Below are 70811 nucleotides of genomic sequence, written 5' to 3'. Positions count from 1 at the left end.
AACTTACGAAATGAGAGACTACCCCACAACACGCTCCACTGACAATGATTTGCAGTCTGGCGACACATAAAAGCACTTACCTGTGTTTCTGAACTCAAGTGAGATTTTTTTCGCCTTCTTCAACATACATCCAAATCTCCTTACTACCCCACTGTTCACTATGAGTCACTGTCAATGGAGCCGCTCCAGAAACTGTACCTTAATGGTGGAGCGTTGGCTCTCCTCCACACAGGTCCTGGCTCGCATTCACAAACCTGACTCGAACTGTCCAAGACGTAGAAATAAAATATGCGAGTTGTGTTTTAAGGTGGATTTTCACTTTATGCAGAGGTATTAGACTAAAATAAACTTAATACTTCATTTAGGAATACCTGTTTATTACAAGTTATACAGTTACACCCATATATCTGTCGTGAACACATTCCTGATTGCACTAAGGGAAAGTTCAGGAGGATTCATGTAACAAATGCAACCAGTGTTGGAGCTTAAGTGTAAAAGTGATGTGTTATTATTATCTTGTTTTGTTTTTTTGTTCTTTCTTCAGTGTGGTGGCTGTGAGTGTGTGAGGCACAGAACAATAAATCACAGTATCACTCAACTGGCTTGTGCAATTATCAGCACTTCACTGGTGCAAACCAAAGCCAAATGACAATTTATTTACACTATAAATCTGAAAAATTGGGTTTGTCTGTCCTTTATTGTCAAGAAAGCCCAAGTTAAAACAAGTGTCTTCAGTTTCAAAGTCAACATTCAGAGAGGCGTAGTATGGTTCAGTGATCTGTGATTACATAGCTTGGCTCTGGCCCACTTTCTATAACATGTATACTCTGCAATCAGGACAAGCGAGCCTTTGGTCTCAGCAAAGCTTTTGGGGAGAAAGAGCAGATTACATGGCAGCTGCTGTGCTTTTCCAATTACAATTATTGATAACCTGTCAGTGAACATAATAAAGAGCAGCTGATGTTTCACCTGGCTTTTTCCAAGAAAATTAGAGACAAAATTTGCACGTACGACCAGATTCAGGCTATTCAGGCTGATTGTTACGTTAGCCCGGTATCATGACATGATGTTTGGATAGCGCACTGATTTCCGTAAGTCATCTTGTTCATTCAAATGCATGCTTTTAGGACACCTATTTTTTATGAATACATATAATGCTGTGTTTAAATCAAATTAAATGAATTTTGCATTCAAATTTGTTCATATTTGATCTCTGACAAATGTTTCAGGCGTATAACTCTCTCCTAAAAGTTTCACAGGTTATCTGCTTTTGAAGAGAAAAAATCAAAGAGGAAGTTTCTTCAGCTCACAATAACAGTCATTCTGTCTTTTATCTGACGATAAAATTATTTTATTTTTTAAAGCCCTTTTGCTAAAGCATATAGAGCAGGGGAAATAATTATTTGATCCCTTACTAAATGTGTAAGTTTACTTACCTACAAACAAATGGACAGTCTTTAATTTTCATGACTGTCATTTTAATCGAGACAGGATATCAACCAAAAATCCAGAAACAACACAATGCATAAAAATAGCAAATTACTGAGTGAAATAAGTATTTGATCCCCTACGATCCAGACAGAATTCTGGTTCCCACAGATTGTAATCAGTCTGATCTCAGTGCATTACGTGTATAAATTACACTTGTCACAGAATCAATTTCTTCCATTCTAACCTCTCCACCACCATGGTCAAAACCAAAGAGCTGTCATGTGTCCCTGGACAGGGTCCCTGGACAGGGACACATGGGTGGAATGGGCTACAAGATCATCACCAAGAAGCTTGGTGAGATGGTGGCAACTGTTGGTAGAAATATAAAAACATCATCAGTCACCCTCAGTCTGAAGCTCCATGCAGGATCTTGCACAGGAGAAGCTTGTTAATAATATGAAGACGGTTGGACCACAGTCACCAAAAAAATACTATTAGTAACACACTACACCTTAATGGGCTGAAATCTTGCAGCATCTGCAAGGTGCCCCTGCTAAAGAACATGCATGCACAGGCCTGTGAACGCCTAAATGATTCAAAGAAGGCCTAGGAGACAGCGCTGTGGTCAGATGAAACTACAGTCAAGCTCTTTTTTGGCATCAACTGTACCTGCTGTGTTTGGAGGATGAGAGGATAACAGAAAGAACATCATCCCCACAGTCAAGCATGGAGGTGGAAGCATTATGTTCTGGGGCTCTTGTTCTGCTAAGGGTGCAGGACAACTTCAACACATTGAAGGGCCAACCGATGGCCGTGTATCACAAAATCTTAGACAAGAACGTCCTTCCCTCAGCCATAACTCTGATAATGTTCGTGGAGTCTCCAAACCTCAATCCTACCGAAATTCTGTAGATGGAGCTGAAGCTTTGAGCTGCCATGCAGCAGCCAAGAAAAAAAAGAGTTTCTATAAAAAGGAGTGGGCCAAAATCCCTCCTCAGCCATGTTTTCCTTGGGGAACAAATACTTTTTTGACTCAAAATACAACGTACATTTGTAACTTTTATGTCACGTGTTTTTGGTAAATGCTGGCAATGCTATCGGCTACTTTCGTAGGCTACATTTAACTACATAGATTCATAGCATAAGTATAAATGAATGCTTTAAGTTACTGTTACATTACTGGCATACTGGCAGTGCTAAATTTTAAAACGAAAATGTTGCTCTTACAAGGACTTAGCTACCCTCAGTACTGTTCAACTTAAACTGTTATTTTTAGATTCAAATGAGTGCAAGCTTGTTGAATAAAAATCATTTGGCTATAGTTACATTCCATCTGTCACCTGGTCTTAAAAAAGAAGAGACAACATTTGCATGCAGGAAAGTGCTCATTTTTCCTTGTCAGAAATTGTATCGGTTACATGTTTTGGTAAGCTTCCAATCGGCAACTAATGCCTTCATTTGCTCTTTGGGATGTCGCGACCGGCAGGTCACGACCCCCTCGCTGTAAACTAAAGCAGATGTCAGATGAAGGGAAGGGCCTGGTATTACATAATGGAGGTGCTCTCCCATGAGAGACCTGTGATGTGGCGCCTGAGCTCGCTGACACACAGTCAAACTGTTAAGAAAGTTGTTACATGACATCAAAGCTGGAAGGCTGGAAGAAATTCATAAAACGTGTGATTGCAGCCAGAGCTGCGTGAATATAAACCACCTGAGTGAGATAATTAACAATAGGGGAGACAGAAAGTGATTAGGACCGTGCAGGAAAAAGGGAACATTTCATACTTATGTGTCGGATCCAGGATCTGACCGGGAGACCTTCAGATAATACTGGGGAGGGAAAACACACACAGACAAAGGAAGAAAGAGAAAGCAACAAAATCACAGACGCAGTCGACCAACAGACATTGAGGAGTTTCTATGTTTATGACCTTAAACTCCCACCTAGACACCCCCCCCCCCCCCCAACCCACATCCACCCCCCACACACACACATGCAGGGCACAGTGAAACGTGTGCGCATGCTGTGGACCACACACTGCAGAGCAGATCTGTTTAAAAGCCAGGAGCTGTGTTTATCATTCCCTACATCCTGCTCACAGAAATATTTGTGAGCAAGCTGCGCTGTTTTGTGTGTGTTTTCTGTATGCATATGTGCACATACGTATGTGTCCATGTGCATCTGTTCAATGACTACAAATTGACGCTGGAAGCTTTTCATTCCAGCCCACAGACAAAGTAAAACTATGCTAATTCAGACTTTAAGTTAGCATTCTGAAATACCGATTTAAGTGGCTTGTATTCTCAGCCTCTTCCTGCTTTTTCTCTGTCCCTCTCCTGTCTCTCCATACCTCTTTCTCACCTTCGCTCTTTATCTGTCCTCCTCTTCCTCCTCCTACCCCCAACTTTAGTCCTACAGTTAAGACTTCAGCAGAGGAGGACACGAGAGCAGCTGGCAGACCAAGGCATCATGCCTCGTGAGTAACACCTTCCAACATGGAGCTGTTGCACATCCAAACACACACACACACTTGTACTTACATGCTTTCAGACTTAAGTGTGAGTCAGACAGTCAGAGGCAAAAAGTGTGAGAAACTCAAGCATGTCAACTTATCACACTTGTCCCAATTAGCAATTAGATACAGAGGTGAAAGGTCAGTTCCCCCGACTGTCTAGCTGTTAAAATAATGTAGGTTTTATCTGTCCAAAAGATAAATGAGTGTTCTGCTTCCATGCAAATACGAGGTTGATAGGTAACTAAATTTTTTAGATTCATTTATGTAAGGCACTCCTTTAACATTAGACTTGTTCCATTAATAACAAAAATATTAGTGAGCTTTAAAACTGTTTTTAATTAATTTTGGGGTTTTTTTTCAATAATTTAGAGCAGTGAAAAAACAAATATTGCGTGCTTTGTCCTCGGGTGTGTGGTGGATGGCGCAGTTCACTGTGGGAAATATGAGCAGTTACTGCATTTTTCAAATTTGCCCTAGGTCCCCTTGGCTCAATCAGTATTATTTTGAAAATCCAGGAATGAGGTTGTGAGAAGCACCAACTGCCCGAGTTTCACATGCATCGGATCCTTGAGTCTGACATACTACTTGACATTTAAAGAGAAAAGGGGAAAAAAATAGTTAGATGTAGGCCTGAAATGAAAACTATAACAACAGATACCAGCTGTTAGTCAAAAGAGAGACAAAAAGAAAGTGATCCACAGCCTCTCATGGACAATTTTTCACAGTACATATATGTTACTGATGGACATGTAACATGAATCCAGCTGTATTAAAGAGAGAAAGCAAAATGAAACAGGTAGCAAAAACACAACAAAGCACATATCTAGATAGTGGAGATGAATAAATCCAGAACCAAGGAAAGCAGGTGGCTATATGCTACAGAGCAGAGGAGAAAGAGATGGCCAGATAGTGGCTGCAGCCCGAGAACAGGCAGACAAGATTGTAAGTGACCGCCGAGGAATGCTCTTGTGCTGGAAGAGGACATTCGGCCTCAGAAGAAACAGCTTAGGAGGCCAGATTCACAAGAGGTGGCACCTGTTTACAGCACAGCGCTGAGAGGCATGCCCAAACACAACAACCAAGCGCGCAGGCCGCATTTACAATAAAGAGCTTTGTGCTTTTAAGAGCACGTAAGTCATAGTGATGAGAACACGTAGACCTGACTGTACTGAGCAACCTCTTAAATCTTCACCGTTGCTGCAATTGATGTTCCCTCCTTTTCTTCAGGTCAGCTTAGTGGATGTTTGTAGCTTTTCAGGTTAGCTGTGACTGCCAACACACGCCACGCGAGAGATAAATTTCAAATATTCATGAGAAAGTAGTTTGTTTAGTGTGCGACATTACAACACAGCAGACAGCTACTCATAAAATCGAGATTTTTATCTATTCCTGTTACTTTAAAGCATCTCGTAAGTCATCTCGGGAAACATGGAATTAGTGAGCCATGCAAGCAAGCTGGTTTTGTTCCCCCCCCTCGATTCCTTGCCTGTAGAAACAACAAGGGGACCGGGTGACCTGGACTACAGGCTGGGGATTTGTTGAATGATATCTCTGGCACCGTTCGCCATTTCACAGAGGCTCCAGCCTCAAGATAAACCTCTGGTAAGTGTGCGGGGGAACGGAATCCAGAGGCCCGGCGAGCCCCTATCAGTTTCTAGGAGTCTGTCACAGATAAGGCAGCAACGAGAAACGCAATTGGCCAGCAGGGCTCCAAGCACTCTTTTAAAAAAGAAATTTCAATTGGCTGTTTATCTCTTGATTGCAGGCGGTGGTGCAGATCTGAGAGACGTTGCAAGGACTCGTATTTGCGCTGTTTGTCATACACCCACACACTAGATGTCTTATCGTTCTTCAAAACATCATCCGTCCGCCCCCCAAAAAATCCGGCATTTCTGAGGAGGGCACAACATCCTCCTCCTCCTCCTGCGGCTGCCGCTTCTGCTGCTGTCGATGTGATCCCTCAGATGCTGGTTGACTCTGCCTGGCTGTGTTATTCCTGCTCGGGGGAGATGGACACGGCACAGGGTCTGTGTATATATTACCCAGGGAACATCTGGTGTTTATTAGACTATTCAAGAATCCGCCACGGCCTCTCGGGCCCGACTGGCGTGTGGCCTGCATGGGAGCACACACTGTCTGCCTGCTGGCCACAGGTCTGACTTGACACACACATACAATCTAATATTTCCCCATAAAGATAACAGGTCTGTAGCTGCAGGTTTACTGTGCTCTCTGTTGCTTTAAAATGTTCATTTCCACAGCAGCAGGACTTTAATCCTCAGTAGATGGAACCACAAAAGGAATCATTCCAGCTAATGCACCAAACCTCTCTGTGTAGTGTTTACGCATGACAGTCAGCAGTTAAATGTACTGCAGTAGGTTTAAAGAGCACTGTATGTTTAAAAGTGAGCTTCAGACTCACCCGATCATGTTACATTAGACCAGCGCAGTCGCATCGGGCCAAGTTCTAAACAGACGATAACGCCGACGTGACCATGACAGCAGCTGATGCTTCTCCACTCTCCCTCAGAGGAATGGGGCGTGCTGCCACAGCGGATCATCTGTATTACCCACCTCAATGTTTTTCCTTCTACTCAAATTGAATCTCTTTTTTTTCTTTTCTGCTCCTTTTCTTCTTTTCTGCTCCTTTTCTTGCTCCCAACATTGTTTTTTTTTTTTTTTAATTTTTTATTTTAACATCCCCTCACCCCCAACCGGTCACCGCAGATGAGTCTGGATCTGCCAGAGCTTTCTTCCTGTTAAAAGGGAGTTTTTCCTTCCCACTGTCGCCAAGTGCTTACTCATAAGGGGTCATCTGATTGTTGGAGTTTTCTTTGTATTATTGTAGGGTCTTTGCCTTACAATACTACAGAACTGTGGTTGTGATTCGGTCCTATACAAATAGAATTAAATATAATTAAATTTAACTTTTTTCCTGTCCTTCCCCTTATTGAGTTCAGAATTTGTCTGTGTTGAATATTTTTCTTTTTTTTATATATTTTTCTCATTTTCTTTTAGCCCTGCTTGTCTGCCTGCTCTTTATGTTGTTCATTCTCTGGCAGTATCAAAACTTCTAACATACAATGATGATTATTCTTAATCTACTTCATTGTCCTCTCTTTTAACATATTTCTTTCTTCCTCTTCTCTTCTGGTTTATCTTTCTTATTTTCAAGTCAATTCAATTTTATTTATATTGATATAGCGCCAAATCACAACAACAGTCACCTCAAGACACTTTATATTGTACGGTAGACCCTACAATAATACATACAGAGAAAAACCCAACAATCATATGACCCTCTATGAGCAAGCACTTTGGTGACAGCGGGAAGGAAAAACTCCCTTTTAACAGGAAGAAACCTCCAGCAGAACCAGGCTTAGGGAGGGGCGGGGCCATCTGCCATGACCGGTTGGGGTGAGAGAAGGAAGACGGGATAAAGACATGCTGTGGAAGTGAGCCAGAGATTTTATTCTCTACCTCCTGATACTGCTCCTTCCTTCTTTCTGTGTTTTCCTTCCTCATTCATCCTGCTTTAGTAACGTCTGCCTCTTTCTTTTTTCGTCTTCTTTTGTCAGAGATTGATAGATGTCTATTTTGACTGAGACCTTTAGCATAATATTTGCTTTATCTAAAGTTTAAAAATGCCTAATATTTGAACATTAATCTTGATTTTGATGAAACCCATTTTTCCTCTGAAGCATTACATTTCAGATCCGTTTTTCATCAGACACTAATACTCTCTCTAACTTGTCCAGCACAAAGCTCAGTATCATTCATTTCTTTGTTGGCGCTGGATCCTATGTCATCCCTCTGAAATATCCCACTAAAATTATATTTGACCAAATAAGTGCTGTTGCTCTTTCTTGGGCTCAGATAATCAAACTGATCTGGTGCGCTCTCCGCACTGCTTGGTAATCAGTCCTGCAAGTGCTGCGGACAGATTGTAGGCCAAGCCAGGTTAGCTCTGGCCCTGATTATTTATCCAGGATTTAACAGAGATAGATTGTAGAAAGTTGAAAATCTTACCCACTGCAACCCTTTAATTAGAGCCTCTCCATTTATTTTTCTAGTATTCAGACTGTACTAGGAGTAAAAGCAGCTGGACTGATATTACAGCTGATCCAAAATGTAAATATTGATTATTGAAGGATAAAAGAAGTGTGGAGATAGCAGCTGAATGCAGAAGTGTGTAGATTAATAATGATATGATAAAAAGGGAACAGAGGTTTAAATGGAAGACCATTTTACTCTGGAATTTAATAAACAGATGAGGAAAAACCCCTGATATCACTTCAAAATGATTGTGGTTTGTTACTTCTAAACATCATCTATAACTTTGGTTACTGTGGGTGTTGTAAAGACAACATTCACAATAAGATGAAAAACTAAAGTCTGTATTAAAAAAGCATACACAAAGAGTTATTTGCCATATTCTCATAATTACTGACATTATTGATATAATATTTTTAAATATCACAGTTGTCATCCATACATGGTTATAAAGATACCCCAATCAAGTTACAGGTAAATGTTCTGTAAGGAAAGAAAGAAAAAAAGGAGGAATAAAGTGTAGAAATATTATGAGCAGAATCTCTCTGCGTACAGGAAAAACAGATCTGCTGTTATGAGTTCATGGTGTGCTGCAGGCGCATTCCTAAAATGCAACGTTCATCTTTTTGCTACTGAAAAACTGCCTTGTGACCTTAACTTGTCTTTCAAGTAAGGCAGTGGAAGCGTGCCAGCTTAACCGCCGAGTTGTGCTTTCTCACAGCTTGCTCTTGAGACACGAAGAAATCATCTGTGTTTATAGTCGTAGAACAGACACACCGAACGGTGGAGAGGAGGAGAAGGATTGCATAAAAATGCAGACACAGAGCCCACGCTCATTAATTGCAGGACATTATCCCACTTATAGATGACCAGTGGCACTGTCAGTTACTGAACAGCAGCAAAAATAGGTTACCTGAATCCTCTAAGAAATGACCACAGTAACGGTGTATTGAAGGATCAGGTTATATGGTTTGTTTTTAAATGAATTTCAACATTAGTTCAGAATTGTTTGAAAGTTATATCTGGAAGATGCTCAAGATCGTTACTGCATACTTATCAGAGATCTTTTTATGTTAGCATTTAGTATCAGGGTAAAGTGGAGCCATTATTAACTAGCTTATGGACTCATTATACACTGATCAGGCATACCATAATTCGCACTGACAGGTGAAGTAAATAACATTTTGATGATCTCTTTCATGTGTGTTTTTGTCTTTTACCCTTAAACAGTAACTGGGATACTTTTGAGAAGCAACCCTTTCTTATAGAAACAGTGTATAGAAAGGCACAGTAGTGTCTCTGCGATTCCAAGGAGGAAAAAAAGCAAACACATCATTGTAGAAAACGCTCATAAGTTGAAGATTCGTGTACTACTCTGGACTCTGCAGACACGCGGAAACCGTGACAGAGCTCATCAGCTGAGACATTTATACATCAGAGCTTCTCGATGGCTGCGCTGACATTAACGTACCCTAATCTAATCTAAGAATACCATGATGACCATGTCGTGAGTAACAAATGCTGCACTGTCCAACCCGAGAAGAAACAATAGACGTTCGTCTTTCTCTTATCATGGCACCTGTTACTGGGGTGGATATATTAGGGAGCGAGTGAACATTTTCTCCTCAAAGTTGATTGGTTAGAAGCAGGAAAAATGTACAAGTGTATGGATTTGAGTGTGTCTGACAAAGAACGAATTGTGACGGCTAGACGACTGGGTCAGAGCATCTCCTGTGGGAGGTTCCCAGTCTGGAGTGTGCATTGATTAGCTGAACACCAGGATGCACTATGGGAAGAAGGGAAGCCAGCGGACGCAGTGTGATGCTTTGGGAAATGTTCTGCTGGGAAAACTTTGGTAATTCGCCCTGCCACAAAGCAAAATGGTTTGAGGAGCACGAGTTTGAGGAGTTGACTTGACCTCCAAATTCTGTTGCTAACAGCTTGGTACCAGATACCACAGCACACCTTCAGGGGTCTAGTGGAGTCCATGCCTCAATAGGTCAGGGCTGTTTTAACAGACTAAGGCAGACTGGGCAATATTACGCAGGTGGTCATAATGTTATGCATGATCGGTGTAAGTTATTCTGGACAACATAGACCATTTTAAATCTTTAAAAGTAATAACAGTCACTGTCAAACAAATGGAATAAGGATCTTTGTGATCACGGCTAAAGTGCATTATATCAAAGTATACTTTCAACTGCAAACATAAAAATATACTTTTAAGCATGTACTTCATTACTCTCCACTCCTTTAGTGTAGTGTTTCCCTGGTGTGTCCCATGTCGTTCATGTTGTGGTCCTGCTCTGTGTTATCCAGACCCGGCCTCAGGCGGCCCCAATCTGGAAGCCCAGCTGAGGCTAAAGCGAGCCCAGCTCGCCGAGGACTTGAATAAGAAGTTGGCTCTCAGGCCAGGGCCCATGGAGCTGGTGCAAAAGAATATCATTCCCCTAGACTCTGCCATCACGATGACAGGTATCAGTGGAGAGACGCCGCCACGTGGTGTAACCCGACTTTAACACCCGCTGCGCCTTAGCCTGTGCGTTTATATGCTTGTGTGTTTGGAACTAAACTTTAGGTGTAGAGTTTGTTTTGTGTAAAAGGGCCCTTCTAACTGACTGACTGTGTGTATACTCATTAATTAGGCAGACTGTAAGCTACTCAAACAAGCATTGTACTTGAGTGGACTGCACTGCTACGTCGGTCACATCGTTTAGTCTTCTAAGAGGAGAAATGGATTATTCCAAATGATAAGACCTTCAAAGGGTCTGCACAGATCAGAGTCTTCAATGCATCACAACCCCTTTTGTTTTTCTCTCTGCTGGAGAGTCATGTGCTAAAGTCAAGTTTATAGGTATGAGCAATGATATTTCTCTTTATTTTAACCTGGTCTATTTTTGCATATGTGAACCATGCTAATGTTGCACCCTCCAGCAAAGTCTATTTTGGGAAAATATTACAGTGTTTCAGGAAACGGAATTTTAGAGGAATTGTTTTAAACACTAAAATTACTAAAACTATTAATTACTATTACTATTCCTTATTTCTATTAATAAAACACTGGTATTACCACAAAATATGAGGGATATAAACCATCTGAACAAGCATTTTTCACAACCTGGCAATGTGTTCTTGTTTATCTTTCTGATCAGTCAAGCTTTGTAAGGCATATCAAAATGCATTATTCAAGTCAAAATTAGAATTCTGGTCTTGATTAGTGGACCACCTATGCATCAAAGTATTCTTCTTTGTACGTTAAATTTGAATGCCTTAACAGCGACGAGGGCTGTTAAAATGAACATTTGTGTTTGTAGCCAGAAAGAAAGAAAGAAAGAAAGAAAATCCATGTTAAAAAAAAAAAGGTGCTTAGCAATCAGCATTTACAAATGTCTACTATGGACTCAAGTGTTTGAGGAGTGCTCTTTGGTGCATCGTGTATGCTTAAACAAAGATTTAGCACTGTGTGAAGCGCAGGGCTGGGGCTGTCCCACCGCGCCGCTCACATCTCACACTGTTTGGGCCCAACATGTTACTCACTCTCTCTGTTCTTAGCAGTGCAGCGAGTGTTCTTTAGACTCTGCTGTTTTAGCGGTTTTATGTTTGCCTCCTTAAGCTTCCAGTAAACATGTTGCACAAAGGAGCCGGCAGGCTGCGGTCAGCTGGTTTATAATACCTCTGCCGGAGAAGGGGATCTCCGTTTATCGAGATGAACAGCAGCTGTATTTGGGTCCACCCTTTTTCTTTAGAAGTCTGCGATGTGTGTGCGTGTAGAGTGCATCCTTTGCCGCATGTGTGGGCGTACCTGCCTGTATGTTTGGACCTATCTGCTCATCCTCCCCCCCTCTTTTGTCTGTGCTCTGACTGGCTCCAATCAGCCACCTACAAAACTACGTGACAGGACCAGGCTGTTGTGATCCCCACCCTGCCCCCCTCGCCTGCAGCATTAACCCCTCACCTTAAAGCTCTATATCTCCCTACATAACACTCTCAGTGATTGTTTCAACCTCTGTCCGGTAATTTTGGAAACTGCCTGACCCGCCATAGCTTGTAAACCAGCCACTTGAAAAGAGGAAGCGTACGTGGCGTGCAGATTTCCTGTAATTCTGCCAACTCAATCTCCCGGTGACAACAAATTATCTTAAAGAGTCCTGGACTGTGTGCAGCAGAGCAAAAATGCACCGAGTAAATTCACACACAGACCGTGTTGGTGTTTTTCCCTACAGAGTTAAATGTGAACAGGTGGGAGGAAATGGCATTTAAGACAATGCTATTTACTAAGCTGTGCGGTAAGCTCGCCGAGTGTGTGTTTGTGTGTACTGCAAGGTCATAGAGTTGCACAGAATGGACCTGGTACTGTGATGGAAACCAGAATCTGTTCCTGGTTGTCACATGTTTGGATACAAAAAGAGAATCTTATACCTCTCAGCGCGCGCACACACACACACATGCACACACACACACACACACCCCTGGCTCTGTCCCTTCAGCTCCATTAGATAGTTGCTCTTAACTACCCCAATCAAAGCTGTGTTCCCTATCGGGCCAGCCAATCAGGAGCGTTCTAGAGGTAAAGTGGTTGTGTGAGTGTCTTACCCACACAGCGTAACACCTCTGAGCTGAGTGCTGTACTAGGTGTGAGTGACAGGCAGTGTATGAATACCTCTGCTCACATACATTGTGTGCAGCATGCAGTATGCATCCAACCTGCCAAGGAACAAGTAAAAAAAAAACGCATAACACTTTAATGTAGCTTGGTTCTTCAGCCTTGACGGGACAGAATTAACCCACTATGACAATCCAGGGTTGTGCTGTTCTTAAAATGCACCAAGAAAATTGGTATAAAATAAAATAAATTTGAAAACTTAAAACTCAAAACATGGTTCTCAGCGCTGCCTAAAAACTGTTCTAAAGGACGGTCAGTTCTGCCTTCTCACTTTCATACGTGGTCATTCTAAACTGGCCCTAAATACGATTGTGACTATGAATGCTTATTTGTTTCCGTGTGCCAAAAGTTCCATAACTTTGGTGCTAATCCAAGAAATACCAAACTGCATTAGAAAAAAAATACTTGGACTGATCAGTATTTCTAAAATAACGCTACACATCCTCAAGATTAGGTTGTCACCTTTAACAAACTGACAATTCTTTATATAAGAAATGTAACATTTTCATTTAATTAAACTACTGTATTGTAAACTTATTACATCAGGAGACTTATCCCTTCCTGGTCCTCGGCGTCTGGGTACATGCTGACCTGGAGCATGTACAGATGTGAAAATGGTCCAGTGGTTTGTGGGTTGAATGAAATGTTTTCTTGAAATGGTGTTCAAGGCGCTTTGGAAAAAGTCTGCTGTCATTTGGTTTGTGGGACAAAGGTCTTACCTTATCACATGTAACTAAAGCCTGGTGTATTTAAAAATACAGAGCACAGAATGATTGAACTTCCATAGATACAGTGCTGAGGTAACATAACAGCGTGTTAAACTGAGAACCGTTTCCACTAAAAAAACAGGTTGAGGTTGAACACAATTGTCTTGTGACTGGTCATTTGCTGACAGTCAGCCGGCTGGAGGCAGCAGTACTGATTAGCTGTTTCAATAATTGTAATATCCAGGCTATAAACAACTGGAAGGAACATATTAAAGCATGTTATTAAAATGTGCTCTTATACAATTATCTTATGATAATTGCATATCGATGATGACTGTGACAGCTTTATACTTGCTTTGGTTTTAGTTCTGGTTAGATTTTGCACTTTAGTCTAATTCACCTATCTATGTTTTTCCAAATTTTCTTCACAGATTGTACTAATGTTATCTGGAATTTTTTTGAGCATAGTAATATTGTAACAGCCCTGATTTGTGTCTCAGTATGCAAATGAGTTAGATGGTACATCCCATGTCAATCGTATCAATGCTGCTAGACACCGTTAGGTTAGGTGATCTTTAAAGTTTCTGTGTGGATCATTTCCTTTAGGCTGTGGTCACACTGTGCAGATTTCTGTTATGTCTGATAACAACGCACGCCTGGCAGATTAAAGACGATCTGAATGCATTCTGTGTGCACTTACAGTTTTTGTTTTGTTTTGTTTCTAGGTGTAAAAGGGGTCTAGGCTGATAGATATTACATCGCTGACACCCCCACGTATCTCTGTTTTTGTTCTTCTTGCAGTAAACCATGGTAAGCTCCCTAAGCAAGAGGACTCCTATGCATTTGAGGAGGACAGCAGCAGTGAGAGTCTGTCTCCAGAGCAGCACCACAGTGATGAGTCGCAGGGTTCGGCCTGCCCTTCATCTGAGGCTGTCGGCAGTACGGCCTCCTCCTCGTCCTCACCTGCCCTCACCAGCCCACGACAGGTCAAAAAAAAACACACAAACACGCCTCCTCTCCTTTGTTCTATCCATTTCTTTCACTCAAGCTCCCACACTGAGCAGCTATCATTACCACCAGTTTATTTCTGCTGCCCTCCTGCGGTAGCAGAGTGAGCTGCACATCCTCTGTTTTCCACTGTTGGACTGAGTTGGCCTAGGCAGGTGTCACATTCCTGCATGCTGAGCCATGCTGGCGGCACAGCTGCCTTTATATGCTTGCTGCTTACCTTTCACTCACAGTGACCTCATTCCAACGGTCACCAACAGAAACGGTCCCTTGACTGAAATCCGTGCCAGAGCACAATTGTTTATATCTCTTAGACCTGTGCCTCTTAAATGTTCCAACTGAATCATCATCCCTCTGTGCGTCATGTCAGTCCCAAAGGTTTGTTTAAAGCTTTTTGGAATACTTTTGCGGAGGAAACATCAATACATGAGCATTTTTAGGGATAATTATTCTATTTGGATTATAAACTGTCAAGCAGTCTCCCTGTCTGTTCAATTTACCTTTATAATCATGAAGAAGAAATGAGAAGAAAACAGATACAGTCAGAGCAAAATGCATGAAATCTAAGGCAACAATAGCAAAAAAGTTGCCAAAGACTATAAAATAGCCACGTAAATACAATCGTTCACTTTTATTACATCCTGCCATGTGCTTGTTTAGTATTGTTTGGAACCAGATGTCTGTCAGCAGAGTGGATACGATAAAACAACTCCAAGGTTAAACCTCTTTGAGTGAAACTGAGCTCAACAGACCAGTTTATCAAATGAAGCAAGAAGACAACTATTCTTTACATCTAAACTGAAACACTTTATACTTTAGTAATTAGCAGTTAGTGCGGTCATGTAGTGCTATCCATGATACAGTGAATCCTACTGACTATTTGTTTACTTACCAACTCGTTTTGACATTGTTTGTGGAACATTTTGTACCTCACAGAATATCACATTATTAGACTGCCTTTACCTGTGTGAGGTCATCATCAGTGAGTCCTGAATCTTAACCTTAATCCTGTGTTTTGGAGACAGACAAAAAGTCTGAACACTGAAATGACTTTTTTGTTGTTTTGGGGGGGGTTTGTTCCCTGATTGTCACAATCTAGGAGAACTTTTAAAACTATCTGATAACAAGACCAGTGTGAAAACAGCATTTCTTTAACTTCAGCGTGGAAAAGTAAATGTACTTTGTTTTTATTTGTGGATAGGGTGGTGTAAGCAGAGACCCCCCTGATCAAAGCCAGGATGAGGGGCTTTCTGGTGCTAACAACAGCCAGACTACTCCCCCAATACCTGTTCCTGCTATCATCAAGGTCAGTTTGTCATTAAACTCACTATCATCTGTTTCTTAACTTTAACAATTCCAGTTCAAGCCATTCAAATGCCTAACTCAGACCTTCTCGTCCTCTCTACCACCAGTCTAAATCTTCCGACAAGAACCGTCACAAGAAGCCCAAAGATGTGAAGCCTAAAGTCAAAAAGCTCAAGTACCACCAGTACATTCCTCCAGACCAGAAGGCAGAGAAGTCCCCTCCGCCCATGGATTCGGCCTACGCCCGACTCCTCCAGCAGCAGCAGCTCTTCCTGCAGCTGCAGATTCTCAGCCAGCAGAAACACACTCATGCGCAATCGCAGACGCAGCAGTCGCAACAGCCGCATACCCACACTCCGCAGACGCAGGCCCAAGCCCAGTCTCAGACTCAGGCTCAGGCTCAGCAGAGGCAGCCCACTTTCAGCTATCAGCCCCACACACCAGCTCACACCCAGAAGTAAGTAGAGAATATATCTGACGAAATCTCCTCAAATTATCTACTGCAAAGTTGTGTATGGGGGGTGGGGGGTAATAAAAGTAATGCTACATCTTACTCTTAAGTGTGATCCAAAACAGTAAATAGTACAAAAAAATGAACTGAAAGATTTTAAAATGATGTAGATTGGGGAAGAAATCTGGGATCTGATTACTTTCTGTAGGTTTGAGCCATGGTTAATGTCAGAACAATAATAAACTCCTTACATCTGCATCAGTAAATATGAGATCCAGCTTTCAATTTACCATCTTACATACTGCAGACCCATGTATCACACATGTATCACAGTGAGATAATCAACAACATGTGGTGCATCCACCGATGTAAGCAGTCAGAATGTTTTGGCTCATCAATATATATATATTTACTTTTGGGTAATCTTCTTCAATTGCTCCATTCCAGAGGAGTCAGTGAGCAACTATCGGCTTGTAGTTCCAGTGCCCCGTCGAGCACAGCCAACAGTAACTCATCCTCTCCAGTCAAGAACACATTCCCCAACCAAAGCAACATCTCACAAGTCAAACCTGGGCCCCTGCCATCTAATCTGGATGACCTAAAAGTAGGTGATACTAGAGAGGAACATTCTGACAATCTCCTTAACATACATATGTAATCCTTTTTATTCTCCTTTTTTTTCTTTTGCTCTGCAAGGTTTCAGAGCTAAGGCAGCACCTGCGTATTCGTGGCATGCCTGTCTCAGGCACCAAGACTGCCCTCATCGAGCGACTCCGGCCCTTCAAAGACTCCAACACCGGCTCCTCGCCCTCGGGATCCTCTGATATCACCACCATGACCTTTCCTGTCACACCCACAGGGTCCTTGTCCTCCTACCAGTCCCCATCCTCCTCCAGCGCTCTGTCCCAGGGAGGCTATTACCCGTACCCCAGCACCTCCTCCACCCCACCCATCTCGCCGGCCTCCTCTGAGCTGTCCCTCAGCGGTTCACTCCCCGACAGCTTCAGCGATGTGCCCATGTCTTCGCCAACACAGTTTGCCCTTCATCCATCTCCTGCCCAGCTCGGCGTGGAGGATGGCTTTGGGGGAGGAGGAGGTGGCAGCATGGGTGGGGCAGGTCAGAGGATGGGGGAGGTTGGTGGTATGGATGGTGTAGAAGCTGAAAAAGATAAGATGCTGGTGGAAAAGCAGAAAGTGATCGAGGAGCTGACGTGGAAATTGCACCAGGAGCAGAGACAGGTGATGATCTGTTTGATCATGGTGGATCTTAAGAGATTGAAGGCATTTCACCTCTCATCCGAGGTTCCTCAGGTCTAAAACCAAAAGCTGGACCCATGACTTTTTTCACAACTTGGGCCATGTGATTACACACTGATTAATAGGTCAGTGCTTCTTGAATGAGAGGTGAAAAGTCTGCTTTTTTTCAAGCTCTTAAACCTACCACTACATGCTTTGCTAGTCAACAGGTGGATGTAAAGTAGAGAGATGTTAAAAAGGCTAATTTTCATTTATCAAGTCTATGTCATAGGCAGCCATGAAACTGCAGCATCTAATACTAATGCAACAATCAATCATGTTATTATTTATAACGTATTGAGTTGTAAATGGAATGCTCTGTGATCATGCTTATTAGGTTGAAGAGCTAAAGATGCAACTCCACAAGAGAAAACGTTGCTATGGAGCAACACAGGATACTGTCCCTCCTGCATCTCATCCTCCCATGCACCACCAGCAGCACCAGACACCAGCCATGATGGGGCAGCATTTTTTTGGGGTGACTATCAAGCAGGAGCCTTTGTCTTTGTCCTCCAGCTGCCCTCTGTCCTCCCCTAAACAGCCTAAGTGCCCTCCTGGTAGCTGCAGAGAGGATATGGGACACTGCAGTTCCTCCATTACCAACATGGGGGGCCCCGGGGGACCACAGTGTATGGATACAGGCCCTTCCTCTGGCAGCCCCACCGCTATGTCCACCTTCCTCAGCCCACAGTGCTCACCGCAAGACTCTCCTATCAGAAAATCTTCCAGCAGCCCACAGCCTTCATCTCCTAACAACCCCTACCTGCTGTCTCCTCAACTGGGGAGGGATGGCTGTAGTCACCCCCACACCCAGGGCAACAACAGAGCATGCAACATGCAGGTATGATGCCTTTATATTTAGAATGACCATTTTTACTGACTTCTATTAGATAATATAATTAAAACAAGACGCAGTATTTACTTTTAAGGGAATAGTTTTGTATTTTATATATATTTATTTTGTTTTCTTTGTTCTTTTCAAATGTACTTTGAGATGTTTACCTTGAAGACCATGGTGGATTTGAGACAATAATTTAACCAATGTTTTAACATATTTTAATATGACCCCACTTTACACCCCTACGAAGTTTTATCAAACTATCCTGTTTAGAGACAGAAAGAATGATATGGATGCAAACAAACGCTACCAAAAACATAACCTAATCAAGGTTTGTTTAGGTATTATATTGCTATTTCTTTATTTTCTATAGATATTCTGATTTTTATTGTTTTTGGTTTTTTTTAGCATTTATATATTCCTGTATTTGCTGTCATGAGATCACCAAAATCATTAGGCATCATCATCATCAGTGGGCTGCATAAGTAAATGTATATTATACAGGGTGGGCCATTTATATGGATACACCGTAAAAAAAATGGGAATGGTTGGTGATAACTTTACCATTCACATAAAAGTTTGCCTCATCACTGAACAAAATCTTCTGCGTGAACTGAGGGTCCTGTTCCAATTTTTGTTTTGCCCATTCTGCAAATTCTGTGCGCCGATCTGGGTCATCCTCATTGAGATGCTGCAGTAGCTGGAGTTTGTAAGGGTGCCATTTGTGAGTAGCTAATATCCGCCGAAGGGATGTTCGACTAATGCCAGTCTCCAGTGACATGCGGCAAGTGCTACGCTGTGGGCTCTTGCTGAATGAAGCTAGGACAGCCACTGATGTTTCTTCATTAGTGACAGTTTTCTTGCGTCCACATTTTGGCAAATCCAACACTGAACCAGTTTCACGAAACTTAGCAAACAGTTTGCTAACTGTAGCATGGGAGATGGGTGGTCTCGTAGGGTGTCTTGCATTGAAATCTGCTGCAATGACCCGGTTACTGCGTTCACCAGATATCAACACAATTTTGATCCGCTCCTCACGTGTTAACCTTTTCGACATGTCAATGGCTGTCAACAAAGAGAAACTTGTAAATAACTCATGAAAGAATAAAGTTATGTTGAAACCAAGCACACCATTGTTTTTCTTGTGACATTACCAATAAGTTTGATGTGTCACATGACCCTCTTCCTATTGAAAAAACAAAAGTTGTATCCAAGATGGCCGACTTCTAAATGGCCACCATGGTCACCACCCATCTTGAGGAGTTTGCCCCCTCACATATACTAATGTGCCACAAACAGGACTTTAATATCACCAACCATTCCCATTTTATTACGGTGAATCCATATAAATGGCCCACCCTGTAGTATAAAAGTTAAAGAAAACCGACATAATACTTATCTAAATTTTTAAATGTAGGCAGCCACCAACTAGCACAGAAACATATGTAACTAGCATTAGCTTTTACAATTTCCCATCATCTGCATCTCTGAAAACATGTTCAAAACAGTATATGTAAATATTTATTTCATATACAAAATGTGCTCTCTTTAGTTTAGGTGGGTTTTTTTGCTCTTTTCTTCTTTTGTTGATTTCTAACGTGTTTGGGGCATTTTATTTTTGGCTAACTATAGATGCAGCAAAAGAGTGGTGGTCCGCCTATAAACTGTTCCTATCCTTCCGACCAAAGAGGTCTTCAGGGAGTCTATCCCAGCTCAGCTGACTGTGGCCTCAACAACAGCAGCCCTGCTAAGGCTGAGAGCCAGAACATGCAACCAAAGGTAATTTTCTATCCACATGACCAGCATTTTACAGCATTGTCACATCAGCATCATTTACTTCAGCTGAATCATCTCACATTTATGTTACTGTTTTCCTTTCTTCTCTCCATTTGTGGCCTGTCTCTGTGTATTATTGTCTTTTGTTGTGAAGTTCATTTTGTCATAACTTCATATCAGTTTTCATCATATATTCCTTGACATGTCAGTGACATTTCCTTTACAAGACGACAACGCCAAATCATTTTTTAGAGTAAACTTTTCACTGTGATGAGATTTTTTAAACGTGAGGGCCTAATTTGGGTAAATCCCCCTATAATATACTAATGTCACTTTTCACCTATTTCCCATATAGATGTCAGTTTTGCCAAAGTGCCAGGTCCCTCCCCCTGCCTTCAGTAGCTCAGATTCAGATGCATCTGACTTAAGACAGCCCCCATGCTATGAGGATGCAGTCAAACAGGTAAACTCAAATCCATGATAAAATTCAGTAGAGATGGCTGGCCAGAAATTTATTTGACCTTTTTTGGCGTTGCTCTCATTCCACTCTTCCTCCTGTGGTCTGTCTTGTTTTTTCTTTCTTCTATTTTTATCTGTGTTGTAGTTTTTGTTTTCATCCATCGCTTTGTTCACTGCACTTCTATAGCTATTATGACAACAGCATTATAGTGATTTTTTTAACCATCGTAATTATGTAAAAAAGAAAATGTTACAGTCGACAAAATATTTTATTCATTATATTAAACTGTAAAAAAAATGCCCTACAGTGTTGTGAAATGGCTTGTTTTGTTTGCACATACAAGGGATTTTTCCCCTTAGACATAAAAAGGTTAGTAAATAATTAATAATTATTAGACCACTTGTTGTAGCTCTACATTTCTGACTATGAGCAAAACTAAATTTCTGTTACCTTCTTAATTTTGGCAGCGACGCAAAATAAAGCACAACTGAATTTTTTTAAGCCAATTACAATATTTCAGTTTCTCTGAAACAAGCAAAAAAAAACCTCTATCTTTTAAAGCTAGTAAAAGGGGCCAAGTCCCATTTTAGGAGCTAGAAAGTTAAAAAAAAAAAAACCAACAAAAAAAACCAAAGACAACCAAGTCTGTGTTTTAAGTGTTAAAAATTTCAGCTGATAAAAGGAACGCACTTTTTGTTACTGTTACAGCAACTGACCCGAAGTCAGCAGATGGATGAGCTTTTGGACGTGCTCATAGAGAGTGGAGGTAAGGATTCATTCTATAGATCCTATTGGCTGAAGATGAAAGCATTTGAAATCACTACCTGTTGTTCACAGTCTTACCTGACACATTGAACCTGCTGTGACCCTCCCTCCTCTCCTCTTTCTCTTCAAGAGATGCCAGCTAACGCCAGAGAAGAGAGGGAGAGGTCCTCTGTAACCAAAGTTATGCCTCACATTACTGTGTCCCCAGGGTGTCCCGGCCTCCTCATCCCGTGGTTTCACCGACATTACGAGCACCTCTCCCCCACCCAGCTCCCTTACGACCACGCAGCCAATCACGTCACCGAGAGCCACCCAGACACTCTGCTTGGCAGTCCCGTCGGCCGCGGAGGGGAGGTACCTCTTCTTAAAATGGCAGCAGAGGATGGGGGCCAGGAAGATGAAGGGAAGCGAGAGGTTGATCGGTACAGCAGCCCTCAGAATCACCATCACTCTCATCATCCACAACAGGACAAACTTCTGAGCAACCGAGATCTGATGGACACGTCTCTCTCGGCCATCAGCAGTAAGGCGTCTGCCAACCCCGAGGTGCAGGGAATGGTCAGCATGACCTTTAGTGAGACGCCTTGGGAGACAATGGAATGGCTCGACCTGACACCACCCAGTTCTGCCACTGCCTTCAGCATTGCTCCACCCAGTGCACCCAGCATTTTTAATGCCGAGTTCCTGGATGTAACAGACATTAATTTGAACTCTGCCACAGACCTTCACCTGGAGCACTGGTAAAAACAACACTGTCCCTAAAGTGCTGGTTAGCAGCATACCAGCCATCGAACTCAAGACACCAGCTTGCAACTAGCTGCACGGACTTCTGATATTAGCTATGACAATACCAAAGACCTATTTAATTCTGTTCTTAACAGCTTTAAATGTTCACATGTTGCTCCTTGCTATGATCCAGTGGAATGTATAACCATTAGCAGATATCCAAAAGCTGAAATCTAAGCCAGAAAATTGAACAATTGTCATATCCCAACCTTTCCACTTCACTGAAATGTGGTTCTTATGTTGTCGTCATACTCAAAAACTAAAGACCTGGTGCTTTTTGGCATGATCTTGATGCGCTCAACTACCAAGTACTTATGACAGCGGACATAGTGTCGGAAGAAGCGTTAATGTAACTTAAAAACCTGATTACAGTACTTTACGCCAACATTTAATACAGTATCAGTGCTATGACTTGAAGACACAGTTTGACTTTCATTGTATACTTTGAGTTATATATTTGTACTGGAAAAAAAACCCAGAGAGGACTTAACAGGTGAATTGGAGAATTGGATTGCTTAGTAAAGGCCATACTGTAAATATCAAAACTGACAGAGATAAGTTGCAGTCTACATATTATGTCAGAGGTGTGGAAGAACATACAAACAACAAATCAAATGCTTTCTGTAATCACTTCATCATTTGATGTAAATATGATTTTTTTAATTCACTGTGCACCTCTAGCTTAATAAACACTTGTCACAGTTTGCTTGAGCTTAGTATATGTGTATAGGTTAGGTCATTTGAAGGAATCTTTTTGTACTTATTTGTTTTCCACTATTATCCACAGGATGACACCTTTAAAAGAATTATCTTATCAGTTTATATCAGCAGCCGAATACTGCCTTATTTGCAACAGCTTTTTATTCCCAAATTTTAATATCAAATGACTGCTCCCCTGGAAGTTGTTGACTGATGTGATTTAGATGGCTCCAACCCAAGTAAGTTATGTAAAGCTCACATCTATTTTTTTTCTCTCTCTTTTTTGGTCATTAAAAATGCCAGCATTTCTGTTCCCATTTACATTTATTTATTTTGTGCTTTTGTATTTATACTTGATCCTGTATTTATACATTCCTTTAAAACAGATTGGGGCTCTATATGATGTATGAAAAAAGTACCATTATCGATCACTGACATTTCTTCATTATTAGTTCTCTTAAGAATGTGATACAAAGTAAAAGAACCACTTTGAAAAGCCATGTTTTCCTAACTTACTTTTCTTAAAAAATAATAATAATAATGATTTGTAATTGACAATTCTTAGCACTTGTTAATAGGATGATGTAATATATTCAAATGTTTACTGTGAATACTGGATATTAATAAAGAATAGACTTTCACAAAAGCCAGCCTAGATAAACCTATTATGCACAGTAGTTAACCTAAGGTGAGAATGACAAACTCAGAAACGAATAAGGTTTTAGTTTTGATTAGTAAATGCATTTTTATGCACCTAAAACTTAGATTAAAAATTAAGGAAATAAGTATAATTTCTTGCATACCTCCTTTATATCTGTCTGATGACTGTAAAGCTGCAGCTAGCAGTTTGTTAACCTAAATTGCATAAAGACTGACAGATGGGGACAGACCGAAAGTGGCTTTGTCTTCAAATCACAGAATCAGCCTACCAGCACTTCTGTTTTATGTTCCTAGTTACATCTCTTCATTCATTCTCAAAAGACCCAGTAAGCTTCATTCATTGTTCACAGTACTCACCGTCTTTTCCAAATTAGCATTATCTTAGCTAGCTCACTGGTCATTAACTTGAAAACGTCATATTAACTTTACTCCACATAAACTTGTTCTATTTAATGTATTAGACATAATACAAGTTTTATTAGCAAAATGCTAAAATAAAGTGCTTTTTTCATGCAGTAAGATTAATACTAGCAAAACTAGCAGTCTAGATTTTATTGTTTTTTCAGACTCAGAACGCCCGAGGAGGCAGAAAGAAAACTTTATCTAACTAATATGCATTTTCTTTTCATTCATGTTCTATGCTTGAGCAAATTTTTAACAGCAGTCAGCTTGCTTTTACACTTGAACCAGAAGTGCTGGTAGGTGTTAGCTACATAAAGTGTTTCTACCTTATTCCAGTCTTTATGCTAACATCACCACCTAGCTATTTTACAGACAGATGTAAGTGGTTGTGATCTTAGAAAAATGTATGTCATTTCCAGTAATATAAAATTATGACTTCAGTTCCTTGGCTAATAAACCTCTTCCAGTTATTCGTGTCCTCTGTAACATGTCGTTTTGACCAAATTTTGCTCTTTTTTTTTTTTTTCAAATGAAGTGTTGCACTTGAGTGGCTTCTCTGGTTACATGTTAGCTATTACCCATCTTCAGTATATGTCAAAGCTAATACTTTATTTCCTGTCTTCTGTTGTCAGAACAATTACTGTCCTTTTCTTAATTATTTTTGACGAATTTTTAAATAATTTTCCCTAATTAAGAGAAAAGTAATCTGACAGAAGCTTCCATGTTGCTTGGCCACTGACTTGCCCAAGTCCCTGTATACTACAAAAAAAGACAGCAATAAACTTATCACTTATCAAAATTATTTTGGCAGTTTTTTCGTGTCTAAATTACAAGAAACACACAATACAGGTTTCCAATCTTTTCCGTGGGAACTTTATTTGTAACCATCGATGAAGATACAATATAATATTCATTGCCCTTAATAATATCTTATAATCTAATATGAACATTCTAGTAATTTTGCAATTTATACAACATGTACCCTGGAGATTCACCAGCGTCAAGTTAGCTTCCTGGAAACACATGACAGAATACAACAGCTCTAGAGACAGTTTGAAGTTAAACGACTCCATCTGTGGGCTTTCTCTGGGGTCTGCACCATTTCGCGTTAGACATAGAAATGGAAAGTCGCTTACCAAAAGAATTATGTGGGTTCTACAACGTCGCCACCTATGCGGTTGTAATGTGTTGCCCTCCCAAACAGGCCAAAAGTATTCAACATTTTAAACAAGCCACACTAAAAAGTCCCCAACCCACTCCAACAGGGAGACGCATGTAAAAGTCCCTACAGTGTCCCACACTTAAAGGACCATCATCCATATAATTTGGTTAATAGCTATCGCCAAGTAGTGTGATATTTGTCTCGCCATTCTGTGGATAAGAGGCCCAGCCTGGTAGATGTGGCTTTCTGAAAAGAAGTGACAATGGGTGCATCTCAATAGTCTCAAAATTGTGGCCTCCCATTGACCTTCTGCCACACAATTACGTAAAACTCCAGAATATTACAACTGACAAAGGAAGACAGGTGAGGCATTTTGGATTATGGAGATGCATCCGAGTTTAATGCATGGTTTGGCATGGAAATATTCTATCATCAGTGCAAGCCAGAAAGACATACTAAGTCATGGAGAAGCATGCCGAGTCCGTGGTGAACTTAAGGATGAAAACGCAGTAACTGTGTGGAGTGAGATTCCTCTTCTCCTGACAGTTCGGTAGTTGGTATGGAAGTCAATAGTTTGTGATTTAGCAGCATTTACAGTTTTTATTTATTTTTTGACAGAACTCCCATGCCTAGACTTTTAAACTTGTAGTTACTGCTGCTATATGGCAGCACGGTGGATCTGTGATCAGTGTGGATGAGAAGTTTAACTGTACAGTGCTATGACAGGCTACCAGGTGGAATTAAGGCTCATTCCTAAACTAAAAGAATTTGCACCTAACACCTATCTTGGTGCTTGGATCTGTGTTTAGGAATCAGCCTTAACTGTTGAGCAGAACCTGCCAGTAACAGCAGGTTAGGTGTTCTATGTACATACACATTTACAGTGGACATAATGTCCTAAACTAACTTTACAGCAGGGTAGAGGACATCTTCCACTACTCGCAAGGAGTATGGAAACGAGGATGTTTTTGTGGGACAAAAAGTGTGTAGCCTGGGAGACTTCTGGGTGGTCCTGAAAGAACGACAGTATGCCTTAATGCAAACTGATTGCATTTAAAATGCAGGTGAAGGCATTAAAAAAAAACATTACATTGTTGGGTTTTTTAAGCCTATAAAGCAATGGAAAAATAAGACTGAAAAGGCCAACCAGAAGACTATTACTGTAAATGTTTGGGGCTACCTCCCACTAGGTTCCTGCAGCAGAAAAGGCTAATGTAGCACTGGATTAGCACCACTTAAAGTCTCTTGTGTTATCATTTTGGCAAAGTCAAAAAATTAAGTCTCTTTTTTTTTTGAGAAGTTATTCTTGGAGACCAAAATAGGTACACCATTAGCCCAAAAAATATACAACTTACTTGATTTATACAATGTGAACCAAACTTTTTTACAAGTTAGTAGTGGGGACTGTTTCTCAATCAGTACATTAACTGCGAAAATCTTTTTTTAAAAATAACCTTGTTACCAATAAATGCCTGGTTAGCTAGAGGCAATGCAGCTTGTTTGAACTACATAGGTTTTACAACACTAGGTATTGTAAAGGCATATAAAAAAAACAAACATTTACTTGTAGTGTGCAAAAATGAAACAATGTTTACATGTTTATTTTTTCCTGTTTTTTTAGCGCATTTTACAAATCTACAGATCTTTTACCCAATGCTTTATGTTGGTTTGCTAGCATCAAAGACCTATTACCATATATCTAACTACCTTGCTTACCGCGAATAGAAAAAAAACATACCATTAGCTAGATGTTAAACTTGAATTTATTAGCATGATAATAGCGTAACAGTCTTTTCTATTTCCTCATCCATTTGACTAGAACTATATAGTAGAAAAATATACATTTCTATTCAGTTAGTATACCTTATTTTACCAATCTTAACCTTTTTTAAACCTGCTTTTTCTTCTTCCTTTTTTTTTTTTTTTTTTTTAAATGGACAGAATTATTTAACATATATTTTTGCTAGTCCGCTTCTCATCTTAGCTAGCTATAGTTACATCATCTTGTCCTTTGTCTTTTTTATTAACAAAAACCTATAAAGGATATTTTGGAAGCATGCGTTTTTTTGTTTTTTTTAACCCATCAATCGTCTTTAGCTGTAGCTACTTCTTTGAATGACAAAAATGCAGTTACATTAAACCAGGTGTTGCCATTTGATATCACTTCTCATTAGGAGTTTCTACCACCAGCTCTGTTCTGTTGCTGTTCAACAAGACTAACACAGGAAATTCTCAATCAAAAAGAGATGCTTAGTTTTATAACTCAAACACAATGATAACAAAAGAGACGAACTGAGGCCAGTTTGTGAGAAATGGCAGTTGTCTTATTTTTCTATCAAGACAGCTTCTCACAGATTGCATATTGGGGGAAAGTGAAAAAGAAAAGAAAAAGAAAGCCGCGCTACTGAATCCACGAGTGTTCCACACAGAAACACTCTTGCATGCTCAACCATTTGCTGTGAGTAAAGGTGCTCTCAACCAAATGCAAAGACTGTTGAGACAGCAGATCTATCTGCATACATTTGTACATGTCAACAGTTCAGAGGTGAACACACATATGCAAACATACAGTCCACAATGTACAATCCATTGGGTGGCTATTTTTGTTCATACATCAAGAGCGTCACTGCTCACCATTTTATTTGGTAAATTCTGTATTTGTGTACAAATTCAAGTATATATATATATATATATATATTTTTTTTTTTTCCATATATGTATACTCCATTCCATTCCTTTTTTACATTGCATTTTACTAAGACAATGTTCTCGCTTCAAGTTTTTCTGGCTGAAGATGAATGACAATATTATGGGATTTTAAAATGAGGTGATGGGAGGTTGAAAGGTTTGCTTAAGGATATTTGTCTCATTGCACTGAGCAATTTGGACTTAGTTCCTTTGTTCTTTGGAACACGTGAAAAAACTGGTGATCCCACCTAACTCTTAGGGCTAAGATGTCAAGCGTCGCGTCACAAAACTTAGTGTCCAACCCACTGTTGGCTAACGACCCCCCTCCCCCAACCCTCACCCTACCCTCCCTGGATTTACTGTCAGTCGACATACATGGGCGAGATAGGAGAGGCAGGGATCTGATCCAGAATGCGACACACGTAGCTGGCGACGTCCACAAAACGCTCCTCATACATCAGAATGAAAGGGTGTTTCTACAGGAGAGATACACATAGAGGTCATAGTTCATCCTGTATGAGCCAGCTAATTTAAAGTTAGGTTTAGCCTAAATCCTCAAATATCGCAGAGCTAGGAGTTGGGGTAAAATTGCATTTACTGCAGCAAATAAAAATTACTTTTACATTTCAATTTTAAGTAGTATTGAAACTTACCAGAAGCTCCTTGTACTTTGGCCTTTTTGATTCATCCTTTGTAAGGCTGGACAGACAAAAAAGAACAAATCAGAGGCAATGTGCCAAATGTAGTGGGCATAAAAATGTTCCAACCAAATTTTACGTAATTGTGCTTACCATAGGTTAACAAAGTTGATGAACTTGGGGGAGAACTGCCTCTCCTCTGAGTTGCTGAGCTGGGGAGGCTCGCCTTTTACCACCTGCGTCAGCTGATCGAAAACACTATTCCACTTAGGGTAGGGGAATCTTCCTGTTGCCAGCTCATACTGATAACAAACAGAAAGAGAATCGTGATTGTCTAACACTGTGGATTTATCCTTATCGCAACAGCTTAAATTAATGAAACCCTTGGGTCTTACCAGGGTGATTCCCAAACTCCATACATCAGACCGGACATCATAGCCTTGTCTAGAAGCACTGGGGTCTATCCTTTCAGGCTGCAAAATGCACAAATGGAAATATTCTGTGATACACAGATAATTCACTAGACCCCATAAAACAGTATTTCACTCGATCATACAAATGCAAAATACATGTCAGTCACAACAATTTTAAATCCAATGACACGTGAAGTGAACATGTCATTAAATGCAAAGTTCTACTGAGGATGCCCATATAAATGGCATATATGGAATTACTTTAAGGTGTACCGCCGACCTAAACACTGTCAGAAATCCTTCATAGACTCGCTCCCAACTGCAACACCCTCTGTGCAGTGAAAACTACCGAGGAATGACTTGACACACAGCTTAAGCCAGGGGCAGACAATTAATTTTCCCAAAGAGTCACACGAGAAGCTGGACTGTTGCGGAGGGCGATGTTAATAAGCTGAACTCAATTCTGCTCAGTATTAATTTGATCTCTTTGTAAATGGCCCTCCACAACAGTTCCACTTCTCATGTGGCCGCTTGGGAAAATTAATTGCCCACCCCTGGCTTAAGGTACTGAACTGGTCTCCAACCTCTCTTCAGCAAGCCTGATTTATTACAATCCAAAGGATCAGTTGCTCGACAGCACAGGACACCAGAGGTCTGTGCCCCCATTGGTCAGAACTGAACACAAGGGTAACCCATGCAATATTAAGCAGAAGATTTAAATGTTTTGACTGCTTGGGGTGCACTCTGCAAGGTATGAACAACTCAAATGAAGGTTCTTAATAAATATGATAATAACATCAACCCGTTTTACTCCTTCACATGTAACTGATGCATATTTCTTAATCACTGCAGTTGATTACTTACTGCCATGTAAGGCCTGCAGCCTGCATCTCTGGTCTTGGCTATGGAGTCCACCAGCTGGCCGCTGATGCCAAAATCGCACAGTTTGATATTCCCCTTTCGGTCCATAAGAATGTTGGAAGGTTTGATGTCTGCGAACACAGCAAAGGACAACCTAACTATAATGTAACTGGGACGAGAGTTAATTAGTAATAGCTGATCAGAATAAAATGAGAAAACTTACCTCTGTGAATTATTTTCAAGTTTTCTTTTAAGTGGTTCAGTGCTTTAACGGTCTGTTAAAGAGAAAAAAAAATCTTTGGTTAATTATTTGATGCTATGCATGCCATTACAGGAAAAACATTACATGAATATGAAATCGTTGCTTACTGCTAATGTTATTTTGCCTAATATTTCCTCTGGAATGACGTCATCTAATGCACAATATACATATTTGTAGAATTTGTCTAATGAGGTAGACATAAGTTCCATACAAATCCAACAGTCCCCCTGAAACAAAGACATAAAGGTTAGACTCCTTCAAGAATTTGCAATCAACTGAATGAATCAGGTATATTTTGTTTATGTAACATAAAAAAAAAGACAGGTGGGTGTGTTTTTCAGACCTCCCTGAAGAGGGCGCCGTAGAACTGCACAATGTAGGGACAGTCACTACTCCTCATCACTACATCAAGGTCCATCAGCAGCTGCTTCTGCTCCTTCTCATCCACAGTGGAGCGAATCCTCTGAGGGACACATCAGAAAACAGACATGCATGTTTCAGCCTCACACTTTTCATCACATTGCCATTTCTAACTTTAGCAGCATTAATAAGAGAATTCATTTCTGAGAGAGCAATGGACATGAATTGAATAGCCTTCATTTTTTTAATTTATTATACCTTGCAAGTTCACCTACTATCACCGTGTGCATGCTGGGTTCAATAAAAGTAATGCACATAAACCACTCAAGCCATCCACATCCACTTAACAGTGCCAGGTCATTTGACCACAACTAGTTCAGTCAACCTTTGATTCAGTCAGAAATGAAACTGTTCGACCCTAAAATGCATCGGCGAAACTAATTCCAATGAGCTCATTATCGCGTTATTCAAAATTCAACAACGCATCATTCCTAAAATCAGAGTCTGTCAGTATTTCAGCTACACAATGAATGCTTCTAAACAGGCTGTCAGAATAAGCTGACATATAACCACCTGCAGTGCACACTGCATGCCATGCAGGTGTGTGGGCAGACTGCTGCTGCTTGCACGGCTAATGTTAGCCACACTTTGAGAGATGTTTACTGTCAGACTCGTTTCAGTACAATCGACTAAAATATTAGTTGGTTGGGACGTCTTTGCAAAACTGAGTTCAGATGCCTGTTGATCAGTGAAGACTGGCCTCTGGTGACATTTTCATGCAGTACACTACAGTATATGACCTCAATACAGCAGCTCTGCATCAGCTTAACAAAAAGTAGAGATGCACCTAGAGACCTGCCAGGGACTGGAATTGGTTGATTTCATGCGTTCTGGACCCTCACTGGTCACTGGCTGGTCACTGTTTGGTCAGCCTTCCATATGTTTGATTACATCTGTTTTATGCATGTGCAATACACGCACAGCAGCGGAGGCAAATATTTTCACGCACACTCAAAGCCTGCACATGTGGATGCTCCTCACTGCTAGACTCAAAACATTTGTTGTAGTTTGATTGAATTCTAGTCAGCAATCATCTTAATTTGAGACAGACATTTCAGTCTTTTTAAAAAAAGCAGACTACAGGAAACAAACTTCTCCAGATCACTAATAGTCTATTATTGGGCTACCTTGACAGCCATGATCTGGCCTGTGGGTTTGTGGACCATCTTGTTGACGGAGCCATACGCCCCACGGCCGATCTCACCAAGGTCTCTCAGATCCTCTGCAGTGAAGTCACAGTGCTGCTCAGGGGAGATCTTCAGCTTCCCAGATGACTCAATACTGTGTGTCCGTAGGCGCTCTCTGTTGAATGTGGGACGATGACAGCATTTAGATTTAATCACTTATATTTTAATCAGATTTAATTCTATGTGAACTGTAAAGTTTCCATGAACCGGCTTTAAAATCTGATCAGGTATGTGGGATTTGACAAGTTGGCAAAATATGAACATAGTATTTGTAATATTTTTATCACTAAAAACTCCCCTCCTGATATTAAAGGTGCAGGATGCATGATGATTTGACCACCATTAGTGCTATTAAGCAGTATTTCTAAGGATATGCCCCAACTTAGACTGCATGTTGTGCAACCAGAAATATGAACATGTGCTGAAAAACACAGTCATGTCAGTGATTATTAAAAAAAGAAAAAAAAAAGGGGCAGGGATAGCTCAGTAGGTAGAGTGGTTGCCCCATGATCGGAAGGTCGGGGGTTCGATTCCACTGAACGGCTACCCTGAGGTACCCTTGAGCAAGGTACCGTCCCTACACACTGCTCCCCGGGCGCTGCATTGGTGGCTGCCCACTGCTTCACTGGGTGAATGGGTTAAATGCAGAGGAGTAATTTCCCTACGGGGACTAACACATACACATTATTATTATTATTATTTTGTGCCACTGCACAGCACTCAACAAATTGCCAGGAAATGTAGCAACTTGTCAACTAAGAAAAAAAAAAAACTGCTAGCAAGCTAAAGTGGTTAGCATAAAAACCAACTCTACAAATGTTTTACACAGAAGCAAATGTAGTCAGTACATTTCTGTTAGAGATGGACCGATCTGATATTACGTATCGGTCCGATACTGACCTAAATTACTGGATCGGATATCGGCGAGAAATAAAAAATGTAATCCGATCCATTAAATATCAAAAAAGCACCTCACAAAACTTGCAACACGGCGTAACTCGGCTCATAACTGTTAGCATGTCGGAGCAGTGTGCTCACGTGATAGAGCGGCTGTGTGTATTTGTAGCCTCGCTACCAAACCAGCATTTCATCTCCGAGGAAGTTATCCCAGAGAGAAGTAAAGCAAGTGTGTAAATTCATCTCTGAATGTTTGTAAAGCATTCCCACGTTAAGCTTAACAACCGATATATGGAGCGACTGCCTCTCTCTCTCTCCCCTTCCTGCTGCTACTTCAATCGGGAAACTGCTTAATGATCAGCTGATCGGCTTTTCTGTTGCGAGTCCGTCTCTCTTCTTTGTTTTTGGCCCACTTTGCACCAGAAAGAGGAAACCAGCGGCTGAACAACAGCAGCACGTTTAAGCTTGATAAGCTGTTGTTAGAATTTATTTAATATTACTTTCTAGACCAGGATCCTTTTCTACGTAGCTGACGTAACTGTGCAGGGCGGATCTAGCAAAGTTTAGCCAGGGGGGCCGATAGGGCATGAACAGGTAAAGGGGGGCACAAAGACATACTTTTCTTTCCTATTATCATTTAAAATGTCTAGCTTTTAATAAATAATTATCTGAATCTTACACCCAAAGTTTTAATCTGATGTAAAATGTATAGAAGTCCATTACTGTATATAGTAACTGTTAAGTCTAATATACCCTAGTAAGCTAGTACTTTTTTCTTTAACACCAAGTACCATCTGTAAATTCTGCAATTCTGTTGAAGAAAGATGTTGAATCTATTTCATTATTCTTGAAAAATAATTTATTTCTGTGCATCTTTTTTTACCCAGCATCAAATTAAAGTTGATTACATCGATTAAGCATCATGAGGTGGAGGGTGGGGGGTGGCTCCCTATTTTTTTTTTTTGCTGGGAGTTTGCAACCCTATTAGTTAGGTTGCTTAATATTTCTCTAAGTACTCTTTAAAATACCAGAATTGGGAGGATGGAGTAGGTTTAAGTTTATTAGATTGATCAGTATTGCTGAACTATGAAATATTTTGGGCGCAATGTATTTTTTACATACAGGTATAACAGAATAGCTTTAGTGTTGTTGTTTATTTAAACTTGAGTATGAACTTATACAAAATGCAGCAAGATATTAAAAAAACAGTTTTATTGATTAAAAAACACACTGTATCGGATTCATATCGGTATCGGCAGATATTCAAATTTATGATATCGGTATCGTATCGGACATAAAAAAGTGGTATCGTGCCATCTCTAATTTCTGTTGTCATAGTAACTTGAAGAGATTTTGGAAAATTGCTCACAAAGAAACTTAATAATCAAAAAGTACTTCCTGAGGTTATGAAGCAAATGAGCAGTGTTGTTTCTCTGTAAACGTCTACACAACAGGACTACTTTTTGCAACCAGGCACTGCCCCCTGCTGGTCTGACAAATTCACTCTACTGTTATCAGGTCCAGAGGCTATGTCCAATTTCTATATACAACCTCTTATCTAGTTCCAGTGACATCATGTCCCAACTATCTTTACTCACATGTGAGGGTTCTGGAAAGAGGGAACTGTTGGATTGAGTGGGAGCCTGGAAGCCGGTTTCACTGGAGGGTTGGCAAAATTCAGTTTCAGAGCTTTGCGTTTACCTGGTAGGACAAAGAGAGAAACAGATGCACAGTGCCACCACATGCACACCACTCTGTGGGTTCAACCAACTGGTGAAGACAGAGGATACACATGGTGTGATAAAATGCCTTTCTTACCTCAGTATTGTCTTTCTACACTTGAGATAAGTCTCAATATGCCACAGCAACTTAACATGATCCAAGTATAAACACATTCATGTGCATTATACAGTTACATTTGAGAAATATGACTATGAGGCAAGGGTGGGGAAAAAAAATCTGTGGCATGAAGTTTTGTAGTAATCTCAAGCTCTTCTCAAGCTTCGAGAAAGCAAAAAGTTTTGAACACAAGCAAAAATGTACAGGGGTTCCCAGTGTTCAGATAGATGTACTGCACAAGCCCTTTTAGCTATAACCTTCTGAACAAATGGCATGCAGCATGTGTGCAAGCTATCAGGCTAGTATGCTGTGCACTAAGCAGGGTGCTAACATTGGGAATCCCTGTTCAGAACATTTCCATCAATAACCTTTATAAATGTGCATGTCAACACTAAACAGTTCCCACTGACATGTGAAAGCGACCCAACACTCAAGACAGCACTTCGTTCAGACTGAGGACACATAGGTTGAATTAACTGTTAGGTGCATGTGAGTATATGAATGCATCACCCAAATAGAGTTGGTAATTAAGTTTAGGCATTGTTGAAAGTGCTGAGTTCAAGTGTTAAGTTGTCTCTGCCATGCCCTGTCCAACCAGCTCCTGAGTGCAAACAGATCCCTTAGCCTTTTAAGCCCCAGTGCAAATGAATCTTTCTTGGCAATAAATATATTTGTGACAGTTAACAGCAGTGAACAGTGGACAGACTCCCCCATTACCAGAGCACCACACAGGCTGTTTCAGTAGTATACAGTGGCATCCTCTCACCTGTGTTATCCAATTGTGCATGTATATAATAGTATAAACCATGAATCAAGACTGAAGCTCGGTAACAGGAGGCAAGAATGAGCCCAGTCTTGAATACAGCTACAATAACAGAGGGAAGGATGCTCCTTTACACTACTGAGGTGTCCCCACAAAGAGTAGAGGTCGTGTGCTTTGTGTGCAAGTCTAATGCTTACTTTGGGGTATTCCAGACAGGCTTATCTGAAACCCTGAAGTAAAGAAAAAAAACATTTTTACTACATTTTCTTGAAATGTCTTGTTAAGAGTTTAAATGGGCCACGTTTGATAAGTGCCGTCCCAGCATGATTCAATGCTGAAAATGGAAAACAGGTCAGGATACTGAGAACGTGCTTTAGCTGGCAAAAGATGTGCCACATTTTGGTGGGTCAGTGCACTGCCATGTATAACCGATGTAGTGTTTGCTGTATTACTGGCAAAATAGTTCAATTTTAACAGTCATTTCAGTACCATTTATTTTCAGTTTTGAAAACCAATGTTCTGCCAGTCTTGTGGCACTGTGCATATGGCACTACTTTCTGCTGTTCCACTTGCAAATACTACCACCAGAACAATAATCAATTACATGTATTTGTCACTGCTGCCTATATAAAACTGTTTTAGGCTTTTGCAATTACTTCCTGTGACCCCACTAATAGATAGATAGATAGATAGCAATCGTTGTGCCAAGCTAGGTTAGCTGGCTGCTAGCTTCTTAGCAGTACTAAAAGCATATAGCAAAAAAGCAAATACTTTAATTTTCCATATAGCCAAGATTATTATTAAAGTTGGATACTGTATCATCAGTGTATGAACTACTATAGAAGAGTAAGTGGACTGCATTAAAAAGTGACAGTAAAATTAAAATAAACTACATTGTTCCTTATACTTGGTTTGGCGTTAGCCCTTTTTGCTAATTAAGCTTAGCACTACAAAGTCAAAATACAGCTTATCAAAACGAACTCAATGTCACTGTTTGCCATTGTACCTTAAATGTAAGTATATAAACTAATATCTTAGAAAATTACATTTTTGTGAAAAAAAAAATTAAAACAAAGGGCTACACATTTTATAGTTAAAGCTAGCTGATAAAATAGTCTTAGCAAAAAACCAAACAAAAACAGTTTACTTGTTTTCTTGCCCATGTATTACAAAAATACATTTCATGCTGAAAATTCTTGGTAATAAAGTTAATTACATGCAACCGTTGAATTTAATCACAATGGGGAGTGGGGTGGAGGTAAATAAAACTAATACTAAAAGCTACGATGTTTGTTAGCTTTATAAACAGATAGTAGTAAAATACTATGAACTTAGATAACACACTAGTGATGACTGGTATTTGCCGGTGGAACAAGACTGATATTCTGTTTTTGTTGGCTCAGCAGAACACCACAGTTTCACAGTGGCCAGCCACTAAAAACTGGCATGTGCCACTTCAACAGCCAAGCTGGTATAGCTTTCATACAGTGGAAACCATACTTAACAGTGTCTCATCAAATGGGGTCTGTCTACATCAGGTCATTCTAACATAGAAACTCAGTTGAAAACATGCAGAAAAAAAGAGGATACAATTACAGGTATTACAAAAATGGAAAACAAAAAAACTTTATGCCAACAAAAGAAAAAGACCAACAGAAGGAAGCGATGGGGACATTTCAATAAATTCCTTTGCCAAGATTGGCCCTAAAAATTTAAAGAAATATATTTTTTAAAAACTCAACAAAAAACTAAATCTCCCAAAATCAGACTAAAACCTTATAAAATAAGTTTGAATACCTGTTTCATTTTGACATCTCCAGCAGGTGTTGGTTTCTGCAAGGTTTAGATAAAACATTTGATACTGCCACAGAGCAAGAAATTACAAAGTCAGATATGGCTATTGAGGCTTAGGATTAGGCGCTTAATAATCAATAAAATCCAGAGTAAACCCCTCCTGACATACTATGAGCACATCCATTATTACACGCAAGTCTGTCTAACCTGCTCTGCTGGCTTTTTCCAGTGAAATGACAACTCTTGGAACAAACACAGCTAAATGTATGTGAAGCACTTTACATGTGTGTGTAATCAAGGTCTATGAATGACAATATATAAAGCCCCCAAAACACCTATCAGCTGTCACTACATGACTCCCTGTATATCTGCAGAATTTCAACTACAGCTGAGAACTCCCACTCTGAGGACTTAGGGTTTCATAGGGGGTGACAAGCAAGTCAGAACAAATAGCATCCTATGGAGCTGTAGCCTAAAAATTGACTTTTTCTTCTCCTCTTGTAAGGTTTAGTGTTAGTCTTCCATATACCACAGCACCAGGAGCAACTTTACTCCTTACAGCAGTCACCTTCAACCGCTCCTTACCCATATGGAAAAGATATATATAAATCTTATAAAGTTTGTATCTGTCTTGTGTGAAACTTGTATGAAAAGCATACAAGAGTGAAAACAGATATAAGATCCCTTGAAAAATTATATAAATGAAACTTGTATGTTTTGGATACTTACTAAAACAATATATGAAAGTAATGAGAAAGTGGCCACTTTCATGAGTAAATCATATAAGTTTTTACTATTTCTTTTCCATATGGGTACACACATTCAAAAGTTTCTGTGGTGATTTATCTTTGCTTCTGAAATCTAATTCTAATTTGTAAACAGAGGGAATCAAGACAGTGTCCTAAACCCTCAACAGGTCAAAGAAGGTGCTAAAATTAGCTTCCTGTAAGAAAAACCCTACGGACAAAAGTTCTGTTTATTACTTCAATTTTAACATAATGTCGAGATTGCATTCGCAAAAACTAATCCGTTGTCTCTCTTTTTTTAGTTAAGTATTTTTGTCAAGTGTTAATAATTATTTTGGTGATTTTACTCCTATTCGTTGAGGACTCTCTTGCGATCATCCTCTTTTATATGCCCAGTGGATTAATGTAGAATAAGAAAATTTGGTTTTATGTATTAAGTTTCAGTAGATATTTCTGTTCCTCACAGCACATTATTAAAATGTGTGATCTCACTAAAACAAATCTTAGCTGACTACATGTTTTGTCACGAGGTTTGCCTGTCCGATAATAGATGACAGTGTGCGCTCAGAGATAGAAATGTACACTTTACAAATATAAAGGTTTAGACGTTAAATTTATTTTACAAACCGAGTATGATTTGTGTCAACACGTTATGAAACCACCGACAGAACTACCGTTAGCAACACAAGGAAGACAAGTAACGTTATGTATGGCCTGAAGCCAGCAGAATTTAATGTTGACACTTAATAGAATTGATAGCCCCAACTTTAACTTTATTAGCTCCATCATTTCTTTGCTACTAGGAGCCAAGCACTGAAACAGTGGCCTGACCGGGGACAGAAGTACACTTCAGTGTAGGCCTTGAGGCTACTTGTAGCAGCCCTCGGCTAATAACAAAGGCGAAAAAGTTAAAATAGTTACAGAACTCATTTTTTAAACAACGTAATACTTTTAAGGTAGAGTCGAGATGTACGATTCAAACTTCAGGAATGAAAACACTTGACTGTGCCATTACAGGCCCGTTGGTACAACAATTAAACTGAAGCTTGTGCATCATTGCTAGCCTGGTAGCAGTGCAGTTTCAGGGAGATGGAGATGAAGCTAAGCGCAGAAAGACAGAATTAGCGGAAGTCTCACAAGTCAGACGTCAAAATAAAAGCGCTGTTTGTCATTAGACAATTACTCAGATCCTACAGTAAAGCCTTTGATTACTTTAGGCTAATCAACTACATGGTGTGAATATTTTTTTAATCTGATTTAATATGCAAAAACATAAATGTGTGAGGCTTGTCTCAAGCTGGTAACTTTAATTTTAATTATGATTAACCAAATAGGTGCACAGTTTGACCTTACTCAAAGAAAAGGCGGTTCGGCCACTACCATGGCTTGTTTTAGCAAAAGTGTGCATTATTGCATTAACATAAAAGGAGCATCTGCAACAGATGCATTAAATTGGTCACGTTTCCAGACATAGGCCGCGTAACATCTGATATTTTATTTTGAAAGTTCTGACCGAAAATACTTACTTATTGGGTTTCTCTTAACTACAGTGTTTCTGCTTTTAGGAAGCTAAAGGCTACCCTTTCCTACAAACTGTTGTGTCCCCAATAGAAATATAAAACTGTGAACTGGAGCCAGTGCTCGCCTACCTTGCATGCTGCTGCTCTGTGTTTGCTGGTGGAGTTGGTGCGACGTTGATCCTACGATGTTGCTGTTGTTGCTGGAGCTAGTGGAGTTGCTGTTAGGACTGGGAGTCGCCATTGTTGTGTTGAATTCCAGCAGCAGCGCTCAGGCTGCAATGCAGAATGAAACTTCGCCCTCTCTGCCTCCAGACGGGACACTGCGCCACTTGAACGCAACAGCCGCAACGACGGCCACGTCTCTGCTGTTGCTGCTTTTACGGACAGTCGGAAATAGCAAATCACGACTTCACAGTTGAACGTTTGACCTGCATTCACAGACATAGAAACAAATGTATATAACATATTCTACATTCTGCCTCGTTTGTATCGACTCAATTCTATACTTTTGTTTTATATTCTATTCTATATATTTAACACAATATGATGGACCAAAGACAATCTAATTTATTCCATTTTTTATTTCGTGTTGAATAATGAAGCTTCCTTGTTTAATTTGTAATATATTTTACTCAGATTTTTATAGTTGGATTTACACTGTTAGATGTGTCAGCTCATCAAAGATAATCAAGGATCACATAATATGTCAAATAGCCTTTGAAATGATACGCAAATTTCTGTCCAGGAAGTTTATGTTTCATTTTTTTTAAAAGAAATTCTGGTGTTTTATTAGTCTGTTGCTTAGCACAAATTAACATATGTGTATATGTATCAGTGCTTTGAATGTAGCCTGCTAATTAGCAGTAGCTGCTAACTAGCACTCCAACCTCACCTGTAACTTTAAAAAAAAGTCTGTCAGTCTGTTATTACAGTCTAAGCTAAAAATGCTACACTTTTAATGTTCAAATCCATAACTACATTTATACCAGAACAACAGAGACAATGGTTACGCCAAATTGAGTATTTATGATGAGATTCTCAAGAAACAAGGGCTTGTGTTTGTGGCAGTGAGGCAAATGTAGTGGTCAAGCTTTTTTCCTCATCCCTTTTTTGTAAAACAAATGCACCACTACTTTTTCTGTTTCTGGACTGCTGCTACATTGTAACCACAAATCATCGGTGATCAGTATGGGAAACTGGCTCCTTCATTGTGATTGCATGTGTTACTTTCTCCTTTGGGGAGAGCTTATAACAAATACAGAACTTATAAAACATGTTAACTTCGATTTTCTTATGAAACAAACTAATTTATTAATAAGTTAAGCACTCTGCATGACGTAAATTTATAAAACGTAAAATAATAATCCTTGTGCCGCCACAGTCCTCCAAAGTATCCCATTTTAAGAAATACTGCTCTAATGAAGAAACACAAGTATTAGTACGTATCTGTACATCGCAAAATTTCAGGATAAATATGAGGGCCAAAATGAGTAGCTACATAACATGTCGGGTAGATTTAGCCTTTTACATCTGAGGGGTAAAAACTGCATATGTAGAACCAGCAGTCAAATCAAAAAACACATTAAAACTTTGCTTTGCAATAAGTGTTTTTTCTCCCCTAGGTGGCACTCTTGTTCCACAATGGAACTGGTTCTACCATCAGGCTCTTTAGGCTTTCAGTGTGCAGGAAGAGATGGTTAAATAATATAGGTAATCGACAATGTATATGGAAATACGATACACTGCAGCCTGCTATCACATCATTATATTTATATAACTCCACCCCATGATGAATAACTTACGTCTCAATTTTTTTAATTTACCACTAACTTGAACACATCACACAATGCAAGAAACAGTAGCATTTAATGTATCCACTGAGCATAGATACGTTTTTATTTTCACTTTATTTCATACAGCCTTAATCAAACACTTTCAGTCAAGTGTTGTCACCAATTTGGTGTGTTATCATTCACACGCTGTCATAAATTAAAAAACAACATAAATGTCAATAGAATATCTGAGCTACTGTATTTGTAAAGTATGCTGCTGTTTTCATATTATCATATTACAATCCCTTAAATAGTTCCTAATTTGTCAGTGTTTTTCCATTTGAAAATAACTTAAAAAGCTCAGTGCTGTAAAGTGGAAAGCAGCGAGAACACTATCTTCTTGTAAGGTGTACTCATAATATTCCCACTTCTTCAGAGAAACATCCTTCAAGTTCCCAGTCTGAAGAACATTTCTCAAAATCTAAACAGTTCCATCACAGCTCCAGGTGTGATTAAACACAAAAGGACACTTTCAAAAATCTAGGTGATGAATGTTATTTTGTTCCAGTTAGTTCCTAGGTGTATCACTAACTAACTGGTGGACTGGACTCACACAAGAAATAATTCTTCAATAATTCTTTTTCAAGACAGAAGTGATAAAGTTGTGATTCTTTAATTACAGTATGTGTCATTTTGTCTGGATGGAAACAGAAACACTCGATCTGTGATACTCCCGTATCCTTTCAGCTCCATCCTGTCTCCGTATACAGAGACTGTGGCGAATGCATTGCTGTCAGGTGGTGTCTCAATCACCCCATCAACCGTCAGGTGGTGCACTCCTGTATCTTCGTCTTGGCAGTATCCACCGTCGTGGGCGTGTCCCGCCATGTAACACACCACACTGGTGTGGGAGCGTATGACGGCCAGGAGCTCTTCAAAGTTCCATGCGAGGCAAATGGTATCTGTGCAGTCTGGGTGGATGGGGAGGTGACCTGGATAAAGGAGGAAAAATAAAAACACATGTGTTCTTTTAAATTGTACTAGAAGCACTGGAATGTTGAAGATCAGGCTCTGATCAAGCTGAGCTGGGATCAGCATACATTCACTTTGGGTTCTTGGCTACCTTTGTGTTAGCATGCTGTTTGTCCAGATGCTTGCAAAGGGCTGGTGTTTTGTTAGCAGTATAATGCTCTTGGTTCTGTGCTGGATGCAGTTTGCAAACCTAGAACCAAGGCAATTGACTGCAGCAGCAGAAGACCACACCAGGAACCATTCCTGCTAAGAGCAGGAAACTAGGGCTCCAGTTTGCATGAGCTCATTAAAACTGGACAGTAGAAGATAATGCAAGATGTCACAAAGCTCAAATCATCTCAAACTACTTTCTGGAACATGCCAGTTAGTTTACTGAACTCAGATATAGCTCTTTCGGGATGCGGTGGAACAGGAGAGTCCCATCACAGACATTTTGCTGACAAAGCTGCAGCAACTGCATGAAGCTCTTATCTTAATATGGACTGAAATCTCGTAGGAAGGTTTCAGCACCTATGCCGTGAGAAATTAAGGCAAATCTTGGTCCTGTACTAGCAAGGTGTCCAGTAAACGTATTTAAAAGTTTTACTTACTGACAATTGTGACCTTTTCTTGTTTCTCATCAGCTGATGATAGAAGAGAGTCTAACCAGTCCAGCTGGTCCTTACTGAACCCACCATTGAACATTGTGAATCTCTGCGTGAGATTGTTAAATGCTGAAACAAAAACACAAACCATAATCGTGGTTGGTGGGTCGCAAGCTAGTTTAGTCAATAACAAGTGTAAATCCATAAAACCTGTTTTCTGTCCTTTGGCCGTCATTTACAAATTATGCTACTAAAACACATAACTGTCATACTGGATACCTTCACTGGTATAAATTACATTTTCATCTAAGAATTGTCAGTTGTTTAAGGAAGGCGATACATAAACTAAATACATATTACTGCATTTTATACTGTGTACATGCATATTCCTATTACTTGATATCTGGGCTAATGTAATTACATTTGTTTTATTAATGTTGTAATTATCAGTAAAGCATACCTGGAGGGCAGTTGAGATCTTCGTTTTTGTTATACTGCTTTATCAAATTCATAGCATCGACATATTGTTCACTGGCCTTCTCTCTTCCCAGCAGGCTCACATCATAGGCATCCAGGACAACAAATGTAAACCCGGGGAAAGGGCTGAAACTGTAAGCATATATGCCGGAGCCGGCCGGGGCAGTGCTCATGCTCCTGTCAGTGTGGAGCGTGCTGTTGAGCTTTGAACGCAGCAGCGCGCTCCTGCTGAAGTTATAAAACTCGTGGTTTCCCCATACGTGATACACCTCCGCGGGGCAGGAGCTCAGCTCTCTCAGCACGGTGTCCAGCGCGCGCTCCGAGGCGTCCTTGGGCTTGTTAAAGCCGTCGATAATATCTCCCAGCTGGAGAATAAATGCTGGCTTGACAGCCGATTCCGACCAACTTTTCCGAGCATTTCTCAAGAGCTGGAGACCGCTTCGGTAGTACCGCCTACGAGTCCGAGTGTAATTGTAGCCGTCGTCGATGTCTGCGTACTGAATGTCAGCTATCACGCCGAACGTAAACAGCAGCGTTTGCTGACGACAGTCGTCCATTCTTGGTGTTATCTTCGGATTAGCTTGAGTGCGCCCCTTATATCTACCGAGGAAGATGAAAATACCGACTCCACGCAGGTATCCTCTCCACCCCCTCACATGCTGACTGCCTGCCAGAATTTCTTCTGTTGTCTAGAATGACAGCGCAGCAGCCAGCGCGTAACCGAAACTCACGGCAACAAAACAACTTCCGGCATCCTTCGAAATAATGCTGCAAGCGAAACTGACTCATCGCAGCACACATGAAGTGAAAATGTGGAAACTGGCTTTTATAAACTAGTCATAAATTGTATTTTATTACATAGGTGAGAATATTACATTTTTCTTTTGGTTTATTTTTCTATATTTGTAGAGAAATTTAAAGACAAATGTATTAATTTTATGGAGAATAGAAAGAAACATTCAATTACCTATGCTACCCCTGCAACAAAGGTCTCTATTAATGTATTAAAATATATAGTGTTTGAGTTCACAGCATGTTTAAAATTCTGCTCTAACTTTCAATTGACAGTGCATGAATCAAAAACATCTTTTCCATCTTACCTCGACTCAGGTATTTATTCCAACAGGCTATACAGTAGTTGGGGGGGGTTTGGTTTTGTTTTTCAAAAAATTCCACATAGCTATGAGACTATAATGAAGGAGAAAGTTTAATCTAAAATAGTATAAAGCAAAGACAGCAGCTTTTGTCAAAACAACTTTTATTCTTTTTTTCTTTTAAATGTTAGAGAGAACAGTTCTGTCTTTCAGCAGAACTGCAAGTATACTCAAAAGATTAATAAAAAAATGAAATATTCTTCTGAAAACTATATAGATGAGGAAGTCCTTAGTAAATATACCTCAGATGAACAACAACATATGATATATTACACAGTGTAAATGTTTATTAAACAAATGTACGCCACAATACAGAAGCAGTGTGAAAAATTAAATACATCCCATGATTCAACAGCTTGTAAAACCACCTTTTAGCAGCAATAACTTGAAGTGATTTCTGTATAACTTAATTAGTTTCTTGCATCTTTCTGAAATACTTTTAGAGCACTCTTCTTTATGGCGTTGTGTCACTTCATTGAGGTTTATGGCCAAACCTTCGTGTCAATTTAAATCAAGCTAAAACAATCTCAATTTGAGGACTTTTACAAACAGTGATGTATTTTCAGTGAGGTATTAGTACTTTTTACTAAACAGCATAACAGATCAATACACCTTCCACCACCGCTGCCCCCTTAGTTTAGTTTTGATCTGCTTACCACAACGGAAATGTCACAAACATGAAATTACCCCCTCCAATTCTAAGGACCTATGTTCTTGATGGTTTATGATGTCACCCTTTGGTTTGTTAAGCCATCTTCATTTTTATTGGTCCTGATTATTCATTTATTATTTGTAGCACTGCTTTCACATGCTCACATCTGTGTCTGTATCAAAATAAAACTTGTCTTCCTCATTTGCATCAAGAAAAAAATATATACCAAAACTTAATGCAAAATTAAAATCAACAAGGCTGTTCCAGGTGATCCTCTTGGAGGCACAAGCTCATAATGTGGAGGCAATTTCAATTTTGGTGATTTTTAAATTCTTTTAACATAATGTTAGTCGTCTACATTAGTCCAGGAACTTTAAAGCTGCAGGGAAAAACTATGATCTGCACAAGCAGGTGGTCCGGCACTGATTTAGGGAGCAACTGATTTGCTTTTGCTTTGCATTTTAACTGGTGAAGCATACATTTAAGTATCAATCAATCATGCTTGCCCACGCAAAAATCATTATCAAAATTAAAATTTTAATAATTGTGCAGCCCTAAAACAAGTATATTGACAATTATTTACAAAATGTTAGCCTTTTAAAGTTTTAATGAACATTTTCAATGTTTTCAAATTCAAAATCTCTATGGTTGCAAGAGTAACATTCTGTATGGGGTTCTGCTATCAGACAATAGTTTTACAATCACGGCTTGCACGTCACTGTTGAATTTCACCTGAAGTCTCTTTCCCAGGAGTTCCTGTTGTTAGGCCTGTGACACATTTGGGAATCCACTTGAGGACAGTGGCAGAGGCCAACTCATCCCTCTCAACCTCAGCTCTGTCCTGCAAAGACTGGAGAGAGGACAGGATGAATCCTACAGATAGAAAATGCTCTAAGAACACACTTTGGCATGTAATTCAGTCAGAATGCAGACATATTTCTGTGTAGATGTTTCCACAAATGGTAGCATGACTATCTGTAGAGTGAGCTGAGCATGAAAACATCTGCAAACACTAGGCACATCTGCAGCCGACACACAGCCACTCAAGTTAATTTGATTATAAGCAGACTTAAAAACAACAAGGGCTGACCAAATTTCTGTATGACTAAAAATAATAACTCAGAGCAATTCAGAAAGAACAAGACAAACAAAAAAACAAAGTGAAAGAAAAGTATCAAAAACGAATTCACATTTAAATGCAAGCGCGTAAATATGCGTCTTCAAGCAGGTTTTAAAGACATTTAAAGAAGTGTTGGTGAGGTCCTGATTTGAAGAGGCAGACTGTTCAAAAGTATACACTGTAAGAAAAAGTCCTAATATAAAAGTATTTTACTTTGTATTTTACAGTTTTGCTCTGTTCTTCTAGAATATCATTACATTTACATAAATAGACTGTGATTTCACATTTCAAATGTAAATTAATGTAAAATCACTGTAATGTAATAAAACATAATTTTCTTGTTTTTTAAATGTATTTGTCAGTACATATGCATATTTAGATTGTTAAAATACATTCACAAATGTATCATGATTTCACAAATATGTGTCCGTCATTTGAAAGATTGAACTGTTAAATTCAAATGTAATGCTATGGAAAAATATATGAAATGATTCTTATAAACTTTTTTAACATCAAATAATTGTTACTATTGTGGCTGTTTAGGGCGATCGTGGCTCAAGAGTTGGCAGTTTGCCTTGTAATCAGAAGGTTGCCGGTTCGAGCCCCGGCTCAGACACTCTCGGTCGTTGTGTCCTTGGTCAAGACACTTCACCTACCGCCTACTGGTGATGGCCAGAGGGGCCGATGGTGCGATATGGCAGCCTCGCCTCTGTCCCAGGGCATGCAATCCATTATTATTTAAACTAACTGTATATTTCTGTACATTTAAGTATTATTATTCATATTGCCACATTCATTGACCTTGGTTATAGGTAATTTCATTGTTTAATCACATTAAAATGTTCCTAATTTAATGTTTAAAAGCACTTGAAAAAGGCAAAATCCCATGTAAAATTAGGGCAACAAACTGTATTGTCATTACTGAAAATAACCGTATTTTTATGAGAAAGTTATTTTCTGTTATTTTCTGGTATTATTTTGGCGCCCCAGCTGCCGGAATATTACTGTTTTTCTAGGATTTTTTTTTTAACAGTGTATGTGCAACTACAGCAAAGGCCTGATCTCCTCTGTGCTTTAGTCTGCTTCTCAGAACAACCAGAAGCTGTGATCAGCTGACCTTAATGATCTATCTCATGACTTTTTCCCCCTTAATAAATGAAATCATTAAAAAAAATGCATTTTGTTGGTACGTGGGCTAACTTTGTCTGATACTTGTTCGATGATCTGAAAGTGTGAAAAAGATAGTAGCTCAGGAAGGGGGCAAATATTTAATATCACCGTGTTTCTGTTCAAGTGAATCGAGTGGATGTTGAATTACCTGCTCTGCTTTCTGGTATTCTCCATGCTGCTCACAGCCGATGTCAAACACATACTTCCCCGGGCCAAACGGCTACAAAATTAAAACCGAAGATAATAAGGGAGAGAGGCACAGACTCTTCCTCATTTACAATGACACAGACCACAATGATATAAGAACTGATTGTTGTTTCCGTTGATTGACACTGAACACACCAATCTATGTCATTTTGGAACAGTGGGGTAAAAAACAAAACAAAACAAAACAATACACGGTGTACACAAGGCAAGAATGGAGCCAAATAATGTAACTTTCTTTGTGGTCAAAAACAGAAAAATGAGTTTTTTGTTTTTCCTTAAAAAGTCTTTTTACAACACTTTGACCTTTTGATTACGTGATGAATGAAGTGATTCTGATGGCTCTATAGAAGTAATAATGCTACAGTATACATACATTCTGTAAAATTAGACTTACGCTGAAGTAAAAGCACAAATGTTCTGCATTAAAACATACTTCAAACTCTATAGAACGGTTAAATCATAGAGAAAGCTGTTGATAATTCACTATAGCTAAAGCACACCATAATTTAATAGTTTATGTTTTATATTAATCTAATTCTGCTAAATAGAAGTACAGTAAAAGAGTAGAGTCCATCAAACCATTCCAGCTCACAAAGACTAACTAAAATCCCCACAAAGCACGGTGACTAATGAAGCCTCCAGGAAAATGGTTAACTCACTGGACAAATGATGTCGTCCCCTCACATAAATATACACACAGGTGCAATGAAAAGAGAGAATGATGCTCTGAATTTAGGGGAATAAGGAGGACATTTCTGTCACTAAAAACAATGAATAGTGATGACAAATAACCCAGAATTTAACAGTGATCACAAAAATCATGATACTCATTTTGGCTATTGTCACTTTTCACACCATGCACAGGCTACATTAAAACATATTCAGTATTTTGATCGATCACTGACCAATTTGTGAAAATGTTATAAAAAATAAAACTTACATAGTTGTTGATAAAGTTGCCCATGAATCTGTGGTTAGTATGGAGGTACTCTCCAGCTGACTCCATCTTGCCGTTCACCCAAGTGCCCTTGAACTTAGAGCCAGTTTCTTGGTAGTGGTAAATGCCCTGTCCGTGCCTGGAAATCACAAAAACAGCAAAGATTCAAGTAGCTTTTAACATATCTAGTTACAACTAACTTCAAAGTAAAAGCATGTCGGTGCAAAAAAAGTTCAAACATCTCAGAAGTTAAAGACATGTGACAGCATTTCTGGGACTACATTTCAACATGAAAAAAGTCCTGCTGTCTAGAGTATTAATACTGTTGAATCAAAAAAATTATCTAAACATAAAAAACTGTAATATAAAGCCAGCCTTAATACCCCTGTTGCTTGTCATGTGTTTCTTTGGTGTATTAAGAGGTTTTTTTTCATGTGCTATGTGCAGAGGTGTTTTTTTCTGTTCTCAAACTGATCTCCCTGTTGGAGCTCAGTCTGGGGGGAGTTATTTTTTTCTCTTTATCTTTCCTCATGTTGTGCTTTTCCATGTTATACCCCTCTGACCTGTCTTCCCCATGTGATGTTTGTGTAATGTATGTATGGTCGGATGGGTAAGACGGCGCTGGCACGGCTGGCAGCCTTAACCCAATTTCCCTCGGGATGAATAAAGTATAATCAATCAATCAATCAATCAATATAAACCCTGACTCCTTCTGGCATTACAAGTTGTTATAGCAATTGTGATTGCAGTTCTTGTGACATACCTCAAATTTTGCAGCCACTCTCCATCATAGGTGTCTTTGTTGGGGTAGGTGTAGACACCGTGACCTTGTCTCATATCCTCAACCCACGACCCTGGCAGTCAGAAGAGGCAGTGGTAAGAGTTTTGCTTACAGAAACCAACATCAGAGCTTCAGCTGGCTTTAAAAACTTTCTCAGGACTGTATAAAAAATAATTTTGATTGGTAGAAGTACACAACACACTCATGTAAAGCACATTTGCTATACCTTCATATTTGGACCCATCGGGATAGTAGAAGGTTCCCTGCCCATGTTTCATGTTCTGCTGGTAGTTCCCTACATATCTCGCCCCATTCTTGAAGCGATATGTCCCCTAGTGGAGAAAGCGGTTATATTTAAATATATATTAGTCCTTACCCGGGTAGCATCGGGGAAAAGCGTGAAATATTAAGAAGAATTTGCTTTGGGACTAAATATTTAAATAAAATTGGAATTAGAGAGTAAGACAAAACTGCTTTAAACTGCTCAGTGTTCTCACGCACTGTCCACACTGTTATCTAATTTAGCAGCTTTTTCTATATCTAAAAGATAATGTCTTTATGTGCTGATATGCACATACATGCAGAATGTTCTGTGCTTTGGACTGCAGGGTTCCAGCTCAAACGTCCTACCTGTCCGTGTCTTCTCCCGTTCTGATAGTCTCCCTGATAAATGTCTCCGTTGGGCAGAATAGCTTTCCCGAATCCGTGCCTTTCTCCAGCTTCGTTTCTGCCTCCTTCATACTCCTGCTCGGGTAAAAACAAAAGAGGTTTTTACCATTAGCTTTAGTTCAACGTCGGCAGCAAACAAACTTAACACGATAATTATATTCTCTCACCCCGAGTTTATTTTGTTCATCCTCGAACTCATCAGATCCTACGTCCGACATGTTTCTGTCAGTTTCTGAACGACTGTGTTGTAGTTTTAGTTTAAACAGAAGCGCCAAAAACGGGGAAAATCCTGCACCTACTCTTTTAGCCTACTAGTTTACAGTTGCTATGACAACCGTCGGTCACGCGAGCTAAAGACCCAGGCGCGCTCTTGCCTGAGAAGACTCTTGCGCAGTATTGACGTTCATTTGTGTACTGGACGGACGCAGCCACAAGAGGGCGCCCGTCTGACTCCGATTTTTTTTCCAAGCTAAAAATGTTCATTTTGGAGAATACGTTGTAAGTTACTATGGGTTTTTTAAAGTGCGATAGTAGCTTTTTATCTCTACTCTATTAAACTTTGAAGCCAATAAGTTCCCCACTTCTCCATAATGAAAAGCAACGAGTGTATTCAATGTAGTCCAGTCTATTTTGGAGGGTGTTATTCTAGCAGTAAACATGGTGAGCCACCCCTTATTTCTTTATATTTTAATTCCAAAGAGTTAGACTTTTTTCCTTTAATTGGTTTGAAGAGTTTTCAAGTCAGTTAACAGATAACTTCGCAAAGAACCATTTTTAAATGATGTATTCAGGTACTTGTGGCAAAAATACATGACTGGGTCCCATTTAATTGAATCTATGAAAAATGTCAAAGATAACACCTTGACAGATATATATATAGTATTTCTGCATGAACAAGGTAATTCCCAAGGGGCTATTAGCCAAAAAATATACCTTAAAAACTGGACAAAAGAAGAAGTGGCAGGCCTAAAAAACTACATACAGAACATCAACAGTGTCTGACAGTCATGTTGTAAAGTGACAGGAAAAAGGGCTTGACACAGCATGTGAGAGCTACTGCACTGAAAGCTATTCGTCAACAATAATCTCAGTGGAAGGGTATGAGGTATTCCATACTACCAGTGTTGGTCAAGTTACTTGAAAAAAGTAATCAGTGACTAATTACTGATTACTTCCCCCCAAAAGTAATCCCATTGCTTTACTGATTACTTGTTTTCTAAAGTACTTAGTTACTTAGTTACTTTTTAAAAACATGATTTACAACCTGAATAAAACTAATAAAACTAGTTTTAATAGTTTTAATCTTTTAACTTTATGCATCAAGCAAAAATTTAATCATATGCAACATTCTCTGACTGGAAGAAATTTGTTTAACATTTTAATAAATTGTGTCAAACTTAGTTCAGTTTTGCTCTTTTAAAATCTGCTTCAAAGCTCCAAAGGGCTTTTTTATGACCACACAATCAAAAAGAAATTCCACAGCATTTCAATAAACGATTCAATTTATGAAAAAAACATTTTTCTTGATATCTTGGTAAATCAGTGTGTCCATCAAATGACACCAACATAATAAACCGAGTGACCTCTCCTTTGCAGCTCTTTATTTAGACAACTTGAACTTGTTTTGACATTAACTCATAAGCCCTGAGATTTTGCCATCTGTTGCATTAAAGATTAGAATGAACTCTGGTTGTAATCCACTGCGTTCAGCTGTTCCCTCTGTGACTCAAGATAAGGTGCCGTTTAAAATTTCTGAAGCAGGTACTCAATAACATACATACAAGTTATAATAAAGCCAAATGAAAGGCAGTTTGTGGTCGTGGTGATAATCTCCGTGGCATCATTGTCCCTTTGAGGACAGTTCCTAAGAATATCTCACTCCTGATTAATTCCTGAAACAGTCCATATTTAAGAAAGGGGCAGCTAATACCTGGGTTCACTGGCTGCTTGTTCGAGATTTAGCACCTCACTTGTCAATTTATATCCATCTCATCTCCCTCTCATGACGCTGTCACTGGTTTTTAAAATAAGTGACAGTTTAACAGCCTATTATGACCTGTTTCCTGGGCATGATTAGATGCCTGGCACCATCTGCCTGCATACAGAAACATTATACCAATAATGTTAAAATGTTAACATATCTGATGTAGATAAAGTTGCCCAGCACTACTTAGTTAAAAATAAAAGTTATACATTGATTTGCATGCCCAAGCAAAAGATGACTTGTGGAGAAATCCTTGCTGGCAAGCACAGCGGTAGTTTGTCACTAGATTGGTGCACATCTCATGAGGGGTTTTGGGACACTTCTCTTTACAGAAACTCTAAATCTTTTAGTTTTCTTGGTGGCCTCTTGGGAGCTCCCTCCATAGATTCTCTATAAGACTGATGCGATGAAATCATCCTGTATCTTTAACAGAAAACAGACTCAAAGGAAGTTTCCACCTCCGTGCTTGACTGTGGGGATGATGTTCTTTAGGTCATACTCAGCATTTCTCTTCCCCCAAACACAGCGGGTCAAGTTAATGACAAAGAACTTGTAGTTCTTCATGTAGTTTATAACATTTATGTCATGTGTTTTTTCTCAATTGTGCTTGCTATCCTGTCTCTCTCCATTAAAATGAAACTACCATAAAAAATGAGAGACTATTCATTTCTTTGTAAGTGAGCAAAAGCAGAAATTTAGCAGGAGATCGAAGAATTATATCCTCCACTGTATACCCTCTGATCTCAGCCAGAATTGACATATTTTTCATGAGGTTTTTTAATAGCCAATAAAATGTCATTGAAAACGTTTTTGCATTTTTTAATGTACTATCAAGGTTTAACAAAAACGTTTTAAAGCTAAGGCAACCTCTTTCTGCACTAAAGTGACATTGGGGTTTTTTTTTTGTTTCTGTTGCATCTGTCTTCAAGTGTCCCTCAGACATGATTCTTTAGGACAGGAAAAAAAGAAGCCTCAGAATCTCTAATGTGACCGTTAGTCCACTGTAATCTCTAAAGCCATCCCAGAAGGATCCTGGAGGAATTTCTATTGAGGGCTTGATCAGCTATGACTTTATTTATAAGCCTGTCATGACTATCAGAAGTGTCACTGCGCACCATTAATGGTACATTTCAAAACAATAAGCTTTGGAGACAAGGTAGTGAAAAATGCATTTTGTTACATTGCTATGAAGACAGAAATCCTTGCCATGACATATGAAGTGTAATCACCATCTGAATTTTTGAAATATGTAGGAATGTAAGTAAATCAGGACATAAAATAAAACCCTGTAAAACACAGTTTCACATTTTTTATATAATTGTTTCATGACTTTATTTGTTTTTTTTGTTTTGTTTTTTTTTGTCTGTCCCATTTGGTTCTTTAGCCGTCAGAATTGTTGTCTGAAGACCAACAAGGATACCAAATGGATTTATTTTGCCAAATGGATCATCATGGCATTGCCGTATTGGTCCATTTGATCAAGCTTTGTTGTTATTATTTATTTTATTTTCAGTAGTTACAGATGAGACAGACATGATTGGGGGATAGGAAAGGGAGAAAGAAAGAGAGGAAGGAAAAGAAAAACAGAAGGGAAGAGGGACAGTGAGAAAGGGCACTTACAAAGACAAAGAGAAAAAAAAATCTCCTGGATCACCTGTTGAGAGAAAAAGAAGAGAAAACAAGCAAAAAACAAAAAAACAAAGCAACATACTAAACACAACACCATCATGTTAATCTAGCTAAGTGTAAACAGCAGTAAATACTAAATATTGAATGTTGTTGTGAAGCACAGACAGCGCACAATGTGCTTTGAAGTAGCAGCTAAGAAAGGTGTAGTTTATGTCTATGAACAGTGAACACCTGTGTGCACACCCGTGTGGATCAGCGCGCTTGTATACAGAAGGTTTCCCCATGTAACGGTCTGCTAGAGGGTGTGGAGGGCCATCGCCCCGTCCCCCAGGGCATGAAGCAGGCATGGAGGAGATCCAGGCTCCAGACATCCAGGGACCCCAGAGTGCGAGAGCCCAAGGAGTACCACCGGAGGGGCATCCGTGCCACCCTCCTGGGAAGGGCTGAGGAGATCCCCAGACGAGGGGTCACCCAGTAGCCACGGAGCAGAAGCCAGAGGGGGCTGCACTGGCGCGCCCGCCGGCTCTGCCGGCAGCCAGCTGTGCCAGAGTGAACCGAGCTGCAGGCCCCGAGGCCGGAGGTTCGAGGGCCCCCTTTGCCCCGGAAGAGGCCTGATCGAGCGACAGGCACCAGGCCCCACCAAGTAGCCACCGGGAGTGAGCTGGTGTATACCTGAGCGCCCAGCCCCGGACACCAAGAACCACCAATGCACCGACCCCTGAGTGCATCAGTTACCGGCAGGGAGTGTGGTGAGGGGAGATAGGCCTCCACACTTTGGAGGGCCTGGGTGTTCCCAGGGAGGTGGAGTCTAAGACCTGACCTGACATATAAACACAGACAAACAGGCACACACAGACACAAACATGCATTCCCACCCTCATGCACACATATACAAACACTCAGCACTCATCCAACGTAGGAATAGACATATATGCACATGTACACACAATCACACTCCCCAAACATACTCTATACCCCGGGTCCATGACTTTATTTGTGAGAAAATTTGTGATACCACACTCATGTTCATCTGAAACTGGAAAATTAATACACACACACACAATAGAAACCGTAGAAAATGACAGATCTTTCAGTCAGCTATGTGTTCTAATGAGCAGTGCCAAATCCATTTCAAAATTTCACATAAGTAAAAAGTTAGCTTACAGTATTTTACTCTTAATGTCTTGAATTGGATACAAAAAAAAACCCCAAAAAAACTACACCCTCTTTTTTTTTTACTCATAAAGACATAATAAAATCATTTGGTCCTTATCACGTCTTAATATTAGATAAATACAGCCTCAGATTAGCAAAACATTTTACACCATCTCATTATTTATTTAATTAAAAAAAAAGTAACCCTCACTGCTTCCATATGAATTAAGAAGAATTAAGAGTAGTAGTAAGTAGCAGGCGATGCTTATACTTGCAGATTGCAGTTGAGCCTGGTTCTGCTGGAGGTTTTCTTTTTTCCTGCTGTCACCAAGTGCTTGCTTATAGGGAGTCATTTGATTGTTGGGATTTCTTTGTATTATTGTAGTGTATTGCACATACACATTCCAGTTGTAAAATAAAATCAAAATTCACATAATTTTAAGTAATGAGATTAGACTTGAGCAGTGACTGCTTTGCGTTTAATAACTTTGTGTACCACCAACTATTACTGGCTTACAAATGCATTCTTTGAGCTTAAATTGTTCAATAGCTTCTTTTAAGTCTAGACACATCCTTAATGTCAAATCCAGTTATAATCTTGGCGATCAGTGCCCAAGATAACAAACACTTGGAAAGTTTCTCATCTGTGTGAGCTGTATCTCTGGCAGAGGTCACCCTCCTTTGGCATTCATTCTTTTCTTGAGCTGCAGTTGCTCCACGGCACGGATTTATAACAAAAGCTCAGCACCATCTGCATGACATCACATGCCAAGCTAATCACTTTTCTCCACCCACGTTCAATGGGGGATTTGACCTAAATATAGTTGTTTGCTGTCTATGCTAATGCATCTTATAAAAGCAGTAAGCACCAACTCTCCGTACTTTTTTCTGCTTCATTGTCTTCTGGCTGTGACGGCTACTGACTTAACCAGCAGGAGCTCTGATTCAGGTGTCTCTAGAAGGAGCCATACGCTGATTTTCTGGGGTAAGATTTGATCAGGATGATGATCAAATTCATTAATAGATTAATTCTAACATTAACCCTGGATCTTTTAGTCCCCTGGGGTGTACACTGCAGAGATGAGTTCAGACGCTGACATGGCTGTTTTTGGGGAGGCCGCTCCATATCTGAGGAGACCCGAACGAGAGAGGATTGAAGCTCAGAACAGGCCCTTTGATGCCAAAACTGCAGTGTTTGTGGCGGATCCAAAGGAGCTCTTTGTTAAAGGCACATTGCAAAGCAAAGAGGGTGGCAAAGCGACTGTTAAAACTCAGTCAGGACAGGTACATCTGCTCTATGTATCTCTATACTGAAGATTTATAGGCCTCTTTGGCACATTTTACTGATGAGCTTTTTAATGTACTTTACATTGTAGAAGCAATATAGAGAGCAGGCACTAACTTCATATATGTCTTAATGAAGGTGTCTTTCTTACCATCACAGGTTGTAACAGTGAAGGAGGATGAAATCTTCCCTATGAACCCACCCAAGTTTGATAAGATTGAGGACATGGCCATGATGACACACCTTAATGAGGCGGCTGTGCTGTTTAACCTCAAAGAGCGTTACGCAGCTTGGATGATCTATGTGAGTACTGCACCATTTAGATATTGTGGTCATTCCCAGACAATGCCTGACAAGCTGCTGCTCAACTGAAGCATGCAGACCAACAGCAGAGGTGCAGTCAGCTGAGGGTTTATTTGGTCTGACAGTAGCTACTTTTTCTTTTTGTCTTTTTTTTATGCTTTGAGGTTATAGAAAAAGTCTAGAGAAGTGTATATCCAAATCTATCCTCGAGTATCTTCCTGGACAAGTGAGCCTATTCTCTTTTTCAGGAAGTGTTATAAATGAAACTAAACATAAATTAATTTTAAAATGTACTTCAAACTAATAACAAAGTCTTACAAATTCACTGAAATTTTCATGATTTGCAGGCCAAATGCAAGTTCACTGGCAGACAGACTAAAGCAAAAAGCAAACTTCATTCGGGCTGATCTCAGAGTCCTGAATTGCACCATGCAGGAACACACAACAGGACAACAACAATAAACAATGAGGGAACAAATTAGACTCTAAATTAAGAGTAACATATAACAAGAACTACAAGTTCCCAGAATGCTCAAGAATAAATAAAGAACAGTAAACAAAACTATGAACACCTAGCAAACAAAGAAATGAACTTCAAAAAGCTCAAAAACACAAAGTTAGGCCCAGGATCATGACAAAAATACAGGTGAAAACATCTATATGAATATAGTTAGCCTCAGCGTTTAAATAATATGGCCCAGTTTTGGCCTAATTTTGTCTAATACTCATAGTTTTAAGTGATGGAATTTTACAAAATGGCAGTCAGTCCAAAAATCCAGGTAAAATATATGTTTAAATATAAAAATGACATTACTTAAGTCATCTAATGAATGATGACAGATCACTGAATTAAAGCATCTCATATTCTAAAACCTAGGCCAATCTAATCACTATCCAGTGTTATTTACCAGAAAAAAGAAAACAATAAATTTGAACCATAAACAGAACAACACAAAAAGAGAAAATCCAATTAAATTAAAATGTTGTATATATACTGCTTCTGACTTTGGAATTAAGACTTCATAGTTACCACTTACTCGCCTGTCCTTATAATCCATCACATCCTCTGTCATGAGAATCAGTGTCACCTGTGTCCTAAGCTGCCTGGTCAACAACATAAATATATGGTGTGCTTTGAGACTAATTTCACCAGGCTGACTAATTAAAAAGCAATAGTTATTATGTCAGATAAAGCTTATAAGCTTATATTGACCACAGATATTGCTTTTGGTTGTAGACCTACTCTGGGTTGTTCTGTGTCACTGTGAACCCTTACAAGTGGCTCCCAGTGTACAACCAGGAAGTGGTGGTAGCCTACAGGGGTAAAAAGCGCCAGGAGGCTCCACCACACATTTTCTCCATTTCCGACAATGCATATCAGTCGATGCTTACTGGTAAGCTTAAAAGTTATATTACCATTTTCATGTAATCCAGTGCACCTCTCCAACATGACTGTTTGCTTTTTTTTGTTTTGTTTTTTTTAGATAGAGAAAACCAGTCCATCCTCATCACGTAAGCTGCATTTAAAAGATTGTACAACAGCCTGTCTTTGTTACTTGATTAAAGATTTCTGATTGTACTTTATGTACTGTAGTGGAGAATCCGGTGCAGGAAAGACTGTCAACACCAAGCGTGTCATCCAGTACTTTGCGACAATTGCAGGCTCCGGGGACAGGAAAAAAGATGCTGCTGCCACTGGAAAATTACAGGTAATATTTAAATATATATGGACTATTCATCAGCTGCCTTGTCTGTATTTTTAATATTTTACATTGTTCATTGTCTTACTTAAGGGGAATCTGGAGGATCAAATCATCTCTGCTAACCCTTTGTTGGAAGCCTTTGGAAATGCCAAGACTGTCAGAAATGATAACTCTTCACGCTTTGTAAGTGAAGCCTATATTTATTTATTTTAATTCTAAGTCTTATTTTTCTCTCCATAGATAACGTTTTTGTTTTTTGTTTTTTCATTTTTCAGGGCAAATTCATCAGGATCCACTTTGGAACCACAGGAAAGCTGGCTTCTGCTGATATTGAGACTTGTGGGTATTAATAAGTAATACAATCTTGTCAAGATTTGTTGTATTCTTTATTTAAGCTAATTTTGTGTGTTTTTGGTAGATTTACTGGAAAAATCCAGAGTAACGTTTCAACTGTCCGCAGAGAGGAGTTACCATATTTTCTACCAGATAATGTCCAACAAGAGGCCTGAGCTCATAGGTGACACAAGAAATGACAGCATTGCAACAAAGTCATATACACAATGTGTGTATGGTGCAAGGCACCAAATTGAGGGCTTGTTATTTTCTTTCCAGAAACTCTCCTCATTACCACCAACCCCTATGACTACCCATTTGTCAGCCAGGGGGAGATCAGCGTGGCGAGTATTGATGACAGTGAAGAATTGATGGCCACTGATGTAAGTCAGATGAACATTTCCTGCTTTTCCATTACTGCTAACTTTGCTCTTAGATCAGCTCTACTTTCATGTGCATTCAGAGTGCTATCGACATCCTGGGCTTCACTGGAGAGGAGAAGATTGGCATCTATAAGCTGACAGGTGCCGTGATGCATTATGGGAATATGAAGTTCAAGCAGAAGCAGAGAGAGGAGCAGGCAGAGCCAGACGGCACAGAGGGTAATTGTTATTCATAATGTTCCACCTTAATGATTTTATTTATCTTAATATAAATATATATATCTCTTGTGCTCATTATCGTTTGTTTTTGGTATATGCAAATTTAGATTTTAATCTTTTCAAACCTTAGAATTTCAGCCTCTTTTATCACACTCTGCCTTTATTTTTTCTTCTCTTCTCTTTTTCTTTGACAAGTTGCTGACAAAGCAGCTTACCTGATGGGTCTAAACTCTGCAGACCTGCTGAAAGCTTTGTGTTATCCAAGAGTAAAGGTTGGCAATGAGTATGTGACCAAAGGGCAGACTGTTCAGCAGGTAACTTGCAAATTTTAGGTTATTCCTCACAAGTGTTAACGGACACATAGAAAAGTTCATATCAGGTGCACAGGTGGAAATTCATCCTATAATAATAATAATAATAATAATAATAATAATACATTTTATTTATAGGCACCTTTAAAGATCTTCAAGGTCACCTTACATTAGTATAAAAATTAAAAAATAAAAAACAAGTATGAAAGTATAAAAACTCAACAAGGTAAAAATAGACTAAGACGGAATCATGATGAAGGGTATGGAATTGTGAATAGAAGGGTTTTAAGGTGCAATTTAAAAGTGGAGAGAGAGTTTGTAGTCCGGAGATCTGGTGGAAGTGCATTCCAAAGTCTTGGGGCAGAACAGCTAAAGGCTCTGAGTCATACGGAAGTCAGTCGAGCAGGTGGAACAAACAAAAGGGAAGCTGAAGAAGAGCAGAGTGTACGAGGGACTGAGAGCATATGGAGAAGATCAGATAAATATGGGGGAGCGTGGTTATGAAGCGGTTTGACGTTAAGAAGCAGGATCTTGAAACTGACACGGAGGTGAACTTGAAGCTAATGGAGCTGTTTAAGAACAGGTGTTATATGTTCAGTCTCATCCTCTTATCTACTTTATTTTCAGTGTTTGCCTTGGTACAGGCTTTTGCAAAACTATTGGCACTAACTTAATCAGCTTTGTGAGGTTCATATTGTGTATTGATCATTTTTATTGTTAAATGACAGGAAAGCCTTGTCAAACGCTTCATGTATTTGAATCCATCAGTTGTGTTGATGCTAGAATATAGCCGGCTTAGCTCAGTGCATTGAGTGGACAATCACATGCCATATGACTGAGAGTAACCGGCCCGGGTTCGAGTCCACCCCTTGGCCCTTAGCCACATGTCTTTCCCATTCTCTCTGCCCCGCTTTCCTGTCGTTTCTTCACTGTGTCTATCAAATAAAGCTGAAAAAAGGCCAAAAAAAAGAATATAGCAAGAAACTTTAACCTTACAGTCCTGAGAACTCTGACATCTAATCCTGTACTTTGGGAAAAAAATAACATCTTGGAAAAATGTGGGTTAATTGTTTTTGATGTGTGCTAGAATTACTTTTTTCTGGTTCCCTGATTGTTATGACCATGTATAACATTCTGAAATGACAACTGTATGTATTTGGAGAGCTCAGGGTTGGAGTTTGTGTTAATCAAAGAGGACGGCAGGCACATGTCTTCTGGACTAAAAATGGCATGTGAAATAAGTTAAACATCTAGCAAATATAGAGTCCTATGGTTTTATCAAATTAACAGTAATCTTGCTCTGTGTATAGATATTGTCTTGAAGTGTGTTCCACACAACAACCTTACAACATGATGATATTAAAGTTGCTGTTGAAATCTACAAAATGTCATTATGTACAGGTCTACAATTCTATTGGCGCTTTGGCCAAATCAGTCTATGAGAAGATGTTTCTCTGGATGGTCCTCCGCATTAATCAGATGCTTGACACGAAGCAACCTCGGCAGTTCTTTATTGGAGTCCTGGACATTGCTGGATTTGAAATCTTTGATGTAAGTTTTCTTTCTACGGTCCATCTGATTATTTGTAGAAAAATAAATAAGCTCTACAGTAAATTCCATGTTTTGCAGTATAACAGTCTGGAACAGTTGTGTATCAATTTCACCAATGAGAAACTGCAACAGTTTTTCAACCATCACATGTTTGTGCTGGAGCAAGAGGAGTATAAAAAGGAAGGCATCGAGTGGGAGTTCATTGACTTTGGGATGGATCTGGCTGCCTGTATCGAGCTCATTGAGAAGGTTTGTTTATTCAGATGCAATATGACCCTGGGCAAAGATCCAGAAAGAAATCCCTGTGATCCCAACAAGATTTTCTGACTCACTATCTTCAACAGCCAATGGGCATCTTTTCCATCCTTGAAGAGGAGTGTATGTTCCCTAAGGCTTCAGACACGACCTTTAAAAACAAGTTGTATGACCAACATCTTGGAAAATCAAGCAACTTTCAGAAGCCCAAGTCTGTCAAAGGCAAGGCTGAAGCTCATTTCTCTTTGGTGCACTATGCCGGGACTGTGGATTACAGCATCACAGGCTGGTTAGACAAAAACAAGGACCCGCTGAATGAGACTGTCGTCCAACTCTACCAGAAAGCCAGCCTGAAACTACTGGCTTTCCTCTATTCTAACTATGCTTCTACTGAGGGTAGGAGTATGAAATACCAAATATTTTATTCTCTATTAAAATGGCCTGTTTTTAATATTCTAAATAAATAAAAACAATGATTATTTTAAAGAAAACACAGTTGGAAGTGGTGGTGTTAAGAAAGCAGCAAAGAAGAAGGGTGCATCGTTCCAGACTGTGTCAGCCCTCTTTAGGGTAACTTTCTGAAAATCTGATCAACAATATTCTGAAAAAATATTCTGATTGAAAAAATAAATCATCACTGATCATTTCTAACAGGAGAATCTGGGAAAGCTAATGACAAACCTGAGGAGCACCCATCCTCACTTTGTTAGGTGCCTGATCCCAAATGAAACTAAAACTCCAGGTATTCCTCGTGACATTTCAGACTATTTTACTTGTACTGTATGTATGGCAACCTGAATACAGCCTAAAGACAGTGTGGCTCTACCTGACTTGTAGGGATTATGGAACACCATCTGGTCATCCATCAGCTGAGATGTAATGGTGTGTTAGAAGGAATCAGGATCTGCAGGAAGGGCTTTCCCAGTCGGATCCTGTATGGGGATTTCAAGCAAAGGTAATCAACAAAAGTCTGTTTTTCTGAGAATACTTTAAAAAGTTTGTGTAATAAGAGATTTCTTTGTTTAGGTACAAAGTACTGAATGCCAGTGTGATTCCTGAAGGACAATTCATTGACAACAAGAAAGCTTCTGAGAAGCTCTTGGGCTCTATCGATGTAGATCACACACAGTATAAGTTCGGACATACCAAGGTAATTCATTTTGAGTGTAAGTGAAGGCTTCGCCATATTTGAAATGACATATGGTAGAGTTACCATATTTTGATTTCCAAAAAAGAGGATACTTGGCCCAGTCATGAAGAACTTTAATAATACTGTTTGCTTCAAGAAAATTTTAACATTTTTAAACAATGCCTTCTCTGTGCAGTTAATAAATGGTGAAATAAAAATTGTCATATAGGCTTTTACAAGTCAACAAGTGCAAAAAAATAACTTAAAAACCTCTGGAATTAAATAATGGTACAGAAATAAAGCCTCATCTGTATAAGAAAAATTACGGGACGGTGCGAGGGAAATTTCTTTTGCAGTTCGTCTGAAAAGCTGCACTTGTGCTTTGGCATCTTTTAAACATCATCAGGCATGCTGTGTCCCGTCTGTAAGGCAGAACAGCTATTCATAAAGCAGCAGCTCGGGGATGACGTCACACATATGGGTCCTCTGTGGGCCCATAGAAAAACCCGGACATTTTCATCAATCTCGAAAATCCCCCCGGACAGAACGTGAAAAGTGGACCTGTCCGGGGAAAAGAGGACGGTTGGTCACCCTAACATACGGTGAAACTGAAACTTACTGTTGGAAGGCGGACAGTATTTATCCCACATTGAACGTAAGAGTAGGGGGACTGTCCACTTGTAAAAAAAAAATGCAAAGTTCAATTGTTGCTACCTAGCTAGCCCAGTTACTCCCATCTCATGTTCGTATACCACTAAGCAGATCATTGTTTTGGTAGTACCAAACTTTTTCCCCACAGTCAAACAAACTCCAACATCATCGTCTTCAACTGTAGTCAGTAACAGTAATCCAAGTACTAGTGAAGAACTGTTATGTTGTTTGTTGTAACCAAGAATTTTTAGTATTATTGAGAACAGTGGGTCTGAACATAGTGTTGTAGTTTTTAAGAGATATACAGATAAATGTTTCTTTTCTTTTGTAGGTATTTTTCAAAGCAGGACTTTTGGGTCTGCTGGAAGAGATGAGGGATGAAAAACTTGCCTCTCTTATCACAATTACTCAGGCTTTGTGCCGTGGCTTTCTCAGAAGGAAGGAGTTTCAGAAAATGATGGAGAGAAGGTAATTAAAATTAGGCCAGAGTAAACTCAAGGTCAATGTTCAGCACACTAAATACAGTAGAACTTTTTGTTCCACCTCTTTCCAGAGAGTCTATTTATATCATTCAGTATAATATTCGCTCCTTCATGAATGTGAAACACTGGCCATGGATGAAGCTCTACTTTAAGATCAAGCCACTCTTGAGGAGTGCTGAGACTGAGAAGGAGATGGCCATGATGAAAGTTGAATTTGCCAAGTGTAAGGAGGATTTAGCCAAAGCTGAGGCTAAGAAGAAGGAGCTGGAAGCCAAAATGGTTTCTCTACTTCAGGAAAAGAACGACTTGTGTCTGCAGATTCAAGCTGTGAGGAGAGAAACTATGAATTTTGCAATACACAAGTAGAGTGCAGTCTGCATGTATTGCTAAATGTGATTTTTGTTAAATAGGAAAGTGAGAGTTTGGCAGATGCCGAGGAGCGATGCGAGGGACTGATAAAGAACAAGATCTTGCTGGAGGCTAAAACCAAAGAACTAAGTGAGAGACTAGAGGATGAGGAGGAGCTGAACGCTGAACTGACTGCCAAGAAGAGGAAGCTAGAAGATGAATGCTCTGAGCTGAAGAAGGATATTGATGATTTGGAGCTCACCTTGGCTAAAGTGGAAAAAGAAAAGCATGCCACTGAAAACAAGGTGTGTTTTTGGTGGTCACCTAACCCTGTGTATTTTAAAAGAAGGCAAAATTGACTCATTTTGAAAAAACATAATCATGTGTTTGTCAGTTTCGTTTGTTTTCCGATTGCCACAATTAGAAGAACAATAAAATATATATATATATATATATATATATATATATATATATATTACGCAATCTGATTGATTAGAGTTGCAGTTACGGTTAGGGTCATCACTGATGACAGCTTCGACCTCACAAGGTTAAGATACGTGTTTTTACACATTCAGGTGAAGAACCTGACAGAAGAAATGTCGTGTCTTGATGACACTATTGCTAAGTTATCCAAGGAGAAGCTGGCCCTCCAAGAGGTCCACCAGCAGACACTAGATGATCTGCAAGCAGAAGAAGACAAAGTCAACTCTCTAACCAAAGCTAAGATCAAGCTGGAGCAACAAGTTGATGATGTAAGTCTATATAGCCAGTAGTTGTTTTAAAAAAAATCAAATCACACATCATGTATAATGTGTATATCCCGATGTATTAGCTTGAGGGCTCTCTAGAACAAGAAAAGAAAGTTCGAATGGATGTCGAGAGGGCTAAAAGAAAGCTTGAAGGAGATCTGAAACTGGCTCAGGAATCCATAATGGATTTGGAAAATGGCAATCAACAGCTGAAGGAGCATCTCAAAAAGTATGTATGGGCACATCTTTGTTTAGGTATAATTCTAAGCTGCTAATGTTTGCTTATATAAATAGATATGATTTTGTGCAACAGGAAAGACTTCGAATTAAGCCAGTTTGTATCAAAAATTGAGGATGAGCAAAGTGCAGCTGTACAATGTCAGAAGAGGATCAAGGAGCTTCAGGTACCTACAGCAGAAATCTGGTGAATTCTTTTTTCTTTTTCTTTTTTTCAAATATCTTGAAATCTTAAAGTCAGTCAATTGGTTTTTTTTGTTGCTTTAACAAGGCATGCAATGAAGAGCTAGTGGAAGAGCTTGAAGTTGAGCGTGTTGCTAGGGCCAAGGTGGAAAAGCAAAGGTCTGATCTTTCCAGAGAGCTTGAGGAGATCAGTGAGAGGCTGGAGGAGGCTGGAGGAGCCACGGCTGCTCAAGTAGAACTGAACAAGAAGCGAGAGGCTGAGTTTCAGAAATTAAGACGAGACCTCGAAGAATCGACCCTACACCACGAGGCCATCGCTGCAGCTTTAAGAAAGAAGCACGCTGACAGTGTGGCTGAGCTGGGAGAGCAGATTGACAATCTGCAGAGAGTCAAGCAGAAGCTAGAAAAGGAGAAGAGTGAGTACAAGATGGAGACTGATGATCTGTCTAGCAACATGGAGATCATGGTCAAAGCAAAGGTAAGCTAAGTTAAGACATTCATACTGACGAATACATATAATAATATAACATCACCATTACCTACATGATGCAGGTTCCATGTGTTTTCTGCAACTAATCTCAGCAGATCATTTAACCTTCTGAGATCTAAGTGGCCATAACCCTAACTGAGTTAGGGTTATCATAATAACCCTAACTCAGTTAGGGTTATCATCTAATTAGTGTATAACTTAGACCTCAGAGGGCAGAGTTGTGTGCATTCAAATTAGAAGGACCTTTACACTTACACTTCAGAGATAATCTGACTTGATCATCTGGACGTAACAATCATTTGACATTTAATTGCTGTTTACCTCTGCCCATTTTTGCCCACATCTTGACTCCTAATCAGCTGTTCTCTCACTGTTTAAAGTTCCCAAATTGATATCATGTTTTGCCGTATCATTATATATACAAAAATACCAATTTTGGTATCTATTTAAAGTGGGAATAGTGCATTCAAAATAATGTAATCAGCAATTAGTGGATTGTGTCTTGAATATAATCAGTATGTTAGAAATACAAATAAAACTGTTATCCATATTATCAGATTAATTATGAAAAGCTGTGCCACTCTCTGGAAGACCAACTGAGTGAATACAAAACAAAACATGATGAGAGCACACATCTGATCACTGACGTAAATGCTCAAAAGGCAAGACTTCAGAATGAAAATGGTAAGCAGCTGATTAAAAGGTTTCTAGAGTGAAAGTGCTCTTGTTTTTTATGCCTCATTTTCTGATCCCTCTCAAACAGGTGAGCTCTCTCGTCTGCTTGAGGAGAAAGAAGCAATACTCTCTCAGATGTTGAGGTCCAAGCTTGCCTTTACCCAGCAAGTCGAGGAACTGAAGAGACAGGTTGAGGAAGAAATAAAGGTTTGTTTCCACCGTGCCAAACAGTACCTGCTAAGTTAGTGCTAAGTTATGCTATATCTTAGCATAGCTTAGATTAGCTTAAGTTAACTTAATTCAGAAGGTTAGAAGTGCATTCATCATCTTGGTCCCCTAAGTTGACTCAGTTAGATTTTTTTAACAGTTGTGGAGAACCAGTTGCTACACTGATTTAAAGGAAAAGTCAGACTTTTTGTAGAATAGGTTTGTTTACTAGTGGATAATTAGCACAAGACCAGAAACCAGTCTGTCTGTGTCCAAAGTTAAAAAGCTAAATGTAACTAGGCTAAAGCTAAAAACAGGACAAGGAGCAATGCTATTTAAAAGATGTACACGTTTTCATCGTTCGGCTTCTAGTCGTTATATTATAAAACTAACTTTAAAAGCTTTAGTTTGTTGCACAAATGTTTCCAACTAACATGCTAATAAATGTACTTTATATTAAAAAAAAACACTGAACTTGCCAATGTTTACAGTGACAGGATTATTTGACCCTTTATGTGTAGTTTTGTAAATAAAAATCCAAATCTGCCTCCATGTCAGGCAAAGAATGCCCTGTCCCATGCTCTTCAATCTGCCCGCCATGACTGTGATTTGCTGAGGGAGCAGTATGAGGAGGAACAAGAGGCCAAGGCTGAGCTCCAGAGAGCAATGTCCAAGGCCAACAGTGAGGTGGTTCAGTGGAGAACCAAGTACGAGACGGATGCCATCCAGCGCAATGATGAATTGGAAGAGGCAAAGTGAGACTTTTACCCAAACACATACATATGTAGATTAAAAAATATATAGAGAGAGAGTAAGAAAATTGCCATTATTATGGATTCCCAACTTTCTCAGGAAAAAGCTAGCACAGCGTTTGCAGGAGGCTGAGGACGCAATTGAGGCTGTGAATGCCAAGTGTTCCTCTTTGGAGAAGACAAAGCAAAGGCTGCAGGGAGAAGTGGAGGACCTCATGGCTGACGTGGAAAGAGCAAACGCTCAAGCAGCTGGTCTGGATAAAAAGCAGAGGAGCTTTGATAAGGTAACTGAAGCATCTTGTAACCCACTGCTGCTAAGAGTCAAAGCATTTCATAAAGGCCTTTACAGATTCTGCCTTAGACAAACTACTTTTTCTGTTTTCTATAGATTCTTTCTGAGTGGAAGCAGAAATATGAGGAAACTCAGGCTGAACTGGATGGTGCACAGAAAGAGTCTCGCTCCCTTAGCACTGAACTCTTCAAAACAAAGAATTCTTATGAGGAAGCGTTGGAGCAGCTCGAAGTCCTCAAACGAGAGAACAAAAACCTGCAACGTATGTAGATGATTTCTTATAGATGGTTCATCACATTCATTAACCCTTTCAGTCATCCATGCATCCATCTGTGTATCTGTCCATCCAACCATCCATCCATTGCTCACAGCAACTGTGATCACCTGCTGTTTAAACATCATGTTTGCAAAAGGCAGCCAATCAGAAGATAGTTGGCTTGACGAGAGAATACCCTTAAAATAGAGGTATTAAAATGTTGATGAACTAAGAGGTAAAGTGTAAATAAATAAAGATTATTTTGAACTGAATCATGCAAACCTACTCTAGTAGTCCAGGAATAAAATTACTGAGCTCAGATTTACCATGATAGCTCCCTTTTTAGAAAATAACTGATTATTTTTCATGTGATCAGTAACTGAGCGTTACATGTTGTTTTACATTTATAGAAGAAATTTCTGATCTGACTGAACAGCTCGGAGAGAACGGCAAAGCCATTCATGAGCTGGAGAAGACTAAGAGGCAAAATGAAACCGAGAAGACAGAGATTCAGACTGCTTTGGAGGAAGCTGAGGTGACCTAATCTGATTTTTTTTAAACATGATTCACACAAACCTTATTATTCTTTTTTCCCTTCTGTGTAACCTTTCAATCTTTTCACTCTAGGCTTCTCTGGAGCATGAGGAATCCAAAATTTTGCGTATTCAGTTGGAGCTCACTCAGGTCAAAGGGGACATCGATCGCCGGCTGGCAGAGAAGGATGAGGAGATTGAGCAGATGAAACGCAACCACCAGCGTGTTTTGGAGACAATGCAGTCAGCTCTAGATGCTGAGATGCGCAGCAAGAATGATACCATTCGAATTAGGAAAAAAATGGAAACTGACCTCAACGAGATGGAGATACAGCTTAGCCATGCCAATCGACAGGCTGCTGAAATCCAGAAGCAGCTGAGGAACATACAAAGCCACCTCAAAGTAGAATATGAAACGCCACTTTAAGTACAAGATTCATCGGTTATGAATGTCTAATCATGGGTAAATTAGACATCATCTTTCTCTCTGTAGGAACAAACCATTCACCTGGATGAGGCTCTGCGGACCCAGGATGACCTAAAAGAGCAGGTGGCCATGGTGGAGCGCAAGAGTAGCCTGCTACAGGCAGAAGTGGAGGAGCTGCAGGCTGCTCTGGAACAGTCAGAAAGAAGCCGGAAATTAGCTGAAGGGGAAGTAGCTGATGCCTGTGAGCGAGTCGGGCTGTTACACTCTCAGGTAACTCGTAATAGTGAAAAAGCTATTTTCTTTTTTAGCTTTAAATCCAGTATATATCCAAGTTATAAGAAATATTTCTCCATATCAGCAAATAATAGTGTCAAGGTGTGTGCTGTGTGGCAGGCAGAAGTGAGGACCCAGTCGCAGGACTCAGAAACAGATGGTTAAACACAAAGCGCAGCTTTTATTGCTGGGAAACCTCTAATGCCAAAGTACAGAGAACCGAACATAATAACTGGAAACAGAGAACTAAGAGGTTAGAGACTGTGAGACGGTGAGGGTGTGTACGTTAACGGCACAACAGCAAGGAGTGAATGGCAAAGGACTAAAATACACAGTGGAGTAATCAGGGAACAGGAGACAGGAGGAAAACACAGCTAGGACAAATCAAGCAGGACGAGACAAGGGAGGGAAAACTAGACACACTAACAAAGCACACACGTCTATCAAAGTAAAACAGGAAATGTGAAACATACACACGGACACATACTCAGAGACCCAGACACAGTAATACCAAAATACAAAAAATATCTGCAGGTGGGTAATGGGGCTGCTGATATAAAATTAAATATGTTGTTGGACTTGTGAGAGTTCACGCATGAATTGTTAGGACAAGTTCGCTTTTATTGACAGCTGGTTTGTTGTCATTTGGCTGCAGAACACCAGTCTGCTCAACTCTAAGAGAAAGCTGGATGCAGATGTCAGCCAGCTGCAGGGGGAGGTGGAGGATGCAACCCAAGAGGCTCGTAATGCAGAGGAAAAAGCCAAAAAGGCCATCACTGATGTAAATGTCTTTATCCTTAATTTTATTCAGCAATCGTTCATTTTCCATTTTTCAATGACAAAGTAGACTTTGAACATCAACCTAACCTCCTGTGCAAATGTAGGCAGCAATGATGGCGGAGGAACTGAAGAAAGAACAGGACACAAGCAGTCACCTGGAGAGGATGAAGAAGAACCTGGAGGTATCTGTGAAGGATCTGCAACACCGCCTGGACGAAGCAGAGAACCTGGCTCTGAAGGGGGGCAAGAAGCAGCTTCAGAAACTGGAAGCACGGGTATCATAGCCTTTCATAAACAGTACCTGAGAAGCATCACTTAGAATGATGACCACAATTGATGCTAAATTTGTTGAGTGCTGACTTTAGGTGCGTGAGCTGGAGGGGGAAGTGGAACTTGAACAGAAAAGAGCCGCTGATGCCATAAAAGGAGTCCGGAAATACGAGAGGAGAGTCAAGGAGCTCACTTACCAGACTGAGGAGGACAAGAAGACTGTTTTGAGACTACAGGACCTTGTAGACAAGCTGCAGCTCAAAGTCAAGGCCTACAAACGACAAAATGAAGAAGCGGTAAGATCTTCTCGTAAAGTGAGAAATTTGATATTCTCATCATTATTATTCGGTAGCTAAATTTCAGACTTTTCCTACAGGAGGAGCAGGCCAACGTTCATCTTGCTAAGCTGAGGAAGGTGCAACATGAGCTGGAGGAGGCGCAGGAGCGTGCAGACATCGCTGAATCCCAGGTTAACAAGATGAGAGCTAAGAGCAGAGAGTTTGGAAAGGTAAAGTTAGAGACCTGAATATTTTGTTTTCTCCTGCAGTCATTCACATTTACATTATCAAGCTGTGTTTAACCACCAGTTTTGCACAGAGTCAAAAAGCATACTTGTTGCCTATGTGTGGCCTAACATGGATGGAAACGCTGGGAATGGGCATCAGTGGCTAAAGAGACTGCAGCAGCAAATTAAAAATGAATAGTGATTGAAGTGATGAAGAGTGGATTATTTTATATTTTTACTTATATATTTTATTTTATTTCCTTTTCTTCTTGTTTCAGGCTGCAGAATCTGAGTAAAACTTCCAGCGATGGCAGAACTTATTAGCATAAATGGAAATGAACAAACTTTTGTTGTTTTGCTGTGAAATTGTAGCAGAATAAAGTGATTTAAAGCATAACTGTTGTTTGTTTTTTCTCTGCATTCAATATCAGCCATCACAATCAAATGCAATGTTCCACCAGCCCACGCAACAATCACAATCTTAATATTTCATATTATATTTTAATATTAGCAGAAATGAGTGGAAACTTTTCCTTGATGTGTTCATGAGCTAGTCTAACTTCTTTTTGTGGTGCTAATTAGCCAGCTAGCGACAGCACTCTAACAGATAATCAGTTTCACAGTAGTGAGAGGTTTATATATAAACTGCTATGTATGTGGGCAGTTAGCATCTAATTAGAGCGACTGTTTGCAGAGATTAGGGCAAGGCCTGGTGACATTTACATTCTGTGTTAAAATAGCCATCCTCTTCATGTCACTCATCTACATCTACTTAATCCTCGGAAGGCTCTAGAGGATTACTACAAGATGGACTATTAGGGTGTGCCACTCAATTCTCCACAACACATGGATCGTGTTTTTATTCATTGTCAGTGCTTTAAAGTCCTCATCATTACAGGT

General features: G+C 39.7%; 5 protein-coding genes across 9 annotated transcripts; 2 read left to right on the top strand and 3 right to left on the bottom strand.

Moving 5' to 3' along the window:
* The first annotated feature begins 3873 nt into the window (after positions 1-3873).
* On the top strand, positions 3874-23065 carry myocd (myocardin). The gene is made up of 10 exons (XM_063481871.2): positions 3874-3908; positions 14172-14356; positions 15580-15684; positions 15791-16140; positions 16582-16738; positions 16831-17373; positions 17768-18271; positions 19901-20047; positions 21213-21270; positions 21400-23065. The coding sequence occupies exons 1-10, from the start codon at positions 3902-3904 to the stop codon at positions 22011-22013; spliced, it is 2670 nt and encodes an 889-aa protein (XP_063337941.2). The 5' UTR covers positions 3874-3901; the 3' UTR covers positions 22014-23065.
* Positions 23066-24680: 1615 nt separating this feature from the next.
* map2k4b (mitogen-activated protein kinase kinase 4b) lies at positions 24681-39424 on the bottom strand. 5 transcript variants are annotated; one of them, XM_063481705.1, is made up of 13 exons: positions 39136-39424; positions 36744-36779; positions 35144-35176; positions 33943-34003; positions 31388-31562; positions 30184-30303; positions 29948-30067; positions 29802-29853; positions 29582-29709; positions 28700-28777; positions 28458-28606; positions 28320-28365; positions 24681-28142 (listed from the first exon to the last, which is right to left on the bottom strand). In XM_063481705.1, the coding sequence occupies exons 1-13, from the start codon at positions 39245-39247 to the stop codon at positions 28029-28031; spliced, it is 1224 nt and encodes a 407-aa protein (XP_063337775.1). In that variant the 5' UTR covers positions 39248-39424; the 3' UTR covers positions 24681-28028. The 5 variants fall into 5 exon arrangements, with proteins under 5 accessions (XP_063337775.1, XP_063337773.1, XP_063337777.1 ...); XM_063481703.1 differs by having other exon boundaries at positions 33943-34045; positions 39136-39422; XM_063481707.1 differs by lacking the exon at positions 35144-35176 and having other exon boundaries at positions 39136-39423.
* A 1468-nt stretch (positions 39425-40892) lies between these two features.
* Positions 40893-43724, bottom strand: adprm (ADP-ribose/CDP-alcohol diphosphatase, manganese-dependent). Its single transcript, XM_063482189.1, has 3 exons — positions 42855-43724; positions 42401-42523; positions 40893-41770 (listed from the first exon to the last, which is right to left on the bottom strand). Exons 1-3 carry the CDS (start codon positions 43426-43428, stop codon positions 41451-41453), a joined length of 1017 nt encoding a protein of 338 aa, XP_063338259.1. The 5' UTR covers positions 43429-43724; the 3' UTR covers positions 40893-41450.
* Positions 43725-45275: 1551 nt separating this feature from the next.
* On the bottom strand, positions 45276-49788 carry rsph1 (radial spoke head component 1). Its single transcript, XM_063482190.1, has 7 exons — positions 49729-49788; positions 49523-49636; positions 49119-49224; positions 48875-48965; positions 48115-48250; positions 47116-47187; positions 45276-45527 (listed from the first exon to the last, which is right to left on the bottom strand). Exons 1-7 carry the CDS (start codon positions 49777-49779, stop codon positions 45393-45395), a joined length of 705 nt encoding a protein of 234 aa, XP_063338260.1. The 5' UTR covers positions 49780-49788; the 3' UTR covers positions 45276-45392.
* A 5621-nt stretch (positions 49789-55409) lies between these two features.
* Positions 55410-70270, top strand: LOC134632860 (myosin heavy chain, fast skeletal muscle-like). The gene is made up of 38 exons (XM_063481701.1): positions 55410-55613; positions 55774-55917; positions 57155-57311; positions 57402-57429; positions 57512-57626; positions 57711-57803; positions 57896-57959; positions 58039-58137; positions 58233-58336; positions 58417-58555; positions 58751-58869; positions 60268-60417; positions 60496-60666; positions 60762-61068; positions 61169-61242; positions 61327-61414; positions 61510-61627; positions 61699-61822; positions 62784-62920; positions 63006-63261; positions 63345-63587; positions 63858-64034; positions 64115-64260; positions 64345-64435; positions 64540-64929; positions 65499-65625; positions 65705-65823; positions 66382-66578; positions 66676-66859; positions 66964-67129; positions 67534-67658; positions 67751-68059; positions 68150-68353; positions 69012-69137; positions 69241-69411; positions 69502-69702; positions 69783-69914; positions 70190-70270. The coding sequence occupies exons 1-38, from the start codon at positions 55410-55412 to the stop codon at positions 70205-70207; spliced, it is 5817 nt and encodes a 1938-aa protein (XP_063337771.1). The 3' UTR covers positions 70208-70270.
* The last annotated feature ends 541 nt before the right edge of the window (positions 70271-70811 follow it).

This window comes from Pelmatolapia mariae, linkage group LG8 (assembly GCF_036321145.2).
Source record: "Pelmatolapia mariae isolate MD_Pm_ZW linkage group LG8, Pm_UMD_F_2, whole genome shotgun sequence".
Classification (NCBI taxonomy): Eukaryota; Metazoa; Chordata; class Actinopteri; order Cichliformes; family Cichlidae; genus Pelmatolapia; species Pelmatolapia mariae.
Note: the sequence above shows the minus strand (reverse complement) of the source record. Positions and strands in the feature narration are given on the sequence as shown.

Excerpts from the sequence above, each read along its gene's own strand:
- myocd (XM_063481871.2), top strand. Across the intron at positions 16,739-16,830 it reads CTAATCTGGATGACCTAAAA|GTTTCAGAGCTAAGGCAGCA; the intron begins GTAGGTGATACT and ends TTGCTCTGCAAG. Across the intron at positions 18,272-19,900 it reads ACAGAGCATGCAACATGCAG|ATGCAGCAAAAGAGTGGTGG; the intron begins GTATGATGCCTT and ends GGCTAACTATAG.
- map2k4b (XM_063481703.1), bottom strand. The coding sequence starts at position 39,247 with ATGGCGACTCCCAGTCCTAACAGCAACTCCACTAGCTCCAGCAACAAC. Across the intron at positions 36,780-39,135 it reads ACAGAGCAGCAGCATGCAAG|AAACCAACACCTGCTGGAGA; the intron begins GTAGGCGAGCAC and ends TAAACCTTGCAG. Across the intron at positions 31,563-33,942 it reads TCTTTCCAGAACCCTCACAT|AGAGCGCCTACGGACACACA; the intron begins GTGAGTAAAGAT and ends CACATTCAACAG.
- adprm (XM_063482189.1), bottom strand. The coding sequence starts at position 43,428 with ATGGACGACTGTCGTCAGCAAACGCTGCTGTTTACGTTCGGCGTGATA. Across the intron at positions 42,524-42,854 it reads AGATCTCAACTGCCCTCCAG|CATTTAACAATCTCACGCAG; the intron begins GTATGCTTTACT and ends TTTTTGTTTCAG. Across the intron at positions 41,771-42,400 it reads AGAAAAGGTCACAATTGTCA|GTCACCTCCCCATCCACCCA; the intron begins GTAAGTAAAACT and ends TCCTTTATCCAG.
- rsph1 (XM_063482190.1), bottom strand. The coding sequence starts at position 49,779 with ATGTCGGACGTAGGATCTGATGAGTTCGAGGATGAACAAAATAAACTC. Across the intron at positions 48,966-49,118 it reads CGATGGGTCCAAATATGAAG|GGTCGTGGGTTGAGGATATG; the intron begins GTATAGCAAATG and ends TCTGACTGCCAG. Across the intron at positions 45,528-47,115 it reads AATACCAGAAAGCAGAGCAG|TCTTTGCAGGACAGAGCTGA; the intron begins GTAATTCAACAT and ends TCCTCTCTCCAG.
- LOC134632860 (XM_063481701.1), top strand. The coding sequence starts at position 55,410 with ATGAGTTCAGACGCTGACATGGCTGTTTTTGGGGAGGCCGCTCCATAT. Across the intron at positions 63,588-63,857 it reads AGCATGCCACTGAAAACAAG|GTGAAGAACCTGACAGAAGA; the intron begins GTGTGTTTTTGG and ends TTACACATTCAG. Across the intron at positions 68,060-68,149 it reads ACATACAAAGCCACCTCAAA|GAACAAACCATTCACCTGGA; the intron begins GTAGAATATGAA and ends TTCTCTCTGTAG.